General features: G+C 39.0%; 1 protein-coding gene across 4 annotated transcripts; it reads left to right on the top strand.

Moving 5' to 3' along the window:
- The first annotated feature begins 6,403 nt into the window (after positions 1-6,403).
- NEDD1 (NEDD1 gamma-tubulin ring complex targeting factor) lies at positions 6,404-30,078 on the top strand. 4 transcript variants are annotated; one of them, XM_083858873.1, is made up of 15 exons: positions 6,404-6,467; positions 7,392-7,535; positions 9,021-9,115; positions 10,515-10,631; positions 11,784-11,924; positions 17,279-17,508; positions 18,513-18,714; positions 19,632-19,815; positions 22,328-22,459; positions 22,638-22,679; positions 23,173-23,396; positions 24,131-24,275; positions 24,583-24,739; positions 27,039-27,105; positions 27,833-30,078. In XM_083858873.1, exons 2-15 carry the CDS (start codon positions 7,400-7,402, stop codon positions 27,935-27,937), a joined length of 1,977 nt encoding a protein of 658 aa, XP_083714999.1. In that variant the 5' UTR covers positions 6,404-6,467; positions 7,392-7,399; the 3' UTR covers positions 27,938-30,078. The 4 variants fall into 4 exon arrangements, with proteins under 4 accessions (XP_083714999.1, XP_083715001.1, XP_083714998.1 ...); XM_083858875.1 differs by lacking the exon at positions 6,404-6,467 and adding an exon at positions 6,522-6,591 and having other exon boundaries at positions 24,131-24,260; XM_083858872.1 differs by lacking the exon at positions 6,404-6,467 and adding an exon at positions 6,522-6,591.
- The last annotated feature ends 30,870 nt before the right edge of the window (positions 30,079-60,948 follow it).

Genomic DNA, 60,948 nt, shown 5'->3' with positions numbered 1-60,948 from the left:
TCTCATCATCAGTTTTTAAATTGCTTTTGCAGTTATCAAAAGTTGATATTATTTCTGAAGTTGAGAATTTTTGGGGGGGCTAAAATCGCCACTGAGTTTGTTCTTTTATTCATCTGCTTGGAAACTAGCATTTCAGGCTGTTGAGGATACAGGTCATAATTTAGATGTCTTCATAATTTCAAAGCATTTTTTTAAAAATCAAAAAAAACCCCACAACAAATGAACAACTGCCCCCCAACAAGGCAGTACAAATAATAAAATGGTACAATGCAGAATGTTTTTATATAATTCTAAAAAGCTAAGGGAACAGTTCTGAATGTTGCTTTAAATATTATTTTTAACTGCTGAAGTAACACAAATGAGTCCTAACAACAGCCACCTGAGGCAATATGCTTGAGCATATTTTGTCTTAATGGGTGGAGCATCTCAAATGCTCCAGTGATTGAGATGGAGAATTTGACAAAAACAAGTGACTTAGTGGACCAGAGAGGAGCCATGGCCCTTTGGTTTTGCTCTCACCGCAAAGCCAGGCACTCCTTTGCTACTTATGTTGATTTGTTTGCAACAAACAGCAAAAAAAACCCAGAACATTTTGGCAGGAATCCTGTGAGACTTGTCCTATAACTAGTTATGGTTTTGTATTTCCAGGAAAATTCAGCATTAATGGTTACCATTTCCTGTTAAAAATGCCAGTCCCCTTCACTTCAGTCAGACATTGCCTGTATTGTAGCTCAGTGATAAAACAATGAACTTTTTTGAGCTATTTGGAAACTGCAGATTTACCTTGGCTTGTGCGTTTCAGAAAAACTTACCTGGTTGAGTTTCTTTTAGGGAGAAAGAGGTAAGATTCTGAATAATGAATGTCTTAAATGTGATCAGTACAGAAAGAAAGGGAATAAAGTTTTCTATTTTTCTTTTTTCCTATAAAAGAAAGAAGGCTGGATGTATTTGTGTTATGTGTAAGTGTTTAAAAGTTGTGTTGTTTTTATTTTGTGTACACTTTTCTGGAATGCTGTGGGTAGGAAAATTAGAAGGATAATGATACAATAATACAAAGAGAGGAAAGAAGTGAGTAATCGATAGGGCAGTTATTTTTTCAAGACAGTTTTAAAACTGAGTTTGTATGATTATTTACTTCGACTGCCTAAAAGCCAGTTTGGAGGAGACGCTCCTTAGCATTATTCTTTCATTAAAAGAATTTATTGTTCTGCAGTTGTTCAAAAGGCAGGAAAGATAAAAATTGACATTACTCATTTTTCGTTTACAAGGAACAAGTAGGAAATTGCAGCTTACAAAAAAACAACAACAAACACTACCACAACAAAAAAAACCCAATAACCAAACAAATTGTTCTGTCTTTTGTTGTGCTTTGTAATAACTAAAAACCTATCTTTTTTTGTTTGGGCTCACCTTGAGTATTATCACAGGTGTTTTATGCAGCTTAATTAATATTTGTAAAATATGATATAGTGTCATGTGAAAATGGAAGTGAAGTTCTAATACAGACAAGGTGTTTTTTCAGTCATGCTTGTCTGGACCCTTGTCCTATTTCCTACACTTGAAAGAGAAATATTAAATAAAAGCCTTTACCTATTCATTTAAAATATATTACTATACTTTCCTATAATACATACTTTCTAAGACTTTTTAAAAATAAAAATATTATCCTTTAACCAGCACAGTGAAATAATAACAGTAAAACGTTGACCTCACTGTATCCATAGCAGCATATCCATCTCATAAACACAGGATAAAGTATTCAATGAAGGTTTCAGAAGAAACATTAGGGAAAACGCTTTTCTTTTAGCATATAATTAAACTCTTTAGTTAAAATCTGCTTGTAGGAAGGAAGCTCATATCTGAATATCTTCAATAATCGCACGGAAAAAAAAAGTATAAAAGTAAAAGTAAATTGTTTCTTGGTTATGCATTGCAGTAGTTGGGTGGGTTTTTTGCTTACTGGTAAATGGAGACTAAAGTCTTCAATATGTGAAACCAGAGTAGATTTGTGTCAGCACTGTGCTGAATTAGATTTGCTTAGAATACTTACCAGTGTCACTGTTTCCAAAATTAAAAAGAAAGAGGAGGAAGGAGGATTTCACTATGTAAGGGAAGGCCTTCCTGCTATGGGAAGCTCTTCTCTATGATCTGCCCCATACAACAATGCCATATTTACAGCTTTGAACCCCTGGCATGTTTACCAATTCTTTTCAAATTTTAATTGAAATATTTCTCGATTCTACATCTGTGGAAGGAATGGATAGTGCTTCCCTATCTGATAAATTGTGGGATAGGGCAAGGAGAGAGAGAGAGACAAAGAGAGGAGGGAAGAGCGCACTGTGGGGAGAAATTGAAAGATTCTGAAAAGAATTTATTTTATCTTCAGTGCATCATCTTGGGTGATGGACAAGGAAGACCTATGCAAAACTAAAGAATAGTAAAAAGAGGTATTTGGGCTTTTAAAATTATTTCGGTATTTTCTGTTATGTGAACTGAATGAAGCAAAAACGCTGAGAACAAAACCAGCTTCTGGTCCTTTAACTAGAAATTGTATCATCAAGAACATGCCAGAGCTCAAATTGAATTTGAACAGGGAGCTTAACAGTGAAAAGTCTGAATGGATTTTAGAATACTTCAGTTTCAAAGACTGTTTCAACATTGTTTTAAGTTATATTGGTGCCGTAAAAGATGTTCTACATTCAAGGCATTCACAGGATTTCTCAAGCCTACAAAAATATAGTAACTTGAAATTATTTCTGGTTAAATTAATTTTATGATGTGGAAATCAGTAATTTCACACAGATTTATCCAATTGTATGTGACTGGTTTTTAAATTCTGCTACAGTTCCAATTCACAATATTTTTTGTTGTCCAAAGGATATATCCATTTTCTGGATGACATCAATCTAACAAAATAATCCTAGTAATTACCCTCACTATGTCTCAGTTTCTTTATCTGAAGATAACAGTAATCCCCTCAACAGAGAGGGATTTTAAGTTTTCTGCATCAACATTTAGAAAATATCTCCAGATCCTTGAATGAAAGAAGAAGGCTATTTATGATACTATTCAATTGAGACACACTGTAAAAGGAACAGTCATTTTATTCCAGTCCATTTTGAGTGAAATCCAAGAAGGAAGATTCTGTAAAAGAATAATGATGGAGTTAGAATTAATTGTCGGGTAATATGCTGAACTAATTAAGCCAGCAGAGAGATCCATTTATGCTTGCCAAAGGTTTTCTTTGAGTTAAAGATACTGAGAACATCATTAAATGAGAGAAGTGAAAATATGAAGCATAGGTTAATCTTTAAAACAGAGTGGGTGAAAGGGTCCAGAGGCAAGTGCTGAAGTCAAATATTTACCACTGCAATTTAATTTTCCACTTTGAAACCCCAGAGATAATTAGAATTATTCTCATTTGTCTACCATCTCAGCATGATTTAGGATTCTACTTAATGTGCAAAGGAAAAAAGACTGTGCTGAAGCAAACGGCACCAAAACTCTCAGTGTGGAACTAGAATACGCTACCTAAGGAATAATCACAGGCTGACTGAGCCAGCCCTATAGTCCTGTGTGGAGAGTGAAAGTTAGTGAAAAACAGAGCACCTACAGGGCTGGTTTAGCTCCTGGCCAGACATTCAGAATTGAAAAGTACATTTCAGCAGCCACCAAAAAATTTCAATGCCCTAGACAAAGCTCCTTGCTTCTTGGCAGTGACGCTTCATTTCCCGTGAATTCTGGCATCATACAGGTACTGTACAGCAGAGCTAGCAGTCAAAGTCAAGATTCTGTCACTCTTATGAAATTACTGCATATATTTTATCATCATACAATGTGCAGTGTATTAATTAGCTCTGTAACATTCCTATGATTCCACTACTAAATGGGATAACACCAACTTTAAAATGGTTTCCAAACCACTTTAAAAACCAATTATAGCCATAAAGAAATTCAGACCTTTTTTCTCCTTGTGTCCTGACTGCTCTTACTCCCCTGGAACTCTGCGGCTCATCCTTTAGAACCTACTGTTACTGTCTCTACAATGAAAACCTTGTTTATGGGCAAAGAGGACACCTACGTATGTTGAAAGGAAAAATGTATTAGCATAATTGAAATCTTAGCCTAATCCAAGAATTGTTATTAATCCAGATTTCTCGGTTTGGAAAGAAGGTGTCTGCTAGGGAAGGCAAGAGCCTCCCTTGGAATGGAGAATGCAAACCCCCTCCCTCCGAATTATTATAATTTTGGAATTAAGGGGCTCTCAGGCAAAGGTATGGGGGTGGGAATAACAGTTCTTTACTAATATGTATAACAAGGCAAATAAACAACAACTACAGTATTAACAACAAAACAGAACCAGGAACCTCGTGACAGCCTTCTCAGCTGAGACGGGAAGGGATGAGAAGGCGAGCTCAGAATTCCTGGACACACGAGCAGACGGTGGTTGATCCCTAGGACTGGGCTCCAGTGATGACAGTGAATTCTCCCCACAGTAAGCAACAGCTTGACCGGGCTCCTTCCGATGCTGAGAGCGAGAGAGCGCAGCTGTGCCCAATCCTGCCCTTTACCTGCCCCCAAAACCCGCGGCACCTTCCCCTTCCGAGAGAAACTCCCAGAGACAAAAGAAGTGTAGCCAGGTGCTGTACTCTTCTCCTCTGGCCACATCCTTTGTTTTTTGTTTAAGTACCAATAATTACCCAGTACTTAGTTTCCTAGCCACTTATGGGAAAAAATTCTGTGAGTAAAAAAAGAAAGAAACCCAACCCCCAACACCAGGTCTAATTACTATGGGAAAAGAAAGAGTACTTCTATGGGGAAAAAGTTTTAATAAGAATAGTAGTAATACAGTTAAAATCATTATATAAACTATTTTTGCCTCTCTTTACCTGTGTATTGCTCACACTTCCAGTGCTTTTACAGTCTTGCACAATTTCAGGGAATGCCCTGCCTTGCACAGGTGGCCTTTCAGCAACACCACTTTGGTTTTAAGGGTTGGGCTTTTAGCTGTGGTCCTTTCCCTAAACAGGATACACCAACCTGTTCCAAGGTTCCTTACAATACCAATAACAAGCACAGCACAGGCACTGGCATAAAAAATACCAGGAAAGGTCCTACCAGCAGGAAAAAAAACTGATTTAATTGAGAGGCTGTTAGAGAATAAAGCAAAACATGCTGATCATGTTTAGTTAAAACACCCCAAAATTTTAATTGTTCAAGGCTCCAGGGCTTGTCAGGCAGGTGCTCACCTATCTGTCTGTAAAAATGGTTGTGCTCCACAGTGAGGAGATAAAGGAAAAAAGCCAGAGGATATGGCTGTGGTAAAGAAAAGGCTTTAGATTCTTTCTGTACTGAAGCTAGAATGGAGTAACAAGCTGGCCTCAGGAGTGACACATGACAGGTGTAGCACTAAATTAGGACTACAAAATAAAGTGGAGTGAAGGTAGAAGGCTTGCAGGAATGCTGAGGATCCCTTAACACTCAGCTGAGAAGGCAGGTGATTTAAGATATAAATTATGACTAATGATTAGTTAATGAGGATTAATTGAGGCAATAAAGACAATGATTCCCATTACTGTAGGGAAATAATGGCATTTTGTGTAACAGTGGCATGATTTCTTTTCTCCTGATTCTGAGTTCACTTATACAGACCAGATATTAAATGAACTTGGGAAAATCAGGGCTCCATCAGACAAGGAAAGTCAATCAGGCGTTTCAGCTTGACTGGTTCTGAGGGTTTACAGAGCGAAGGCTCAGTCCAAGGCAGATCTCTGCAGAAAGTTTTGCCACAGGTCCCACATCTAATATACCCTTACATTTATTATATAATTTTGCGTTTAGGGGTAGAAAGCAGGAGTGCAAACACGTCCCTCCTTTTGTAAAATTGAGCATGACCAGGATAACGATTCTACTGCAAGTCAGGAAACAGATGCAGCAATTCTCTATTATTTAGTGTTACTAGAAGTAATCTATAAACTGCTATAATTTTTTTCGCTCGGTCGCCATGATATTTATTCCCGTGTCCCGGAGGTACGGCCATCCCAGATGCCGCCTGTGCTGGATGCGTTTTGCTCAGCACCGGAATCCGCCTTTCCAATTCAACACGCGGCGGGTTTATCGCGCGGCCAGCGCCCCTTCCCTCAGCGGCGGCCCGGGAGCGGCTCCGCGGCCGGGCGGGGTCGGGCCCCGGTGACCGATCCGGGCGCGTCCCGGCGCGGGAGGAGCCGCCGCGGGGCCTCTCCGGGCCGCCGTAGCGCCGGGAGCGGCGCGCGGGGGCTGCCGGGACGGGGCGTGTGAACTTGGGCGCGGCGCGGAAACTCCGGCCGCGAGCGCGCGCGCGGGGCCCGACCGGGGCGGGCGGAGCCGGGGACGGGCCGGGCCGGGCCGGGGCCGCAGGCGGAGCTGGGCTGGGCTGGGCTGGGCCGGCGGGGCCAGCAGCGGGGTCGGCCCGGTGCCCCTCCGGCCAGGTTCGCAGCGCCGCGGGGAGAGCGCCGGGGCCGGGGCCTCCAGGGCTGAATTGCGGGGCGGGAGAGCAGCGGGCTTATGCCGAGTGAAAGGCGTACGGGGACCCTGAGTTTCTTGGTTAGTTTGGTGAGTGTCAACACTCCCGGCAGTAAGAATGAATGGCCTAAAGCTGTGTGGAAACGTCCCGCAGACTTTGGCTAAGGGATGGTTGTGTGTTCAGCTGAAGGGAAGGCTCACGTTTACAGTCCGCGTTGTTTGATAGTTTAAAATTACCAGGAGTAAAAAGCTGAGAATCAGCGTTTCAAACCGGGCGTCAGTTAACCTGGCTTTAAGTCTTACAAGTTGTCAGCCAAGATAAGTAGTAGTACGTTGTTCTTGGCCTTTTTGTTTTGTAATGTTTTGTGAGGTGCAGTGAAAGGTGAGTCATTGTCGCTCGTGTTCTGCTGTCAAAAGTTTAGTTTAAAGGATTCTGGGATGTCTCCTTTGGAGTGGTGAGATGAGCGCCGAAATGAATCCTTTAGGTCCACACTGCCAGCCTGCCCCTGCAGGTTTGATTCTGGTTTGTGTATCCCCATCTACTGGTGAGAAATGCGTCCTTCACATACCCAGGGCTTCCTGGCAGGCAGCTGTGAACTGTGGAGATAAAAGCTTCATTTTAGTCTCCTCGTTCCATAGAGGGGGTGGCTTTGTGGAAAGGAAATCACGTATTTCCTGCAGGAATTAAAGTAAGCAAAAGCTCGGAGTGTCTGCTGTTTTCGCTCGTGTGTGCAGCTGAACGGTACTGACTGTTTAACTCTCCACAGTAACGTTGTAGTTACCAAGAAAACTTCAGCCATACCATTTAAAATTGTCATTTTGAATTGTTCGGTTGCCTGGTTTATTTTCTTATTTTATATATTCTCACTTACTTATTTCTGCCACAACAGGTGCAGCCATGCAAGAAAGCATACGTTTTGCATCATCAGGAGATGACATTAAAATATGGGATTCCTCATCTTTCACTGTGGTGGAGCAGTTCAACCCACACACACCCTCACATCCAGTCAGTTCCCTCTGCTGGGCCAGCAACAGTATCCTTTACAGCTTCAGCCGTATTTCTGTGGGTGTTCTGCAAAATTCCAGTGGTTTGTTTCTTTCCTTTTTTAACTGAAGTGTTTGTAAAACACAGGCCCGAGGCATTTTGAAGTCCTGTATAAAATTGGTATGTATTTAAAATTATATTGGTATTGGTGTGTATTTTAAAATTGATATTGGTATGTATTTTCACCAAAGTTTTGTGGTTCCCATTGCTGAAGGGATTTACAGAATCAGGTTTCTCATCTCTGGAGCCAGTACTTTTCTAATGGCTGTAATATGCCTGAATTGTGTGCCAGCTGTAAAGCTTACTCATTTGTTTCTTCAGTAGTTGATTATGATACTCACTTTCAAGACAGTGCTGAATTAACTGATGAGTTTGAGCAAAGCAGTTGCTGGTGTAGTAAAATGCCATACACAGTGTAGTGAGGAAAATTGTGATCAAAGATATTTTTTCTCTGGTTAATGTATGAGCAAAAAAGTTACACCAACTGGAACAGAAATGGATGTTTCAGCCATGGAGCTTGCAGAGAACCTGAAGCACAGATATAATGTATATGCCTACACACTTGTATGTGTTTTGTATATCTACAGACAGTCTGTCTTATATGCTTTCTTCTACCAACTCTCCTGTTTATCTCCCAAACAATGAAACAGTGAAGTACCTCGCTTTATAGACTTGTCAGCTTGTTAGGGATGAAGCATTAGTTCTGGTTCTGCATAGTTCTGTAAAATTATACAAAAGTACCTGAAAATAGTGAAAGTAATAGCAAGTACTACTCTGCCTGCTGGTTCTCTTGTGTTAAATCCAGCCAATTAACCTGTGTTGTTCTTAAGTGAGCAAATACAGTATCACAATGGGCATTGGCCTGAGGACTCAGTGATTACTCAATTTGTTTGGTGCCAGGGCAGATGCAGTCTCCCTGCTCTTATTTCTTATGTTCTTATTACTTTGGGGTACTTGGTTTCATAGAGGTTCTTTTTGAGGTTTTGTTTTTCTTTTCTCAGTACAGAGTGGGAGAAATTGGCAACTGCTCTTTGTACTCTAGAAACTGTATGGTGAAGTAGTTTAACATTTGTCATGACTAGGACCATTCTTTAAATCCATAGTCTGCTAACAGCAACAGACATTCCTTTGAACTAGTGATAAATGGGGCTCTTACTGGGGGTGTGGGGAAACAGAACTGTAGACTGGATAAGCTGCCTTAGGGCTCTTAAATAATACCTGACAGATATTTCTCATCTTTTCTATCAAAGAAGTTGCTGTCTCATGTATTGGCAAATAAGGGCTGTAGTTAATTCAAGAACTTCTTAATGAAACCTTGGAAAATAGCCTTATGTTTCTGTTTCTTCAAGGTCCCTTCAAGGTACAGTGCTTTAGACTGTTTAGCCAATCTGTCTTGTGTTCAATAAGGGAAACTTCCTGTTGCTTTTATTAATCACCAGTATCCTACAATTATGCTCCTTAACTTGTGACAAAGATAGATACCTGGCCACTGCTTCTGCTGCTGGTGATAAAATTGTTGTTTCAAGCTGTAAAAGCAAACCTGTTCCACTCTTTGAAATAGCTGAAGGGGTAAGTATGAGTAACGCTTTTTCCTCATTTTTCCCCTGTTCACTTTGGATCCTGTGTGTGTTACATCTGTTCTGCATATTGGGATCAATTTTATTTTAGTATTGTTAGATTTATGACACATATGTAAAAACATTTCGTTGTGTATTTTTAAACACATATAAAGAGTGGGGGCAATAGTGCTTTTAAAACAGCTCTGTCAGTAAGAAGATAGAGATGCAGTTACATCAGTGTGATAACTTCGAGGCAGTCAGTGGTTCAGATGTGATCTAATGTGTAGGAGATGGAATAGCTCAAGTTTGAACTTCCTTTTCCAGCTTGGGGAGTCAGTATTGTGCATGCCTATGAATTGCACCCTGGAAAACATAAGAGTCTATGTAGGGGTTGTTTTGGTGTGTACATGCGCCAGCTTCTGGAATTGCAAGAAACAAGAGAGTTTATATTGTGTTCAAGGCTTTTTTTCCCCTGTTAAATGGAAGTGTGGCACTTCAAAAAGCTGGACTTAGTTTTAGAAGAGTTTCTTCACATGGTCACTTAAATAGCTTGTTTGTGTTCTAAACCATTCTATTTATTCTCCTTGGATAGCTGTTGTAATGCTAATTTACACTGGGAGCTTTCTGAAAAAGTATTCAAGCCTTGCTTTTAGGGTGCTGAAGCAAACACTTTCAAAGGTGGAGTGTTTGTCCTGAAGATTTCACTAAATGTGTTCTAAAACTAGTGCGATCTTGTGCAATTTTATCATATCAATAATTAGATGGACTTGTTTTTTCTTCACTCAAATCTTGAGAACTTAAAAGTGAATTTTCAACGTGATGGAACTGAATAATAATTTGTCCTCAATGTAGGCCTATCATTAAGATTGACTTTTTTTTTCAAAAAGTGGTACTTCATTGATTATTTTAAAAAGAATCACTTAACTGAGGTTTGCTGCTATAATATTCCCTGTAATGTTTAGGGAATGGGAGGTATGTAACTTAGACAACTTCTTGATTTTCTTCTAAAGAATTTTTTTCCTTAACTTAGGATTTTTTTGAAAAAAAACCTCAGTACCCGAGTAAAATACTTTGACTGCATTTTATGGAGCTATATAAGTTGAAGGGAAAATGCATATTAGAGGAAAAGGTGCCAAAAAATTTGAAATGGGAATGGGGAAATGCGAGTATTTGAAGGTTTATTAATTAATATATTTTAAAGTATCTTAAATGTGTGTCCAAACTGGACTTGATTTGAAATGCCTTTTGATAGGAAGTGGCTGTAGAGTATGAATGGGTCTGTCTAGTCCCACACATAGTAGAACTGTTTGTGCTGATGCAAATGAAAACACACATCAATAAGCTTTGAAGTAGATTTGAATAAATCCCTTAATTATCTTTAGCATACTTTTTTCTTCTTTCCCCATTAGGCAAAACAGACATGTGTGAGCTTGAATTCTAGTTCTTCATATCTCGTCAGTGGAGGCCTTGATAACACAGTTAATATCTGGGATTTGAAGTCCAGAAAGATTTACTGCAGCTTAAAGGTAGGTTTGGCTGAGAAAGAACTGTAACTTCCCACTCACAGGTTTTGCTGCCAACTGTAAAAAATATAATTTCTCCAAGTTTAGTGTCTGTAGGATCAAGGTCACAGATAGGAGCTCACAAACATCTGGGTCTTGTTTGAGTTTGTCTTCTTTACGTGCTGTGAATAGCAAATTTAACAAACATATGTAACTTCATGTTTTCAGAGTAAAATTCTATGATAATATATGTTTAAATTTTCAGAATAGACTTCTTATTTTGCAAATTTTTATGGGTATTGTCTGATGGGGATTTTTTCCAGGACTTGCAAGTAATTGCTGTTTCTGTTACATTGAATGAGAAAACACTCCTGTATTTGTGGAATACTGTAGCAGAACTAATGTTGGGTAAAACTGGGAGATGGTTGTGTTCTAAGGGGTCCAGCATGAATTCTCTAAAACTTTTTTTATGATGCATGAAAAGTAGGATGGCTTAGTATCTTTCCCAGGTGCCTTCAGTAGATGGTTTGCCCTTATTTAGCACCACTGTTTTAAGAGCTATGAAACTTCAGCTTTGATTTGTCCTTTTTTTTTCTTGGACTTTCAGTTACAGTTGAAAATAAGACCTCTAGGTGACCAATACAATACTTTAAATATCTATTCCTAAATTTTGGGTTAGAAGTACTCAATTGTCTTCTGCTATATAGGAATATAGGAGAAAAATATGTTCATTATACACAGTATCATCACTGAAAATGGCTGTACTGGAAAGCTGGTTGATAAATATATGTGCTAATGCTAAAAGTGACAGAAGGGGAAGTTGTCAGTAGCACATCAGGTTAACAGAAAGTATATTCAGACACCATTGGTTTCTGGGAGGCTTTACTTTTAAAATAATGTTCATAACACCTGTGGTAAAGATCTCTGTGGTTGTCTTATTAAAATATTGTCTATAATTATGTGATCATCTTTACTAATTTATTAAAACCACCTAACGCAATCAGAGACTGGTTATGATTGATCTTTGGTATGTTTTGCTGCTGTTTTCTGTGATACTCCATAATAACTCTTAAATCTTTTAAAATGGTCAGAAAAAATCAAGCTGAAGTTTTTTGCAAAAGCATAAATTACGAAGAATGTCTTTAACACTCTCCCTTTAACCTCCCGTTCCCACAGGAGCATAAAGATGAAGTCACCTGTGTTGCATACAATTGGAATGATGGCTATGTCGTTTCTGGATCTTTGAGTGGGGAAATCATCCTACACAGTGTTACCACCAATTTATCAAGTAGTCCCTTTGGTTATGGCAGCAGACAGGTAGGCTATCTGTGTTAAGTTCCTTTCAGGTACTAAGCTTAATTTACAGTCTTTAGAAATTGCAAGTATGTATTAAGAGCTTTTAAGTTTTGGTGTTCTGTTTCATTTTAATTTTTACGAGTGCCCTTAAGGAAAGGAGAAATAATGCACACAGTGGTCTGCTAGCCTTAAATACTAAGTAGCATCAAAATACAAATTTCTTAAGTGCCTTTTTTTTCTATGCAGGTTACAGCAAATTTTACTTGGTAGACACTGGCTCCTCAAGACCAAACTTTTAGATCCTAGAACTGATTAAAGCACAGCTGGCTTTACAAACCAGGATTTCAATTCACTACTCTATGTATATTGTAGCAGAGGATAAACACCATGCAGCCTGGGTTCTAAGGCTATTCAAAGCTATCTGTACAGTAGGGGTGAATACAAGCCTCTATTTGGAAATAAGTTTATTTAATCTGGAGATTAAATTTGCACAGCTGCTCGAAGAGAAAAATAATGAGGTTTTATCTTACCTACTTAGGTGTTTGGTTAGTATTTGGGGGAAATATTTTGAAGGAGGATTGTGCATGAGGCAAACACAAAGCATATGTACTACTTAGGAACCTCGAATTGCCACTCCAATTCCTTTCTGCAGACTCAAAAGATATTAAAAGAATTAGTGGGTATCAGAAGGGGAATTCTCTTGATATAAGAGCATTTGCAGTAGTAAATGAGCTGTGTTGTCTCACTTGAAATTCCAGTGTGTGCGCTTACTGAGAATCGTCTTGTCTCATGGATAGCTGTATGTTTGAGTTCTAAGCACACTTTACTTTTATACTGAATCATTTTTACAGAGGTAGGAGCTGCCTAGGGGGTGCAGAACTGTTGCTTTGGTCCTAAACCTGACCTTTAATGTTGCAAGGAATGCTGAAGTTGTGACTTATTCCTTTTCTGTTACTGCAACAGCTTTTTCAGTCTTAGGTTGCAGATAGTGTCAAATTAAATTATTCTCCTGTCTCGCACAAACAGTATAACACAGTGAAAAATCTCCTACAATCTCTCAGCATCTCGGGAATTATGGTATACTTTCTGATGAAAAATCTCTGTTAAATTCAAACTATCTCTGCTCCTAGGTGCTGCAGTGGCTTTGATCCATTGCCAATCTCATACTTATATGAAGGAAAATTGTACTTCATACTTGGTTTGATCTTAAAAATCCATCTATATAGTCAGGTCATTTTTCTGATTTGATTGTTACGGTCTTATGAAGAATGTGGATGTGAGGCAGGAGCTGCAGGGAGGTGTGATGCCTTGAGAGGCTGCCTGGAAGAGAGGCTAGACAGTGTTAAAGGAATAAAGTAGGTATTTATTAAAAAGGCCTTCAAAGGATACACCTTGGGCAGTACAAGAGCCTGGCTGTGGCTCCACCCAAGATGAACACCTGGTCACGAGTTTCCACACTTCTATAAGTTTTGGTCCATTTGCATATTGGGATTAATTGTCCAATTACAGCTTCAGGTTGTGAAGTCCCATCCTCCCAGTTTGCTCCCCTCAATTTGCTGTTATTTGTCCGTTTTGGGCTTGAAGCTGTAATGGTGTCCTTGGTTCTCGGGCTGGAAAAGGATTGCTTTGTGAAGAGAACTTGCTAGTGCTTTATATGAAGTTCAGAGTTACACACCAATGCAGTACAGAATCTAGAAAATACAAAAGCTAAAACTTTAGGGCATCAGATCCATGGCTGGATTATGCAGCTGAGGTGAATGTCCGGAGTGCTATGCTGCTAGTTAATTGGAAAATGAAGAAATTCTTGTGAGGATGATTTGCATGAACTTGTTTAATATATTCAATTCCTTCCATCAAAAAGTGATTAGGAGTAAGAGATGTGCTGTGAATAACTATTTTGTCAGATGAAATCAAGAAGTCCGCTGCAAAGCTGAGTGACCTTTAGGATGGATAAAGCTATTTGATGTGTTAAAGTAATTGCAAACAAAGAGCTCCCGTTCACATTCTAAAGGGTCTATAACATTTTCTTAGGGAGGGCAGTTATTTGATTATAGCTTTAATTTAAAATAGAATTGAGCTATGATTTTGTAATGAGTTCGCTAGTTGGATGTCCCATATTCCCAGCTTGTCTTTGATCCTAAAAATGTTCTTTACTTTTATGTGGAGAAATGGCTTTATTATTGTTTTGGGTTTTAATTGGAGAATTGATTCTGCCGTGAAGCAAATATCTGAAGACTTTTGTAATTCTGTTAAATTTAAAAAGCCTTTACTTGATTTATAGCTTAGGGGTTGGCTTTCCTTAAGAGTAAACTTGAACAGATAAACAGTGTATTATACTGTTTGATCCTGGTGCTAGTTTTCTGACTTAGGAAGGGTCACCACTCCATAGTAACTTTTTTTAGAAGTGAGGAATGTGAAGTCTAACTAACCTTATAAATTTTAGCTTGTCTCTGTTTGATTCAGCGTGATGGAATGTAGTTTCTGTGCCAGTTAATTTCTCATGTTGTGTAGATTTTACAAGTAGTAGAATAGCCCAAGGCTGCATTGCTTTCTCTGACTTAAAGCAAAATTCTTTTCATTGGAGCATTGGCCTATATTCTCTTAATTGAATTTCATTTAGAACACCTTTGTGTTTTATTAGAATTGAGTTCTTGCAGAGTTGTTTGCAGATCCCATAATTTGTCTTTGCAATTGGCATTCATTTAGGCTACCAGATTCTTATCTACTTGCTGTTGTGAGGATAAATTAAGATTTGTTTCAAAATATAATGTTTGTTCAAGTCTTCACTGCCTGGTGCAATTCTCCTAGCAACAGGATTTAGTTTAGCTGTTTGAACAGCTGGCTGATTTATAAAGGCGTGTGATGGATTCTGGCCACTCCATATAGTGGAAAATTTGTCAGCTTTTAAAGCTAAAAGTGGGGAGCAGTGGTAATATGGCGTATGTGAAAGAAAATGGAGAACTTGCCCAGATCTCTGAGATTAAAAGGATAAAGGAGAAGAGAAAATGGCTGACTTGGTAGGATGGCAAGGGAGGTTTGAGAAGAGCTAGAAGAGAGTAATATTGGTGGGCAGAAGGACAGGAGGGAGAAAATGAAACACAGGCAGATGCCAGGGCAGTAAGGAGGAGGTATTTGGAAGTGAAAAATTGAAAGAACTATGAGGGCCAGGAATATTTCCCATGTAGATCTGTTAAAGCTGTTACTCCTAAATCTCTCAGTATTTTTTTCAATGTAAACAGAACAGTGATGATAAAATTGTGACCAGTAGAGAACCATATTAACGATGAAGAGTTGTACTCGTTCCTATTTGAATATTCAGTTGAAGGTGCCACCTCTTTAAAGCAGGTTGAAGCAATTTGGCTTCCAGCAAGACACACAATACAAGTGCTGGAAGAATATGAAGCAACACATATCTCTGTTAAAGTGAAGTTAAACACAGAAATAGGATGAAGGCCAGTATAATGCATTGCGATGTGGTCTATGCCAGACTAAAACAATAGCTTTTTGAGAGCATTTTCAGGAAAATAAAAGAGAACTCATTGGACTGGACTTGAATTAAGTACTTGATTCAGTGCTTTTGGAGAAAATACTAGATAGGATGAGTAAGAAACTCATATGAATAAATAAAACAAATATTTTCTTTCATTATCTATCTCGTTTACTACTTTCAGTAGCACTTACGGTAGTAGAAGTAAGGTCAGCAAAACTGGGGAAGGGCCTGGAGCACAGGCCTTGTGAGGAGCAGCTGAGGGAGTTGGGGTAGTTCAGCCTGGAGAAAAGGAGTCATAGGGGAACTTATTGCTCTCTACAACCACTTGAAAAATAGGTGCTGACAAGGTGGGGGGTTGGTCACTTCTCACAGGTAAGCAATAGGAGCAATAGGAGAAGAGAAAATGGCCTCAAGTTGCACCAGTTTAGATTGGATATTTGGACAAAACTCTTCTCTGGAAGGGTAGGGAGGCATTGAAACAGGCTGCCCAGGGAAGTGATGGAATCATCATCCCTGAAAGCATTCAAAAAACACATAGGTGTGGCATTTAGAGACATGGTTTAGTGGTGAACATGGCAGTGCTGGGCTAAGACTTGGAGTTGATGACCTTTGAGATTTTTTCCAGCCTTATTAATTGTGTTATTCTAGGTAGAGCTATGATGAAACCCAGTGAGAAGGCATTTGCCCTTATGAGAGGATTGTGTCAGTATGAAAAAAATGTTTGAAACTACAGACTCAGGAATAACTATGACAGGAAAATCAAGATACCAGATTTAGGGGACTCTTTTAGAGTAGGATTTCAAAATTTCCAAGGGAAAGAAGGAATTGGATTTCTTAGTATAAAATGACAATGACCAAAACAGACACAAAAAAAATGTAATCTAGGATATTTCGAGGTGAGTATTTACAGTATAAAATGGATGAAATGTTACCGCCATTGCAAAGACAGTAGCAATGTATTTTGAGGATCATAAAAGATTTTAGTTGTCCGTATTCAAGAACGATTCATACTGGGAGAGTTGCAGAAATACTGATGGTACTGAAAAAACAGTCCTGGGGGACTCTTACATTTTTATAACAATATGAAGCCTGAAGGAAGATGAGCTTGTTGTTCTTTAAAACATGGGTTAACAGTGCTGGTAGGAAACTATTTAAGTGTAAGGGCATTATGGTCACAGGAGCAAATAGGTGCAGATGGGTCATAAGTGAAATTAATCAGGAAATTGAGTATTGTAGTATTATAGAAGTGAGCTTCTGAAACATCCTCTGAAGTATTGTGGTGGAAACAAAATATCTTTCCTGAAAGGCAAGTTAAGTTCCTGGGTTACCTGGTTCTCGGATAGCAAGGCTCTGTGTGATAAACTACACGTTGTCTTCTTCTGTGGTCTTAGTCCACAGGTTGAAGTCTGTTCTGCAGGACTTACACACTTGCTTAATTCTGGAGTCTGTGTCTTATCAAATTGGCTGATACCCAAGTAACTCTAGTCAGTGAAGGGGAATTAAGTTTAACATTCTTGGCAGAAGACTAGTTGCTGAAATAATGTACCTTTTCACTCCTTTAATTTTAGATGTAATGTGGGGTTTTTTTGTATGAAGCCATGATATTTGCTGAAAATTTTCTGGAAGTTTCATTTTTCTTCTCCATAATTTTGCTGATCAGCTCATATGGTACCCCATAATAGTAAAAAAAAAGTTTCCCCTTCAATACCAAAAATGGCATTGTAATGCAAAATTATTGTTTCTGGTTTTACTATTTATATTTCAGAGTTGAAGCCTTTGTAGATAACTTTAATTTTGTATTCCTAATCTGTTTGTGTCTTTAATAAATAGTTTAATATCATGTTTAATATTGGTATTAAAATTCATTTTTATGTCTGTTTTACAGCCTATTCGACACTTGAAATATTCATCCTTTAAGAAATCTTTGCTGGGCACTGTTTCTGACAGTGGAAATGTAACTCTCTGGGATGTAAATAGCCAGAACCCATATCATAATTTTGAAAATACTCATAAAGCACCAGCCTCAGAAATCTGCTTTTCTCCAGTCAATAAGCTGCTGCTTGTAACTGTAGGTTTGGATAAAAGAATTATTCTCTATGACACTTTAAGTAAAAAGTGAGTATATGAAAGACCTTTTGATTTTAGAAGATTCTTTGTTTAGGTTTTATAAACTGAAGAAAACATGCCTAATTATGACATAAATTATTTCATTCAATCCCCATGCAGAATGATTGAATTGGTTGGTATATTGCTGCTGGAGAACCTGTCCCATTTTGCTTTCTAAGTTAACAAATAAACAGTTGAAAAACCCCAAGGCACGTGGGAACTAACTGAAGTCCAGTTTATGGGCGATGTTCTCCAGTGCTTGTGTATGGGCTTTTCTTGTTGAGAGAGAGCAGTTAACTTCTGTGAGGGGCAGTACAGACTGTGGGGACCTTCAGCCACCTGAGCTTAGCTTGCCTGCTTTTCTAGATAAGATAAAAGATGTAACTGTGGTGCCCAGAGCTGCTGAGGTAGGGGAGAATGTTGGATGAAAAAGCAGGAAGGACGGGACATGAGTGATGAGACTTTGTAGTAAGGGGATAGGATGGCAAGTGATTTTGTGGGACATTGGTTTTAACATGAGCGTAGTGCTTTTACTCCAGGTAAATAAAAACAGGAGTCTGTTTGCATGTTGGAAGGATGTTGTAGAAGGATGCAAACGAAGACCTGAAGTTTTTCCCAGAGCTGTGGAAGGGTAGAGTTGATGGGCTTGGGAAGCTAGAGGATGAGAGAATGTATGTAGTATGATTGCTGCTGCATATGATGATACCAGTAAATAACATTGAAGTTTGCTATTTAGAAGGCATGTGATCCTGTCCTCGTGAATTCTTTTGGGGCATATGCAGTTTTTTTTTGTTAAGAATAAATGCTTAGTGTAAGCCTAATCTACTGTTTCTTAAAATAGTTGACTGAATTTACTTGACACTGGAGAAGTTGAACTACTGACTTATAGCTGAATTATAAAAGTTTATATATATATATATATATATATATATATATTTATTTAGATTTTCTGTGTTGAAAAGGTCAACTTGTGAATTCTACAAGATTCATTCTGTCCTTTCTCATATTTGAAGGTTACTGACAACAATTGTAGCTGATTTTCCTCTGACCACAGTAGACTTCATGCCTGATGGTACTACTTTGGCTATAGGATCTTCTCGAGGAAAGATCTGCCAGTATGACTTAAGACAACTGACATCACCAGTGAAAGCAGTTACTGCCCACAAAGGCTGTGTGAAATGCATACGTCTTCAGTTCAGTAGTACTTTTTCCAAGGTATTTTTATTGTTCAGTATGCAAATTAATGAAAGCAAAGCATAAGTAAGTTCTAGAAGACGTTAATATTCACTGTCTAAGCATTACAGATTCAAATCAAATTGGATCACACCAACATAGGAATTATAAACTGCTTAGTCTTAACTGCTGTTTTAACCATTTTTAGTGTGGAATTTCCCCCACTCCTGGCCTCAGTATAAAAATAAGTGGAACTTACAGTCTTCTAGGTTTTCTGGTGTGGATATGCTGCCTTTGTAGATCAGTTTGTGGCACCTGCAGTTATTTGTAGGCAGCAGAAAGGTCTGTAATGGCCCTTCTGCTTAAGGAGAAGACACAGGGCTGCTCATCTGAAGATATTTTGTATGTCCTATATATAGACTTATGCTAGCACATATAAACAATAAAGAAGTTAATTAAATAATAGAGAAGACTTAAGAGGTTCTTCCAAGACTTAATTAGGCTCTACTATATCCAGAAACCCTATGCTCCAGTTAGTGGACACTGAGAGAACCTTTGAAATGGATTCTTTACTGCTCTGAGACTTTCCTTCTCCTCTAGCATGCTTGCCACTAGTGGTTAACTATTCCTGTAAAACTTGGAGTCCCTAATAATGTAATCTCTTTTTTCTGCTATATCTAAACCTGGGATCAAAATTGACTCATGCAGGGTCACTCCGCTGTTAAATTGTTGCTATCCTTGTGCAGGTATCTATATGATAATACAGATGTTTCTCATGCTCTTTGAAGTTACATGAAGATACTTTTTTTAATATTTATAAAGGCGTATCTCCTAGGCAACCTTTGCAATTTGAAGTGAATTTTTTTACTGTTTTTAAAAATGAAAGTATATTGTCTTGTATTTTTACTTCTGGCTGAAGGAATAATAACTTCTCTTAATTGGTTCTATTTTTTCTTCAGTCTAACCTCACAGGTTCTTCAAATAAACCTGTGTCCAAAAGAGTAGAAGTCAAAGCTGGTAGTAATCGTGGAGGAATTCAAAATACTGGCATCAAAAACATTGCCTCTCAAACATCAGCAACAGTTTCCTCTCATCCTACATTGACAAATGAGAATAAAGGAGAGATTTTTCAGGAGAAAACAGGTAATGTTGTTGTGTTCCTACTGTTACAGTAGTTGCCATAATGCGGAAAATGGAAGCAATGTTTTGTTTTTCGACCATTACAGTGTGAAAATTTCACTGAGGGATGGCATTTGTTAGGAAGTACTTGTGTGTATGTGCATATACATCCTTTCCCTCCCCACTGCGTAACATGTGCTATGAGACTGCAGGAGGTAAATTGGGTCCTACTGTAAGCTTAAGACACATGAAGTCTTAAAATTGTGGTGGTACTGTAGGACTGTCTCTTGCATTCTGACTTCTTGCAGTTTATGTGCATAATGTAGTTTCTGATGCAGTGTCTGAATGGAATGCAGAGCTAAAGGTTTGTAATTCTCTTAACAAACAGGAGTAACAGACCTCATCCAAAAAAACCCCAAAAAAACTAAAACACCACCAAGGAAAAACACAGGGAAAGAAAAAAAAGGGACAGCCTAGTCCAGAAACCCAAGTGACAACTGAACTGTATTTTTGTGAGAGACATGATTCCAGTATCACATGGTAGGAAAGATGTTAAATATAGCTGCAAATGTGATTAGTTGTATGACTGTACTTGCTATCTATGCCTCTGAAATTAACAAGTTCTTTGTAAGAATTCTTAGCGTTCCAAAACTGCCACTGCATGAAATGTGCTCTTAAAGTTTTATTTAATTCAAGAGTTCTGAAAATATCAAATCAGTAACACTGCTAGCTTGATTCTTGAAAAAAATCCTCAGTCCATTTTAATGTAACAGCACTTTCCCCCTCCTGTTTAAATTAAGGAGAAATACATTTAGTAACAGTAATTGGGCAATAAGCCACTGCAGTCTGTAAGGATGTGTATTAATGGAGGTGCTGCTAATCGACATTACTTAAAGGTGTGGAAAATTTTATTTTGGTTAAAACTTACAATTTATTACCTTTATTTGAAGATGTAATGGCTGTTAGCCCTCAAAGAGGACCATGTTAAATAAATAAATAAATAAATTAATGTTTTAAGAGAGTAAAGGCTTACCAAGCAAAACAGCTGTCCTTAACCTGAGTGTTCACTTTAAAAGTAAAGACCTATGAGTACTCCAGAAGATACAGTCTTAAAGATTAAAAATGGGAATGGATAAGATACCACAGACTTCATTTGTTGTCTGGAATTTCTTCTAGAACCTGTTCATTGGATTTGACTTTGGAGAAATAAGGAGCATTGAGTAAAGTAATCTGATATCATATTTAAACAAAATTGAGACTTTCTGTCACAGATATTTTTAAGATACAAAAGTATAAATGAAGTCAGAATGTGATGAGAAACTTGGATGTACTTTGAGCTGGCTTCCCATGAACTCCCATTTAGCAATTGTTCTCTGCTTTAGGTACCTTACTACATTTAGATTACTGGGAATGAGTAAAAGTACATGAGATATTTTGGCCCAATTTTACGTTACACTTTTTTCACATAGATCCTCTAAATTCTGACACACAGGTTGAGTTGACTTCTGATTTGGCTCAATATACCAAGTATTTACTTAACTAGCAAGTGCAATTCTATGTTGGTGTCACAATTGAGGAGTGAAAAATGTAATATATTAATACATTTAAATGTGAAATCATAAACATGACTCAAGTTCCACTTCATGTAAATACTTGGCCATAATTAATTGTAGTCACCCACACAGTCATATTTGGACCACTTCAATAAGTAATCCCACATAGAGAAGTACTTACAGGTTTTATGAACATTTTGTGAAAATATGAAAGTTATTTTGGTGTTTATCTGAGCAGCTCAATTCACTTTCTAAAAACTCTGTAGTTTGAATCATTCCTGGGGATTTTTTTTTTTTTTTTACTTAAGATATGCTTCCATTCTTCAGACAACTGTCCTTGTTACCATGCATATAAAAGCTAAGTTTTTTCTGCTCTGGATTGGGTCAGGGATGGGACTTGAGGGTAGAGTGAGGAAAGGTCTAGGAACAAGTTTGGTTGGGGTTTTTTTGTCTGCAATTGTAACTCCAATTTGCTTTTCTAGTATTAGAATAATATAAATGGATTTTCTAATATTAGAAATAAGCAGAGAATACTAACACTAGGTAAGTTTTAAAAAAGGTGTTTCATATAATGTGCCTTGGAATGCTTAATGGCAACCACAGTACAGCAAATTTTTCTTCTTGCAGAACAAATTCAAACTTTTATCATCTGAACGTGGTTACCTTATTAGCAGAAGGTGCAATCACTAGTTTTCACTTCACCTGATCCAGCATAAAATTGCTGCACCCATCATATAGATTTCTCTGAACATGGGTGGGTTCTCCCATTTTACAGCCCTCCCCTTGAGCTTTTAGTCGTAATCATCTTTGTTGACAACCCAAAGGAGGAAGTTAAAATTGACCCTGTAACTGGCATCTGCAGACGGTTCCGAAGTGCTTACTGGGCTTCCCAAGTGTCATGCTTGGTGTGAGATTGTTTAGCCATAATGTATGTTATTTTTGGAAAAGGTCAATTACTAACTGAATTATATTGTCCTTTGAAGGTTTTCCCCATAGTTCCGGCTTGGATGTCATTCCATCTAAAGAAACAGATCATGGGAAAAGTGCTGAATTAAATAATTTTGATGATTTGGGTCGAAGTAGTTTAGGAGATGTGTTTTCTCCAGTCAGAGATGGTAAGTTACTAATACTGGAATTTATAAAGCACCATCTGTCTGTATGTAGTGTGACAAAATGTCATTTGTGTCTTACTGACTGCTGTACTTACTTGGTATTTTAATTTGTCTTTGATTATGAACTTGATGCAGTGGTACAAATAAACATTTCATTTGTCTGTGTTCTGCTATTTTGTAGATATTATTGCAAATAAAGTGGCTGAAGATCCTCAAGGAAATGGTAAGCATATGCCAGTGATAGACCTTTGGAGGTCAGTGGTAGTTCTCACATGCTGATTTTGTCCTACCCATTGAAAACAAACAAAAGACCAAAGCAGACACTGAAGCAACTTTTCTGGAAATTGTCTGATACATTGAGAGACACAACATGGTGACAGGAAGTCAAGAGTATGGTCCTAAAGTGATTGGTTGTTTTTTTTTTTTTTTTTTTTTTTTTTTTTTTTTTTTTTTTTTTTTTTTTTTTTCCCTTTATATGATTTATGGTGATATACAGAGGCTTTTCATGTTTTACTACTTTTATAAGGATGGGGGCACCATAAGTTGGATGGAAGGATGTAGTTTTCGTGGAGTACATTTTTTAATGACTTCTTTTGTAAATAGTTTTGTATGATTGTGCAGGCATTTTAACTCTGGGGTAGATTTGGCACATGTGTTTATTGACCTGTGTGTGTGTTTATTGACCTGTGTGTTTTATCTTTTGCTTTTCTTTTTAGGCCTGGATTTGCAGTCTTACCCATTTGGTTTGGATTTTCTCCCACAGCCAACCATTGCCTTTCCAGTAAAAAGAAACCCAGTGGGCAGTAGCGCTCAAGGGGCACAGTCTAGTCCATTACGTGCACTTGTGGGATCTCCAATTAAAGAAGAAGAGGAACATCCAGAGGCTGACTCTAAGAAAATAAGTCTTGGAAAACAAGAATCGATAGATGTCTTAAAGCAGGTATTCCTGTTATGAGTGGTCTTTTTAGAATCTTGACAAAATATTTACTGCTTGAAGAAAAAAATCCTGAATAATGCTCCATCGGATGTTATTTTGCAGCTCTGTTCACATACTAAGACAAATCTGTAAAATGTAGTGTGATTTAGGTGAATTTGCCTTCAGCAGTGGAAGATAAATGTATGTTTGTCTTAAATAAGATCAGGTTACATAAGTTCCTGTGAAACAAAACAGGTAGCCAGAGGAGTATTTTAATTTTTCTAGAAAATCAAGAAGGATTACTAGACGGTTGCACCAGTACGTTTGATTGTTGTTTCTTAGGTCAATTCCACCCTCTTCTTTCCCTGTTCTGTCTCCCTCTTTTTCTTGAGATATCTGTGATATGCCTCTGCATAGAGCTTAGCTACTTTTGTGTTGCTCTTGAGAAGTCTGAGTTTGCTAGGAGTGATACAATGTAGTCACAACATTCTTGATATGAAAATTAGAGGCCTCCGCCTTTTGCACTTTCTTCTGTGTACCCACTTGAGGCAATTTGGAATGTTTTAGCAATCAATTTTTCAGATATCTTGCTAGGAAATGGAAAGTATGTATTTCTGAGCAGATGCCTAAAAGCAAAAAATGTTTGCAAGTGCATTTTGGAAAACTTAGAAAAAAAATTGCACTCTCTGAGTGCAATTAGACAATTTTAACAAGTAGATTTCATTTTTAAAATTAAAAAAAAATATTTTTGTCATCAGGTTTCAAAATCAAGCTTATCAAGCATAGAACCTATAACTTTAAGTTCTCCACCATCATCTACTCCTGATGCAAATGAGAAACTAATGAAGAATATTCAGGCCCATCCTGCACATGATCTACCAGTAAATGGTACTACCTTAATGAGTAAGTTGATAATTTTGGCCCAGTTCTAGGTGTGGTTGATTGTAAACTGATGTGAAATCTGATAAAATGGACTTAGCATTAAAAAAGAACATCTGATTTTGATTCTTTAAATTGAGCCATCCCTCCTAGAATGTCTCTAGTTGCCTTTGAAAAGACTTATTCTAAATCTGTTTTTTTCTTTTACCAAGCAATATTTGAGGTAAAATTAATTAAATAATTACTTTTTAAAAAGTATCAGTGTAATGCAGTATATGAAGAGTTTTTATTTGTCTTAAGGGTTCTCAGTATTTTATTTTCAATTGTAAAGGTTCAAAGATAACATCACCTGTCACTGCTGGAGTTGCAAGTTCGTTGTCAGAAAAAATAGTAGAAACCATTGGGAGTAGCAGACCAAATGCACCTCTGACAGCAATTCAAATAAACTTCATTCAGAATATGATACAAGAAACAATGGATGACTTCAGGTACTGGTATTCCTGCAGAGTGTTGTTGTTTTCAATGACATGTTTTCTTAATGAGGTGTTTCAGCATCTGCTCAAACAAATTTTCTCTTTGGATTAAAAAATTTCACTATTTATAGCTCTATTTTTGAAAAACTAGGTATGAAACTTAGTTTTTAAGAGCTCCCATGACTAATTAGACTGATGCCTCCAAGGGCTGTTGGTGTATGACTTTGCTGGCGTTTCCTGGATGAGTGAACGTTTCTCCAGTGGTAAATTTAGTCTGCATAGTGGGATCTCTACTTTTTTCCTGAAGCATTGCACTGATTTCTTTCCCTCCTCTCTCATCTCCCTATCCCAGCAGGAGGAATTTCAAGTTGACAGTCAGGAGAGTTTGACATAGCCAGTTGACTTGTGTTGGCTTTGAGTTTTGTTACTTGGCACATGTAGGGTGAAACAGAGTGTGTGACTTTCTGCTGGTGGAGCATTGAAATAGCGTCTGTGCTGTAAGTGATGGTCAGTGTCAGCTTACTTTGTGGATATCTAACCAACATTCCAATTGTCTTGAAAGAAGTCAAATTAGTACTGGTCTGTTTAGAGTGGAGTTTGAAGAAGGTGAAGAAGTTAAGGAAATCTTATATTGGGGGTCACTTCCCAACCCATGTTTAAGATGATGTACATTGAATGGAGATAATGAAGAATTGCTGGTCAGGGAAATGCTGTTGTCTTGATGACAAAAAGCAAAAATAGCTTAGTAGGTCTGTGTAGTTTGGCTGTTCTGTATCTACCAACAGAAAAAATATATCAAATGTTATTTAATGTCTTTACATAAATATAGTATAGTAAAACTCCCCTGGGATTTTTTGGCAATAAACACACATTTGATGAAAACCTGTAATTGATGTAACTTTAAATGCAGTCTATGTATTGCAGATGTGTTTTCTTTAAAGTCTGTGTTTGGGAACCCCAGAGTTAGAAGTTATGCTTTCCAGTGTATTACTTCCAGTACCTGAGATCTGGAGCCTTAAATATTCTGTTTCTCCTCTGACCTATACTTTTTGGAGTGGCTGGAAGATTCTGCTGGCTCTTTTCCTGGTTGTAAGTTGCAGATACATTTAAGCATCACAAAAGATTGTTAGTATTGGACTCAGTAAGAGGGAAGGGAACTACTCTAAGCTTTTCAATGATCTAACTACCTTTCAGCTGGAATCTGAGGGAAAGGATTTTTACCTTCCTTGCCTGAAATTCATTCCCCTTCAAGTAATGAGGGGAAAAACCACAGACCTTCAGGAAAGAACTGGGAATAATACATAATTCATTTGGTTCCAAAAAGATGTTTGCTTCCTAATCCCCCTGTCTTTGGGAGATAACCTACGTCTTTGGATTTACAGGATGCTAGCTGCCATCTATACACTCAAAGGAGTGTATCAAGCTGCCACTTGATACACTCAAAGGAGATTGTCTCCAGTAGGAGTTCTGTAGCACAGTAATCTGTGGAAAGAGGACGTGGAGATTCCTTTGGGTTTGCTGTATATTTGAGGAAAGGAGAATGAAGTAATATCTCTGTGTGTCCATTTACGAAACACTTTACTTTATCAGGCCAGTGGTACCCAAAGCACAATACTCAGTCTCAGACAACTGCACTGTTTAGGAAGAACTTGTGGCCTTGTCTGCTTTTCTGTGAGCTGTTCTAGTTCTTCCTCAGCTCTTGGAACTGTTGTATTAATGTCATCATCAGAGGCTATTTTCAAGCGTGTTTTTTTTGTAGTGGTGAATGGTGGTCCATGAATTAACAAATACATGTCCACTTTGCAGACAACACTGCCATTGCTTTTTATGTAGATTAACCTGAATTATTCCATGGGTTTGAGAATAATGTATCACTTACCACAGTTGATGTTTTGGGCCCTTTAAGAGTGTTGAAAGTCATGTACTGGAAGTCATGTTCTTCAGGTACAGATAAGTGTCTGTCTCTGCAGTGCTTGTGAAAATTAGCTTTGAGTGGTAAAAATGAGAGGAGCTTATAGCTTGCAACTGAAAAAGTCTTGATATCACCATGTATATATTTGTGTTTCTAAACTGAAAAGTCCTACATCTTCTTATGTGCTGAAAAAAGTGGTACTTGTGAAAATCAATGTATGATTATGAAAATACAAAAATATTCCAAAATAAGCTGTAGAGGATTATGTTTCATGGTCTAAGGGTTTCTAGACGTTGTATGAGAGTGAAGGTGAGGAATTGTGGAGTTTTGGATGCTGAGTGTACGAGAGAGACTGCTTTCTAAATAAGTCTAAGCATTGTCATTTTGCAATTCTTCCCCCAGAGAAGCATGCCATCGAGATATTGTGAATTTGCAAGTGGAGATGATCAAGCAATTCCATATGCAGTTGGTATGTACAAGGACCATGATGGGAAATGTATTCAGTTTTCAATTTTGGTAATACCGAGGCATGCCATCTTCTCTCAAAAGTGAAAATCTATTTTGTTTATTAAAATCAAGAAAGGGAGATTTCCTGTGAAGGAGGGGGAAAGTATGAATGGGAATCCGTGAAATTGTTTTTTCTTTGATTAATAAAGTGAACCTAGGAGTTGAGTAGGTATGAATTGCAGGAGTCCAGGAAATTGAAGTTCAGGAAAATGAAAAAATACGAATTTCAGGTATTTCAGGAGTTACAAATAAATTCAGCTGGTCCTTTGGAAAGGGCCAAAGGCTGGGGTAAGGAGAAGATAGTTGGAATTCAGAGAGAAAGCTTCACTGTAGATACTGTATGCATACTGAACTGTTCTGCATTCTTTAGCTTCACCTTTTTATGAATCTTTGTTCTTTTGATCTGCGTTAAAAAGACCTTGTCTGGGTTCTGAGCATTTTAATCAGCATTACTAGATTCTCATCCTGAAGAACTGCAAAATATCCTTTGATAAAATATTCACTAATGTATTAATGATCAAAATACTGTATGTCAGCATAAAAGGGAAAACCTTACTTTTCTTATAAAAAGTTTTTAAAAAGAGAATTATCTACATTATTTCATTTTTAAAAGAAATATGAAAGCAAATAGGATAAAACTGGAATTATTAACTTTATTACTACTGATTGGGACTTTTTTTTTTCTGTAGAACGAAATGCACGCTTTACTTGAAAGATACTCTGTAAATGAAAGCTTAGTAGCTGAAATTGAGAGACTTCGAGAGGAAAACAAAAGACTGAGGACTCACTTCTGAAAGGTTTTTACATTGCTAATTTTATTAGCATGGACTCGCTACAGGTGGTGTGTTGTCTCTGGCAGATCATCTGTCATCACTGAAGTATTGTTTGAAGACCTGTTGCTATTTTGAACATTAATCTATTCTTCTGAATAACTGCTGTAAGATACTATGTGTAATTATAAAATTCGTAGCCGATAGGCATTGTATAAAGAACATTTGCATCCTCTTGCTGACGACCTTGCAATGCAACCTTCTAACAGAAAAACTCAAAGGACAAGTATGGTATTGGAGTTTTAGCAATAGGTAAAGTGCCTTTTCATAAACAAAATCAAACCAGGACAGATGCTTTTACTGTAAGAACTTTTTTATACATACCTACTTTTCTATCTGCTTCTTTATTCTGCTGCTGTCAGAAACAATCACTACAGCTTGCCTTTCAGATACTTTTCTTGAAGAAAAAGGGGAGCAAAAGCTCTTCTTTTGCACAACATGGAGTCTTGTTTACAAAGAGCTGGAAAGTACAGTAGTCAGTTAAATTTATTTAGCTGGCAACTCTTCTGTCCTGAGTAAAACTAGAGGTTGAAAATATACCCAAATTCGGTGCCACAGTCTCTTATTGAATTCACAAGTTTGTTGTTGCAAATGCTACATCAACCGCACAATGAGATTTTTTTGTTAATACTTTGGCTGTGAATCTAGAATTCTTTTTATTTACATGTATTTGAATATTGTCATAGCTTGTCGGATTTGAATGCAACTTTATTTGTCAAAATGTAAATATATTAATAATATAGCCATTAGTAGTGCAGCAATATGTAATTGAAGTCTTTCAGTCTGACTCAAGCACCTTTTCTGCCCAACCTCCCTTTCCATTGGTAGTGAACAACACTGAATATTGAGCAGTTGTGTTGCAGTGTTGAGTCATGTTGGTTTAGCATTATTGTGGCCTTTTTCAGATAGCTGCATACCAAATCTATTATCTTGTATTATTAATAATCATTAGAGATCATTACTTCAGTAGCATAATAATATCATACTGTATGTACTGTATGAAACATTTCCGAAATGAAGCTCAGTAGGAATTCCTGAATATTGAAGTGCATGGCATATTTGACTTGGCCTTTATTTTGCCAAGAAGAAGAAATTAAAGCTTCAATTTTAAACTACTTTAGAAATCAAATGAAAATTTGAAATTGAGTTAAAAATTTCTCTGAAAGACTTCTTCTACAGGTGCTTCTTGCTGTTAAAGTTTTTCTGGAGCCTTCTTAATTTTCCCTCTAATATTGCTTGTTTCTTTTCACAAATTCAAAACTCAAGGAAAGCCCGAAGAACAGGCAGATTAATTATTGACAACATCTAGTGTTTAAACCCATAACACTCTGCTACTAAATGAGTAGATAAGTAAATGAAAGCCATAATATATAGTGTAACTTATTTTTATATGTTGCAAAACTAAAGAAAAACTCCAAACATGTCTATAACTTTTACTTACCTTTAACTTTTTTTTTAAAAAGAGACTTCCTTTTTTTGATGAAAAACAGTCTTGTAGCAAAATGAGGGTGTTCAAGTAGCCTTTAGTATTAGGGAAATTACTTTAAATGTCTGAAGTTCTACTGCTTTTATAAACTTTTAAAAATATTTCTCTATCACATATAACTTCATATTGAAAGGAAGCAAGGAAAGTTGGTGTTCTTTTACTAACTTAAAACACAGTGTAGAGCTTGACACAAAGACCGCACAGTTCATGAAGACAGTAACAGTTGAGGATAGCAAAAATATCTTAGCATCCTTCTATGTATGCTTTCCAGTGTTGATGAAGTAACCTTTCACACTTCCATCTCTTGAGTTGTTCAAGTGCTCTTGCTGGTGTACCTGGATGACAGCAGGGAATTCGACCATTATCTTGGGTATTTTGCTTATAGGTAATTCATTTCCCTCACTCTGAACTGTATAACATTTTTAATTCCCAAATGGAGGTGACGATAACGAGAGCGATTAAAAGGATTTTTAGGGCTTTTGTCCATATCTCAGGATTACTGTAGCGCAAGTGGCTGCACATGGGGTGTGGAGACCCACGCTGCCTATCATAAGGGTATGTCTCGCCTTGTAGGCTCTCTGATTTGTATGTTAAAATAAAGCTTGTTTTCACCTTTTCACCTTGTGCTGACCTTATTAAAGAGAATAATCTGTGTTGTAATTGTTATGTCTCATCAGGCACCATCTACCTGAAATTTTGGAGTAATCTCTCTTCTGCTGCTGTGGCTTTGTGTAGACCATCCAATCATTTCCACAGAAATGTTCATAATACCTCATGCTCTTGGAGTAAAAGGACAGATGAGCAGTTCCTCCTTCCAGCTTGAAAACTGACAGTCATGCCAGAGAGATCATGTTCATAGCTAGAAATCATGTTCAAGCAGATATTTTGGGCAGGGGCATCTTTTCTGCTTAGCTCATGGTGAATTGGACATCCTGCATCTTCATGTTAAACTTACACATGTTTAATTTTTTAAATTCCCTTCTCTCATGCAAATACAGACTTCCTGTGATGAGAAGTTTATTTGCAGTTTCCAGGTATGTAAGGCTTGAAAACCGATTTTGACTAATGGATTTATTATCATAAAAATGCAAAATACCAGCACGTTCTTACTTTCTGGCAGCAGTCCACCAGTGCTTGATACACACATCATACTCTTCATAAGGAAAAGGATGAATTTGGAAGTTGCACATTGTCTCTCCTGCACAAGGAACATGGCATACTAGAAGAAAAAACATGCTTTACAGACTGCATTGCTCAACTGTACAGTTCCTTGCCAGCAGATACCCTAGATACTAAAACTGAAGATGCAAAATCGTTGTAGATTATTGGTTTATAAAGGTAACAGATCTTAAGGCTGACAGGTGCTGTGTCTGTGCTTCCCCACCAGTGCACTTGTGCCTGTATGTCATTACTGGTGCCTGTCAAGAGCTGCACCTTCTGGCCAGTCTGAGTAGAGCCATTTTCACATCATCTCAAGCCATGCATCTGGTGATGCTGATGAACAAATTCTCAGCTGTGGAAACAGTCTTGTACTTTTCCTTAAGCATCCTGTGCCAGGCACTGGCAAAGATAAGTTACAAGGCCAGAGGGACAAGAGCAACAAATTCTGAGGTGTTTTCAGGATTAACTGTGAAATTAACTGTGATTCTGGATGCCTCTCTAGCTAAGGAAATACAGATAGTACCTGTGCACTTCACATTTTCATATTTGTCTGGCACAGCTGTAGGACAGGGAAACTTAACAGTGGAATCATACTCAACTATTTAAAAAGTCATGGAAAGTACATCTCTTTTTAGCTGATTTTTGGCAGCCAAAATGGATACATTCGTGGGACTGAGAGCCACAGTCCTTCATCTGTTCAGATGTGGACAATGTCATACCTAGTATGCTGTCTACAGCACAGTTCCTAATAACACTTTTTGTTACATAGCCACTTCTACTAAAGCTAGGGGTGTATATGAGATGTTTCCATTTTTTTTTTGTGTGTGTGGAAAGCTGTTGTAGAGTTAGAATGCATATCTAATGCTTTCAAAATAAACTTTTGATGCAGTGCATATATAATAAACTGGTATATTAAGAGCATCTCTGAGATCACGGGGGGGTGATGACCCAAAAAAACCTATTCTTGGTCCAGAAGGCACTTGATTTTGAGAGCAAGTTAAGAATCCACTCTATCAGCAGAAACCTGGATATAAACAGCAGCTGATTAAAAATGAAGGAAAGAGAAGTGTAGACTGCTGATATTATTCTTTAGCTTCATGATTTCAGGTCTGGATTTTTTTAAGTACTAAAGTAGGAAGCAGCATTTCTTCTTCTGGAGAGACTGTATCATGACTGAAGGTGTTTGGTAGAGCAACAACTGCCCAATTTATTTTGGGCTGTGCCTATGGCTAACCAGATCAGGCCTCCAAATTCTGCTGCAGCATGAACAGTAATGCCTATGTTGTTTTGGGGCTAAATCATGTTAGAATTTTCCAAGTGTCTGGCTTGGTACACTAAAATGAGTACATAATGAGTTATGTACTCATCATCATCTCTGTTATGTACCAGAACAGGATTTCTCTGAAACAACTGCCCAGCTTTGTATTACCAGTTGTCCCATGTAGCCACTGACCTAGCTGCAAACATGATCTTGGAGGCAGTTTAAAGTGGTCATTATAACTCTGAGGATCACCTGAGTTGTGTTCAGGTAGTAGAAGCTTCTGTTCTTACTAGCAGAGTATTTTTCTCCCTTAGTTCTGTTGTGTGAGTTGCAAAACAAATGCTCATGCCTTGGGCTCTCTCTCTTGAATTCCCCATTTGTTCTCTCATTCTAGCTAAAAATACCAAGGCTCATATAATGGAAAGTTATTATGGTTCCTTTCCAATTTCTTATACCACAAAGTTCTGTCTCTTTATGGAAATCACTGAGAGACAATGCTTTTTCAGCCTGTTATTCTGCAAGAATAATAATTCTGATTTATTCTGTTCATCCCTAGTTCTCCTCTGAGTAATGGAGAAGAAACAAAAATACAGAGAGAAAATACACATGAGAAAAAACTACAGTTTCCTCTACAGGTTATTTACATACAAGTGCATTTACTGGTTATAAAAATACTAACTAACACAGGGCAGAAGTGTTCCAGAATTAATTTTAAAAATATTAGTACTATAAATAAATACTAGTGCTTGGTTGCATTACTATAGCACTACTTACCAGAATGCCTAAATACCCAGAGGTGTCCAGCTGAGGATATTTTTTTATAATTATCAGGTTGCAGAGGGTGAGCTGTGTTTTCTGAATAGCAATTCTTCATGTTTTCATAAGGTCTTAGACTGGCCAATCAAAAATTAGGGCGAACAAACACGATTCATCATTTTTGAAAGTTTTGGGTTAAGTAGATGGAATTTTCCCCCTAATTTTGTAGCATCTAAACTCAAGCAGTTCTGGGTTTCTGCTGTTCCAGTTCTCATCACTGGACTTTTTTATGAGTCAGGAAGCCGATGCAATTTATCCAAGTCCACCTGAATAAACAGAAGGGTTGCAAGATCTATCCAAAGCTTTAAGAATCAAAGCACTTTTGTCTGCCACTTACTGCCATCCACTCAAGTTTTAAATTTCCAACATTACACAAGTCTCTGCAGATTTATCCTCTAGTTATTTTGTTACTGAAATAGATCCTCTTGACAAGAGAAGCCAGCAAATTAAGGCAAGTTTAAATTAAATAGACCCTATGTCCTCATGCCATGATACCCCAAATGATTTCCATTACATATTTGCCTAAAAGAAATTGTGTGTGGTGCTGGAGGTCATGTTCCCACTTGTCCCCACTGTGTGGAGAAAAAATGTCCCTGCACTGTGTCCAAAATACTTGTCCCTGGAGTCCTATCTCTTAACAGCTCCTCCAGCTTTGAGAAAACTGCTGACTCCCTGCACTCAGCAATAGCAGAAGGAATTACAAATCTCCTTCCCCTGGGAGGCATTTGGCCCCGCACCTAGAGCCTCTCTCTAGGGTGCTCAGCGCTGTCTTATTCTGCCAGTGCCCATATCCCACTGCCAGATCTCCCTCCACAGGGATGTGCTCCACCAGATGCAGGTCACACCATTAACTGAGACTCACTTCACATGCCAAGGGTAAGGCTCACGAATATACATAAATGACACTGCTTGTTTCCATGGTAACTGATGCTTCAGAATGGAAAAGACAAAAAAGCCAGGAACAAGAGGAGATGTGCAGGGAGGTAACAGCATTTAAGTAATGTGTATTTGAATGCTATTCTGCAATGCCAGAAGTCCCAGCTATGCCAGATGATCATGCTATGATGATACTTCAATCATATTATGATTTCTATATTTACCCATCCCATAGCTGATTTGGCTATTTATTTTTTGTAGTCTTGGGATGTTTTTTGAATGTTACTTTCTACACCAGGTATTTGGCAAACAGCAGTGGCAACGGTGTGACTGCTATGTATCTTTTAAGTACAATACAGAGATCAGTACAATATAGAGATCAGTATGAATGCTTTGAAAGCTGTGCCATGCATTTTAGAAATAGAGGGGTTTATGTATGAAACCCACATGGGAGTACAACTGAGATCAAACAAGCACTACCCCACCTTTTGAAAAGTGTTTATCTTTGAAAAGCACTTTGATCTCATTTTGTTAATTGACAGTATTTAATAGTTGGTGACCTCTCACAAGTTTAATACTGAGTCATGTTGTGTATGCATTCATTTCACTGTTGAAAGCTGGCTTCGTTTCTGTTTCACTTAAGTGGCAGTTGTGTGCAAACTTCCTGGGAAGACTAATCTTGTACTGAGTAAGAGAATTGGTAGCTTGTCAGTATTTCAATCTCAACAATGACCAAGGCTTTTATACTTGCAGAAATGACAAGTCCCATCACCAACACCACCTAATCATCATCATCATCGTCTTTATCAAGAGGTCTCCTCAGGGTATGGTAAATGTTAAGGAAACTCTCCTGTCCAACCATCCAGTAGGTGCTTTGGCAGTCACACGTGCACCACCCGAGCTGGGACTGAAGCCCTTTCTGAGCTACACACCACACACTCAGCACTGACTAGGTTTCCTTACCTCTTCACCGGCTCGTTCCCAGGTTTCCTATAGCAGAGTCTCAGAAGTCCTCATCCTTAAAATAATTTAATCTTGGTGCAATAACTAAATAAAAAAAATAACAGCTGGAGCTGATGCCTCCGAGGAGGAAACCCTGGACTTTTTATCCCTTGAGAGACTTAGGACATCCAGTGAGGGGATTGTCGGCTCCTGCCGTGTCTCTGAGGGTCTCTGAGGGTCTCTGAGGGTCGGTCCCCTGGCCAGCACCGCAAAGCGTAACCCTTTGTTATGCAAAGGGTTGGCACTTCACGGTGCCCCTTGCCTGGGGCTCGCAGCTCGCAAACCGAGCTGTCTGCACTGAATGTATTCCTCAATAGTAAAGAAACCAAAATATTTCGTATCTAGTCCTTAGATTTCACTGATTATTTACTCTCGTAAATCTCTCTTGCTCGTGATTTTCGCCGGTTTCTATCAGTTCAGTCTCTACACACATCGTACCAGAGTCATTAGGAAGAGTATGAGGATTTGTCTTTCTGAAGGAGTTGATTGCTATGCTGTCATTCAGTTCAGCAGTGTTCTTTCTGGACAGAGTGTGATTACCAGGGAGAGTCCACATTTCAAATTACTGTGTTGTATCTTGTCCTCCTTTCCCAGGAATAACACTGGGCTTGAGAAACCCGACTACTTGTTGATCATAGCATGCTTAGGAAGGAGGGAGAAGCAGAACTAATGATGACTGAGCAATTAACCTGATTCACCTGCTCGCCTTTGAAGATGGGCACCTTGATGCTGATCTACGATTGAAAACTCCCAACTACTAGTGCAACTGCTCCTCTCAGTTGACATGCTTAAAAAAATTCCCACTAATGCCTCCATTACACAGCAGATCAACTGTTACATATTTTTCTTACACTGAAGCTGCTCTTCCTAGGAAATTGGTAGGTAGTAGTTTAACCTCGGGACCACAAGGCTTGGCTAATAGAAGTCAGTCCAGCTGCATCAGAAAAGATGGAGACATTTCTTGCACTGTTGCTCTGTGTTAAGAGCATTGAAGAATGAAAACAACTCTCAGAGGATTTACAGCCCTTGCCACACACTGAGTCACAGCACTGAGGATTCAATAACAGGAGCCCTCCAGGTCCTTGAAATGCTTCTTTCAATGCGCATCCACTACATCACACCCCGGCTGAGCGTAAACAAACTTTTCTATCCATATACTTGTCTCGGCCACATATTGGGTTATCCTGATAATGCCGTGGCAGGCTCTGAAGGAGAGAGCAGTACAGCTACTCCTTGTGCTATTTTAGCATCGGGGATCAAATTAACATCCCCGAGGGCGGGATAGCTTAATAAGACTTCAGAAGGCTTGTCTGAGGGCTCCTTTTAAAAACAGGAAAATGAATTGTTATCTGTGGGGTTATGCAATGAACAGTGGCATGGAAGAGGCGGAGGAAGGACAGAGCCGAGGGGCAATGAGTGGGGCCTCACTCAGCTCGGGGGGCGGCCCCGGGAGCGGCCCAGGGGGGGCCTTTCCGCCGCTCTGCGCCCCCGGACGGCTCAGGCGGGGGGCGGAGGGCCGGGCCCTCAGTGGCGGGCCGGGAGCCGCAGGTGTGCCGCTGCCCGGCCCCGTTCAGCGGCGATCCCGGGAAAAGAAGGCGGCCGCAGGTCCCGCGGCAGTGCCTCGTACCGGAGCCGCCCCGGCGGAGGCTCGCAGCGGCCGCAGGTGCGGCGGGAGGCCGGCAGTACCGCCGGGCCCCCGCAGAGGGCAGGGCCGCCCCGCGGGCCCGGCTCAGGCCGGCCTCGCTGCGGGCAGCCCGGGCCGTGCGGGAGTGACCCATCGGCAGGCCCGGGCCGTGCTGTGCCCCGCCGGGCCGTGCGGGAGTGACCCATCGGCGGGCCCGGGCCGTGCTGTGCCCCGCCGGGCCGTGGGGGAGTGACCCATCGGCGGGCCCGGGCCGTGCTGTGTGTGCCCCGCCGGGCCGTGCGGGAGTGACCCATCGGCAGGCCCGGGCCGTGCCCCCCCGGGCCGGGAGGGAGTGACCCATCGGCGGGCCCGGGCCGTGCTGTGCCCCTCCGGGCGGGCAGGGAGTGACCCATCGGCGGGCCCGGGCCGTGCTGTGACCCGCCGGGCGGGCAGGGAGCGACCCATTGGGGGCCCTTCTGAGGCGGGCTCGGCTCGGCAGCGCTCTGGCGTAGCAGGATGGGAACGTTTTGATAAACCTGATAGATAGACTTACATTCCAGCAGCTCACGATGAAGAGATGAAAAGCGATTTAAATTTAGTTTTAGAACTACGTGAGAGCAATATCACTTCAATGATTTTTTAAAAATTGATAATTATTCTTGGTAATTAAGATATGAAATATTCACTAGGACCTACATTACATTCTAGGGGCAGAAGGAAGAAGTGAAAGAATAGGACACTATCTGATTACCTCTTTTGTAGTGGCTCACTTCCACAGTGAAAATAGTAAACTTCCTGAAGCTAAAAACAAAGGGAAAAGTAGTTTGAACTGTTTCAGTGAGTATTTATAACCTCTCTCTTAGAGGATCAGACCTTTTCTAACCCAGTGTTGTTGTAACTATGCAGCTCTAATAGGAGAGTGAGACTCCCCATGACCCCACAGTCAGAGGTCTGAGTGACTTTGACATTGTGGAGTGCCCTGCTTCACCTCTCTCCTGCAAGAAAATGTTACTAGTGGAGATCAAGACAGCCCAACAGAAAGATTAGTCAGTAGTTCTGTTTCAGTTTGGATAGAGCAGGGACTAGAGGTGAAATTCTTCTCCGTCATGGTAAGTAGCCTATGAACATATTGTCTTTGTCATAAGCTTTTAGTCATTGTTGAATTCACTCTCATTTGCCAGGAAAGTTATCTTAAGTCTTGAAATAGTCACCTTAACACAAGGTCTGACAGCTGTTGGAGAGCAGCAATCCTTGCTTGCCACACCTGTGCAAGATAACCCTGAAAGAGTGCTAGACGTGCCTCCAGGGTGGCTGGGCTGTATCAGCATGTGTGCAGCTGTAAACTCGGGGGGAATTAAAGCTCTTTATAGCTCAGTGCTTTCTCTTAAAACAGTGAGAATGTAGAGTCTCTTCCCATTCCCTTTGACGTGAGCTTTGGAAGAATTTGGAGACAGCAGTTACCAATTACAAAAGCAGGCTTGCTTACAGAACCAACAGTCTCTTGATAGTCACCTTTGAGCGAACCATATACATATATGTGTATGTATATATATATATATATATATGTAGTTTTCATGTTAGTTCTGGTCCTGTGAATGACCCCTCTTATGGAACAACCTTATTTATTGCCTTTCAAAGCTTGGCTAGAAACCATGGCATAAGGTAACTCAGTGCTGTCAGATTTTAGTGGGTTTTTTTTCATGTACCTTGCAGTAGAGAATGGGAGTCTGCCAGGTGCTTACAGGAGCCAGGTGGCAACTTTAGCTCTTAGCTTTTATACTTCGATGCAATTAAGTACTTAATGATCTTGGAGTTTTAGCATGGATTCATGCGCTTGTTTTCAGTAGTTGGAAGTTCAGGTCAGGCTATTCTTTGTAAGTTAAAGGAGTTAGTGATGTGATAGGAAAAGAAATACCAAGATTAGGTCCAGATGACCTTCAAGCTAATTCAACAGGGTGTGGAATTGGGATTGGAATTGTTATTTGTGGCCACAATGTAAGGTATTGATTGGATTCTGAATTATTTTGACTATCTTGTTTGTGTCTTTAAACAATAATAAATTTTCTTATCAGCCTCTGGTCAGTAGGAGTGAAAATAAGAAGTAAAGGCAACAATGAGGTTTTAAAGCCTCTGACTCACTACCTGCTACCCTTTTAGGCTTCAGTGCACAGCAGAGCATGTTCCTCAGAGACAAATCACCTTTTTCTTCCTTTGTAGCTGTTTCAATTTGACAAGAGTTCTTGCGAGACTGTGTTTATGTGTGAAAGGGCTATAGTGTAGGAAGGGTGAGGAAATGTTTTGTTAATTTCAAAAGGCAGTGGACTCTGTGGTCATTCACACTTTTTGAAAGAGTGAGTTACATGGCTTTGTGGATGCAGTGAAGGGTACAGGTTTCTCCTGGGGTAGACTGTTTTGATAGCATGCAGCTGTGGTCCTTGGGTAAAAAAATTCTCAGTATCTGCCATAGATATTACAGATGCCTTTGTTTCTGTTTTTCATTGGGAGAGATACTTCCAACAAGTTGTGTTCAGTGCAGAGCTGAGAGGTGGAGCAGATTGCAACATTCCTGGGCAACATGCTAAAGAGGGACTCCTCTCCATCCACTGAAGACATGTTTCTCTCCATTGAAGGTGTGACTGGAAGTCCAGGTCAATAATTTAAGAGCTCAAAGTTGGGTAGTGCGTGTACATCCTGCCGTTCATCCACTTGCAGGCATGTCCAGGCTCATTTCAGGTTTGTTGCCTGTGCCAAACATTGCTGTTGGGTAGTGTGCTTAAAGGAGTGAGTGCATGGGAAGAAAAGGGGCCCGTGAAGTCATGGAGTCACTTTTATGTGACTGAAAGACCTTTTCTTCTCTTTTTCCTATTCTTCCCTACAGTCTGTGGGCTGTTTTTGTCTTGCATTTGTTTGCTAATGGTAATGGCCATTGGCATTCACATCAGAAAGAAGGGAACACCCACGTTTCATATGACATGACACAAAAGCAGTACAGGGTTTGGATTTTAATAGTGTTGGTTAAAGAAGTGGCTGTGCATAATTCTTTATAAGCTATTGTGAATATTTATTTTTAAAGTATTTTTCTTAATTTGAGCTTCTTTGAGATGGCTTTTATTTATTCTTCATCCATGACTGTACTTCTGTTTTTTGTCCTTTTGTCCTAGAAAATGTAGTAGAGGGCTATTCTGTTTATTTGGAAAAAAGCAGTATATTCCTGACTAATAGGCTGAATTAAAGCAATAAAGAACAGTGTCACAGATTTGCGTAAAAGCAAAGTTTGTTGGTGTGAGACATAGTGTGGTGAGCAATTTTTGAATAGCCAGGCTAGAAAGAAGGTTTTCCTTGGGTCTGTTGGGTAAAGACTTTTTTTTTTTTTTTAAATCTATTTTAACCCAGCAAAATGAAGAATTTTTCACATTCAATGTAAATTACTTTTTCTTGTTAATCTTAACAGTGGTCTATAGGAACATGTGGGGGTGCAGTGCTTCTCTTGGGGTGAGCTCTGACACTGGTGCCGCAAGCAGGTACAGTTCTGTATCCTGGAATACAGATCCTGTGGGTCCTTGTCTCAGCAGCAGCATGAGCAATGTGAGAAATAATGAGAATAAAGAATGAGACTCCGGTGGGGAACTTCAACTGGGTTTTATTGTATCTCTTCTCACCCAGGAGTCAGCCTGCCAAAGCCCGCAGAACTCGAGGGGTTTCAACTTAAATATGGGGGTAGGGGAGTAGGGAGGATATACCTTGGAACCAATCCAGCATGGGAAGGGAGTGACCCCGAACCAAAGTGACAACTCATAGAACAAATCAAGGAGCAAGGGGGGAAGGAGAACCGGGACACTGCCAATCACTGGGATTCCCCACCAGAATTTTCTGGACTTCAGGGTGAGGCCTCAAAGTGACAGACAGGACTTGGGTGTCATATAAGTAATGATTGATTAATAACAATAACTGGGGTAAACCATAATGGGGTAAAACATGGGGTACATGGGAAAAAAACACTGGGAAACAGTATAAAACAAACAGATGAATAAAACCCCAAAACACACCACTACAGGAACATGGTGTTTCATGACAATTAATTTGGAGTTCAGTAGTTTTATTTTTCCTTAAAACAATGTTTTCTCAATTTATGATATTTTCTCTGTGTGCATTTCTGTTAAAACAGACTAGAATGGCACTTTCTTTTATTTGTCTGTGGTTTTTTTGTTTGTTTGTTTGTTTGTTTTTGTTTTTGTTTTTTTAATTGTCCATTTCAAATGTGTGTCCTCTTACTTCTTTCTGTTTATTTTGGCTTCTGGTTGCCATATAATGGGGGATCAAGCTTAAAATGGTTTCACGAGAGCATTTCTTCATGTGAACACTCCAGGGTTGCCAGAAATAGCCAGCAATTAATGCAAGTACTGTTCTATACTTGTTTGGAGTTGAGTCACACTGATGCTTGTAGCATGAATTCGTAGCACAGGGAAAACACTGGGTGCTTGGCACCAGACAGCTTCAGGTTGGAAGAACCGTAAGGGAGATGTAAGTGGGTGAAACCCAAGAGGAGGTAGTAAATAAAACAAAACTGCATGGTAATCAGTGTTTGGTATGAGAGACTTAATCTGAGGAGGTGTTGAAGCACAGGAAAACAAAAACAAAGTCAAAAGTATTTTGAGACCATATGTGAAGGTTGATGGTTATTTGGTTTGAAATATATTAGGAAAGCAAGCAGAGGTGGACCTGTGGTTTCAGCTGAAAATAAAGTACCTAGCATGTGGCTGAGGGAGGGCAGAGTAATGAACCTCTCATTTTATTGAGCTGCATGAGTTGGATAAACAACTTGTAAATAAATTTGAAACAAGTATTATCCCATTTTAAGGAACAATAGCTTTTAAAAGTGAAACTTATGATTCTCATTGTGTTCCTTGATTGCTTGGCTGAAGATGAATGGCTGGATTTTCCTCTCTGAGATCATAAAACTGCATTATGTGTTGTCCTGAAATTAGGATACCAACAGGTACAAAGCGTAGGAGTTTCGTAGTCTGGGAATAACTGTGATAATGGAAAGACTCAGGAAAATGCTTTAACTTCTAGACAGTGTTTTACTGTTTGCTTACAGAGAGTAAGTATAGTCTCACTGCTACAACAGTAGAAACTATGAAAACCACCAAGACTGAGATAGAAAACCTGTGATTAATTTTATTATCTTAATAGTCATGTGGTGATTCACAGAAAGTGCCAAGGATTTTTCCATTTCAAATGGATTGCTATTTTACTTGCCTACTGTCTAAGTAATAAAGCTGAAATGATTTGTAACAGAGCTCAGCTGATGTAGATGGATCTATAACAGCAGAGGATTTGTTCCAGTTTCCTCTTCTGTATTCATTAGAACAATTGGAAAACTGTTATTTTCATGATGTAATGCACTGGTTGTTTTAAGAGCTAATTCCCAAACAACGTGCTAATTGGCCTGAAATGGTGTGGTGCATGTGGTGCCCCCTTGGGATTTGAAGTTACAGATGATCCTATTTGTTAGTCAGAAATTAAACCTCTCATGAGTATTTTAACTGTGCTTTTGTAAGGACTGAGTGAATAAGTGCATGATAGTTTAAAACACAGTGTTCAGAGCAATCGTTCTATATTGCATATTTGCTGGGCAAATTATACCTGCTGTGGAAATTTCCTTGCAGGCTACTGTCCTGAAGTTTTGGCTCACCAGCATAGGATTGCAAAGATGTGATACAAGGTGCAACATATACCCTGGTCTAATTTTGCAGTGAACTAGAAACCATTTAGCAACTTCTAATGGAAAAGCAAGACAGACACTTAGAGGGGTGCAGCATATAAACAGAGGCTTGAAACTTATGAATTGAATTACATTTCACATAATTTTTCTGTATGTTCTATTGCCAAGGTGCTATGCTTTTATATTGACACTGCTTTACTACATTGTTGAGTGGTGGAAGAGGAGTTGGAAAGAGTTTTGACTTTATAGCTTTGTAAAGGAAGGTGAACACTTCAGCAGTTTGGAATTTAGATTGACAATTTTAACTGGATGTGCCTGAGCAGCTCATCAGGGACACAAAATTGATTAAGATCTTGCCACCTCCCCACTGCCTGCCCTCCCTTCCTCATTTAGGCTTCTGAATCAACTTGATTAGCTGAAAACTCTGTTCTTAATTTTTCAGATTTGCTCAGGACGTCTCCAGAGTAGGGAAGATATTGCGCTGGATTTCATTTGGTCCATGTTGGTGATTTCATGACTGTGAGAACAGGGAATGTGTTTTGTTTTCAAATTAAAGGTTATGTTTTTGTGTGGTGAGGTCCCAAACTCAACAGGCAATTTCTGTAGTGATTTCTGCAGTGAGCAAAAACGTACTGTGCGGTTGTGGGCCAAGATCAATGGTTGCGTTCCTGCTGTTGAGACTCTCCTGCCTTGGGACTCATCTCTGGGCTGAGTCTACCGTGAGAGACATCGAAGGTATAAAACTGGTGGGTAAGTAGATGTTTTACTGATGAATAATGATTCAATTACATAACTTAACTATAATATCTGCTAATGGGAATGAAGTGCAGAGTGAAAGAGGCATTGTAGACCAGTATATGTGAAATGTGAATTAATTCAGTCAACGTAGAGAACATTGGAGAGTTCTGCGGTATTTTTGTGAGTGTTATATGTGCCTCATTTTAATTGCTTGATGTTATTCTGCCAAGCTGCATGAAATGAAATAAAAGGAAACCTACAATGAAACAAACAGGAAATGAAATAATAAGTGGAGTAAGATGTCTCTGGAGAGAAAGGAAAGGGATTTGCAGTAATATTTGAGAAGTTATTTGATGTGAGAGTCCCACCTGTGTGCTCCAGCAGCCTTGTTTTTCTTACACCCATATAATACTACATAAACTACATCATGGAGAGAAGTGAAGGTGGGAAAAGCTGCATGCATGAGAAGCAGAGGCTGGATGCAAAGGCATTTGGAGTGGGATACAGAAAGAATGTTATGTTATATTTCTTCCCCTCTCTCTGCAACCCTCACCACAGGAAGTTTGATTGGATGGGACATAACCACAACAACTGCAGAAACAATAATTTGCCAATATTTGAGTCAATGAAGTGTGGTTTCCTACAGTGTTTTCTCCACCTATTCACTGAAGTTGATGCTCATCATCCACCACTCCCCAGTTGCCCTTATAGTTCAGTACCTCTCATTTTCCTCTGGCTGCTCATCATTGCTTGCAGACTTCTCATGCAATACCTGAAATCATGGAGCAGTACTCCAGCTCTGCCTCCTTGAAGTGTTTGGGCCCTGTGCTGTAGGTAGTTGATCTCGTGCTAGGCTCAGAATTTACTAGAGAACTGTCAGACTGCATGGTCTGTTTTTCAGCCACCTGACATTACTTTGGGAGGGAGGCTAGTTTTGGCTAATGGTATATTGTGGGCAAGATCTTTCTTCTGTGTGATCACCAGCAGCCGTAGACTTTTCTGGTTCCGTATTCTGTACAATGCAGGTGCTACTGTCACTCTTAATATGTTTCCTCTAGTGCTGCTTCACCTCTAGCCTTGCCATCAAAAATGGAAGCACTTGCATAGGCTACTCATTACATTTACAGTTACACTGCCTAACCCTGCTCAAATGGGAGAAATTTGTCCCTTCATAAGTGGAATTTTAGCATAACATGCATTGGCCAACCTTGGTCCTTCTGTAGTGTGTAGGCTTTGCAGTACTGCAGTTTGGTCAAAGCACTGTGTTCAGCAGGCTACTGTTATTTCAAGTGTACAGAAAGAACTGGTCTGCTGGTTACCAGGCTGGCATATACCATTAGGTTTATAAATGCAATGTTTACATCTTAGTCAATGTGCCTTTTTTCTTCCTTTCCCCCCCCCCCCCCCCAACTTAATACAATGGAGTTAGCATTTTTGCTGACCGTGGCTTCCGCTGGAGCTGACTGAGCTGGTATTTCTGTTCTCTAAGCCTTCTCTTTGTGGTTTCCATAAAGTTGAAAGTAGTTCTTGGTGCCAATTTGGTGTTTTTTCTGGCCTAAAATTTCATCCTGATTTCATCTGTACCAGATAACCCTTCTTGGGTTGGTTGAATGTTTTCCAGAATTAAAAAGAAAGCATTCTCTGTGAAGTTTTCTTAATTTGAAATGGTCTGTGATGTTTCTGCTAGAGTAAACACCTTTTGCTCTAGCAAAAATGTTGTCAGTTTTTTGAAGTGAGTTTGATATGGGACTCAGGGCATCAAAATCATTTGGCTTATTGAACTGTAAGATGGGAATACTCTTTTTCTGTCAGGCCTGTGAGCTCCCTCCTGGTAAGCTGTAGTAAACTCTTAAATATTAGTATTGAAATTTTTCATGCCATCTGCCTTTTTATTTGATCCATCATCAAAATGTTTAGGGTTATTTTTAAAAATGAATGCCTGGGAAAAAATGTATTGTTTTGTCACTTGCAGAAGTCCCTTCTGTCGTGGCATTGCAGGGTAGGTTTGGCAGAAGATGTCATTTTTAGAGGAAAATGCTCTGTTGCTTTTACTTAATTCTTGCCAAGCTTAGAAGTCTCTAAAAAATATGTGTCAGTGATAAAATTCTGAAAGCTTACCTGTCATCTCTGTGCAATTAAGCGGCGGATGTCCAATCCTCGCTGAGCAAGCAAGAATGTTGCAGCCAAGGGTTATTGTGTGTTTGAACAGACCTCCCAAAGCAGTTCCTTCTTGCTGCAGGCTCAGGTTAAACCGCATCCTAAAATGGAAAAGGAGCTTCTATTTCCAAAGTATCTGGTGACCAGCAGGTTATTTAAATGCAGATGAAATACATGTCAGGCTGTGTCAGGAGGTGGAAAGAGGGAAGGAAGGAAGCAGGAATTTGGATGTGGGCCCTAGTGATTCAGGGTGGGAAAGGGAGGGAAGTTGCCTTGAGAGACAGCAGTTCTACCAGAAGATGCTGTGGCTCCTCAGGGATGTCTCTGCACCTCTTTTTTAGGTCCTCAAGCCTTATCCTTCCCTGGTTTCTATAAATAGCTACATGAGCATGAGGAAAGGATCCCTGTGAGAGTCTGAAGTCTGTCTTTGGAGAAGGGGCTGGGTACCAGGTTTTGCACGTTGATTTCTGCTGGCCTGCATAACACAAAAACTGCCACCATATTTGCACTTCGAGTTCTGTTGTGCAGAGATAAGTGTCTGTTGGCACTGAGATTGACACAGTATTTACACTTTTTGTCTTGTAAAATATTTATGTGTACCTTATTTGAGCTTTGATTTTATATATATGTATTCCATTCTTGCATTGTTTTGGGAAAACATGTTGTTATTAGTAGATGTACACCTGAGACATGATTTAAATAGGATGACAGTTATTCAAAATAGGAATTGTCTTGAGGTTTTTTTCTTATGTCTTCAAATATTAATTCTTTGATTAATATTTTATGTGATTGAATTTGTAGTATGAGTTTTAACAGCTCCATACAGGAGGCAGCAAATAAAACTTGTATGATCTAACAGCTCAACAGATCTAACACCTTTAAATTCTGCCTGCACTGCTGTGTTAGACATCAGTCTCACAGACTGTCCTCATGGATCCTGCCCACCTGCTAAGCCTCAATGCTTTATCCATGGCTGCACCATTTCTGACCATGTCTGGTAAAGCCGTGAAGCTTTACTGGGGCTCCTGTCAGGAACAATATGTATACCTATTAACTCACAGTCCTGGGGGGCTTGCCATCTGAAAGACAGAGCACGTAAGTGACACACTCAAGCAGAGGAAGAAGACGAGGTGAGAGTGGGATGGCTTGGTCAGATGTGGCTTGGTTTGGTGTTGAAGTTGGTGGGTGGTGCTATCCAGGTTCAGTCTCTGTTGACACTGTCAGGTGCAACATAAAGTCCTCTGCAGGTGAAGCTTCTCCTCAGAAACAGCTTGGGTTCATCCTCACATCAGTCAAACAATCCCCTATAGTTCCTTTTACTGAAAAGCTGTTCTAAAACACTTTAGCAGTCAAATCCTTGTAATTTTGAGTTTAAAATAATTTGTTCCCATCTTAACATATGGCCACACATTCCTTGTTGTCCTCTGGTTTGAAGGATGGTTTTGAATTTTTCATTTTGGCTTAGACAAATCATAGTGTTTTTACATGAAAAACATGCCTTTTGCCTTACGAGCATGCTTACAGTAGAGTTGTTGCTGCAAGCACGCCTCTGTAGATACTCCTGATGTACCTTTGAGCTTTCTCCTTGACAGACTTAGCAACACTGTTGCCACAGTGTAAAGGTCAGTACCAGGTGACCAGATTCAATTTGAGTATTCTAGTTTTTGGGATATTTTTATCGAATCTAGATTTCTGGAGATTGAAGACATGTCTGCTGCAGAAAACTTGCGGTCTTCTTTAGAATTCTTTAGATTCACCTCAAGCCTCTGGCCAATGTCAGATCCCTTCTCCAAAACAGCTTTGAAAGCAACATCAGTTCTCTTGGCTGCACTTTCCTAGTTTCAGGATGGAACCACAGTGGTAGTTTGGAAGCATCCTGCTCTCACAGTTCTCCCAGACACTGCATCTTGCACTGCTAAATCTTGTTTTGTGTTCATTGACATGCTTTTCTTCACTTCTGATATTCAACTCTCTCCTGAAAGACCACTTGGAAGGAACTTGGTTAATAATAAGCTTTCTGCCCGGTAATTTCCTCTTGTTTATCTTTTAAGTATCTTATCTGATTTATACATCTTATACTTTTGCTGACTTTTCCTACTTTTTGCAGGTTTAGCCTATGTAGTACTTTGCCAAATGATTTATTAAAATCCAAAAAAATTGCACTCACTTATTTTTTGTGGGAATAACATAGAAACGAGACATTTTGGACTAGTATGCTATGATTAGTCTTCTGAAATGTATTTGATCTGATTTTGTTTTCCATTCTTTTGTCAAGATCTGTGTGCTGTCTGTAGATGACTGATGTGTCTGTGCTACCAAAATGACTTCTTTCCCTCTTTCCTTCCAAGTATAGGCACCATATTTGGCTTTCTTCAGTCATGTGGTACTCCCTCATTTGATGGATTTATTTAATATCTGTGCTATCAGACTTAAAATTTCATGTACAGGTTCTTTCGGTGTTCTGTGATTAAGATTGTTCTGCCCCCCAGACTTGACAGCAATAAGCTCTTCGGATTTTGCTTCTATCTCAGTAATTTCTATCCCTGAGAACTCATTAGCTGTCGTGTGTGCTCCACTGTTCAGCATCTGCTGGGATTTTTTTGAAAATGAGTGGCAATAATAATTTCTTTTGGGAGGTATGTGTACACTTAACATGAAGTCTGCCCTACTCCAGTGAAGAACTGAAGCTTTCATGTGCTTACTGTGGTCATTTCTTTGCTGCTGTGGGGTTTTTTTTATTGGTGATTTTTAAAAAATTTGTTTCTTTTTGTATTTAAAATATGTCTGAAGGACTGTCTCATTCTCTATATTCTCTTAGCAGTCCGGTTCATCTTCAGCAACACTGCTGTTTTCTGTTACATGTCTCATGAACTCTGAGGACACAAGTGCTTGTGAGTTTTAGGACAGCAGAACACATCCAGCAGTTACCCTTTTCATTGTGTAAGATCTCTTTTTACTATTACTTCTTGAAATTATCTTGTGCTGGACCCTTCTCTTACCAGTCTTTCTTCCCTTGGGATAGAGGCCAGTATAATAGCTCTGTTACTGCTTCCATCAAGAAATTCAGCATCACTGCACACATGTTTTGAAGGGTCTCTGCTTTTTTTAGTGACTTTCTGGAAGTAAAGAAAATGATTGTGGGAGAGCAGAAGGATGATGTAGGTTGTCTTTTAAATAGTGAAGAGAAGACAATAAAAGCATGTATGTCTGTAAAAAGTACTACGGACTGTAGGTAGAGCATATAATTAATCTGAAGCTGGATACTTTTTAGTATTGGGCCTTTTTTCCCCTGCTGAGGAAGAGGCTCAGTATTTCTGAAGTATTCCAGAGTAATTCCATTGCCAGTGGCACAGATCATAAAATAAACCCTAGAGCTTTTTTTGGGAAGAATTTAAATTGATCTATCTTTCTGGTTTCTTTTAGAAGTCTAGCAATTAGGAGCTTTGCAGACTTTCAGTGTCAGCTTTTTCTTTCTGAAGATAGTTCACACAACAGAGACCCAGTCTTGGAGTGGGTACAGAAGCAGCATGGGTTTTGAAAAATTTTAGCCAGCTCTAATTGCTCTGTGCCAAGGATGTAACTATACAGTGAGTTTTGAATTAATCTAAACTGCACCAATTTAATTGTGTGGACAATTCATGGACTGTTTGTTATCTTCTGAAAAAAGTTGAAACTGCAAAGCAGCAGGGAGGTATTTTTAGTTTTCTTCTAGTGCTTCTGTGGAAGCACAGAAATTAAATAAGGGCACCTTGCTTAAAAGGTCAAAGATAAAATTGTGTGTGGTGTGCTACCATTGCTAGCTTTAGTCAAAGATCCATGTCTGTTGCTGCATGTAAGATGCACTCACTGTTAACCATCCACCCGACAAACTGTAGCACTCTGGAAGCAGCAGCAGTTTGTAACCTGAGGAGATAGTGCTGAGGGGTGGAAGAAGATGTCCACATCTTTTGTCCTGGTGCAGGGATACAGTTGAGTTCCAACTGTCAGTGTATGATCAGACAACAGAAGAATATAAGCAGAGCTGGCCTTGTGAAGAACCTGCTCAGGTCTGGCAGGGTTTGGTAGCAGCAGTACTGTGAGATTCAGACTGAGCTAAGCTCTTCTGGAGTCATCTCAGTAGTACTGCTGCTTGTGGGCATTGCCTGACCATGTGGGTCCTGATAGGTCCTGGCTCCACAAAGAGCTGCTTGGTTTTGGAGGGTGTTTATTAGGTTAGAGTGCTAGACTTGAAATGAATCCAAACTTTTATGCTGTGCTAATGCAAAGTTAGCCAGTCTTCCTAGAACTGGACTGCTAAAGTGCAGATCTACTGGTGTCTTTGTAGGCATCAGAACCAAACTGTTAGTACCAAATGAGGGCAGGAGACCCTGTGAACCTGAGCTGACTCTGTGTGCCTTGTGGTTTTGCTCAGAAAGCCACAGCTTTTTTCAATAAAGGTTTGATACCCTGGAACCATAATCTCAGTTAAAAAAAAAAAAAAAAATCCCAAAGCAACCAGCTGGGGAAAGCAGCATTTTCAGGGCAAACTGCAGACACTAACACAGAGGTAGGTTGTATTAGCTGGAACTACATCTGCAGCAGGTGGCTGTTTCAGCTTACCAAGGCTGGTGTATATGTTTACGATGCCATTTTTTTAAGATGACATTCAGTATATTCTGACAGGTAGGGGGGAGCCTATAACCGGAGCTTTAAGCTACATGTTTTTAGCTATCTGTTTACTTAGTATTTGAGAGAGGAATAACTGTTTTATTATGTGTTTCTGTATCATGATGATATAAAATATTTGAGATAGGCTTCAAGCATTCTGCTGCTTGCTTACTGGGAGCCAGCAGGACTAAATAAGATTTTGCCTGTTTTTTCACCGTAGATGCAATCCTAGATGTCTTTCTATATTGAGAAAACAAATTTAACTAGCTCCCTGCTACTGCATGTCCTCCATGCCCATTTGACGGTGTCCTTTATGCCTGACTTTTTGTTCCTGACCAGATTCGTGTCTTCCATTGTTCTGCTCCACAACTGGAGATTTTTCTAGGGTTTTGGGAAGTTTTAAGTCTGTGCTGGATCGGAGCATGAAGAATAGATGATTGTGGATGCAGAAAAAATGCAATTGTTTTCCATTTGAGTATCAAAACACAGTTTCAGCATGTATGCACACTGGAGTCATACAATACCCCTTCAGGCATGATTTGACATCCTTACTAAGTTTTTAATTTTTTTTTTTTTTATGTTCATACTGCCTCAGTTTCAAGTGGACAAAATTTTATCCACTCTTCTCAGCCAAAACTATAAAATCAATTAGATGCCGCTCTAGATGATTAGATCAGACATGTTAGAGAAACATGATGAGAAATTGTCATTGTGAGTGCTGTAGCACTCATCATCTTTGGGGCGTGCATTGACAGAGATGGATGTCCAGCAAAAAAAAAACCTGTTAGAGCTCTTGGTTGAAAATATTACCTTTACAGGTGTCTGTAACTGTCTCTTGCTGTGAAGATATAAAGTAACTGCAATTCTTCAATTTTCAGACACTGAAACTATGGAAGACAATTAGATTTTATAGTTGGCTTTTTTTTTTTTCTCCTGTTAGTGGGAAGAAATGGTGGAGTGGTTTTGTAAACACTGCTGATGCTCAGTTTCTGGAGTGGAATTGGATTTGATAAAAAACCTTATCAGAAATCCTGCAGTTTAACTCTGCAGGATTCAATAGAACTATGAGGTTGATTATGTAAAAGGTATTTGAAAGGCTGGAGAGGATGAACAGCGATGTTTGCTGTCTTTCATTAAAGAAGAATCAACAGCAGGATGCAGAACTTAGTGTTTTGTAGTTCAGAAGTTTCAGGCAATGGTAATAAATTAGAAGATCAAATTACAGCAGCGCTTTGATTTAAAAAAACAAAACAAAAAACCCACTCAAAACATATGGAAAAGTGGTACTATTGGATATTATAATTTCTTTTGCCTGAAAAATATCACTTTGATAAATAAACAGTATCATTTATGAAAGAGAAGTTGCTGAGCTGTATTTGTATTAGTGTGAAAATTTAATTTCTCTTCCAGTTTGTTTACTGGAGGCCATCACAGTTAGTACAAGCAGCTATGTGTGTGTGATAATGACTAATAGGGTGGCTGTTGATCATATTGAATGTTTTAAAGCTGTTAGTTTAAATATTTTAGGTTTATTATTAAAAATGAGGAATTAGATTCTTAAATAGATAACATACATAACCTCAAGAAAATGAAATATAACATATTGGAGTCTTATGGAAGCTTAAACTAAAAGTGTTTGCTAACAAGTTTTTTTTTAAATCAGATTAGCTCTTAGTTGAAGTCTCTCCTCTATAATGTTTGAATTCCCAGAGACCAGGGGGAATATCTCTTTCTGTTGTAATTAAATTGAACAGAGTTGTGTTGTTACATCTCTGAAAGCCCCTCTTTTGAAGGCATGTAAGAGAGCCCCCTTTAGGAAGGGAAGTGCTGTAGGCAAATACAGTGGATATTGATATGCTGTTTAATGAAGAAATCTTAGAGACCAGAGTTTGACAACAACAGAGGTGAAATGAGAAACACTTGGGTGAGTGCACCAGCCTAAAACATACATAATTGATCATGATACAAGCACAATAAAATAAAGGTTAAGAATCACAAAATCTCATAAAGTAATGTCTCTGAAGTGGCTGGAGCATAGTGAGTAATTATTCACGGGCCTGTGATCTCTCCAGCACAAACAGTTCTGTGCTGCTATGGAGGTCAGCACTGCTTAGCCTTTTGTAGTGCTACTGCTGTAAACCCAGTTGAGGAATTGTGGTTATATTGTGAAGATGAGTGGGTTTTAAGTTCAGTAAACTTTCTCCCTCATCCCTAAGAGCTAAAATGAAATGGTTTTCTATATGGTCCTGTTTCAAGAGAGGTAAATCTCTTCTGCTGTTATTTAACATCCCCAGAGCTTTATGTTATATTTCAAGGGTTGTTTTCCTCTCTTGCCCTACTCTAATCTGTAATTCCTTGTGGGTGACATCACAGTGTTTGACTTCTGGCTGAGATTTGAGACTTCAAAGTCTCAAACATACTGTTCAATCTCTGTCTCTTTCCAAGAACTTCTAGGTGTTTGGCATTGCATTGCACTGGGTGTCCCTGCAGAGTTTTGAGGGCGGCAAGCTGCTGTGGTGGTCTCTGAGAAGGGCCTGGAGGCTGCCCCAAGCTGGACATAGCCAGCTCCACTGGAACTCACCACAGGACACAGTAGAGTCCATCAGCCAATGGGTGTGGCACCTCTGTAAAAACCTATTTTAAAAAGAGGCAAAAAATTCTGGACAGGGAAAGGAGGAGGGGGAAATGTATGACAAACAGTAGGGGGAAACAGAGGTCAGAGAAGAAGGAGGAGGGGGGATAAAAAGAGGCTTCCTGGTGCCTTAGCAGATACTGTAGCCTGAGGAGGAGCCCACATTGCAGACAAATTCCCAAAGAACAACGGCCTTTGGGAAGAGGCCAGGCTGGAGCAAGGGAGAAGAGCAACGTTCGAAGGAGTGGTAGAGAGGAACCCTTGTGTACTGACTGTAATGCTCCTGTTTCCCCTGTGCTGCTCAGGGACTGGAGGGTGAAGTGTGAGGAGGGAAATCGAATCTGGAAGGGAAAGGAGGAAGGATGTTGCTTTAATGTTTGTCTGTGTTTCTCTTGACAGTAAATTGCAGGAGTTTTCATCTGTCAAATCTGTTTTGCCTGTGAAGGTAATTGGTAAGCGATATCTCTGCCATTATCTCCACCCACAAGCTTTGTCATCCTGTTTTCTAACCCTTTCAGCTGAAAAGGAGTGAGTAAGCAGCTAGGTCGGCGTTTGGCTGTTTGCTGAGGTTTCTCCAGAACTTCATGCTTGTGGTGGGTCAAGAGGTACATACTGGTCTACCTCCTAATGACAAGAAACTTTAATTGTGTATTATACCACTATTTTACTCTTAGGCACAACTATTCTGTGAAAAGCAATAGGAACAGAGAACGAGTTGATTCTTTAAAAATTACACTATAAAATAGACTTGTAGAATTTTTAATTTCAACACATTTTATTTTATCTAGAATTTTAATTATCTTTATTGTCTCTTATCTTCCCTCCTTACTGAGGTAGTGAGTCCAGTGGCCAGGGAGGGAAGGGCTGTGGGGTGAAAAAAATTAATTCTGCTGTAAAGTCTCTCTGACTTCAGTGAGCTTATGTAGGCATTAACCCTATGAGAGTCTCTTAGCATGGTTGGATCTTTGATTTTAACAAGTATTTATCTTGAATTCAGTATCAAGCCAGGAGAGACATTAGGGGAGTTTGTGACATGAAACAGATGGCTGTTTCTTTGGAGGAAACTAGTCTGAGAATTGAAACCCAGTCTAATTAAGCAGTTGACAGGTTGAGTCTCTCATCTTTTCTGAGCCGTCTGCAGCAAAATTAAAAATGTGAATCCTGGAAATAGTTAATTAAAAGCATCATTGTGGCCATGCAAGTTTCTTCACTGAACTGAATGAGATTTCTCCAGTGATCGGTCACCTGTGCTGAAGTGTTTCCTGGGTTTGCATTTTTCATCTGTGAAGATCTAGACTAAGGTTCTTCAAGCTCAGGAAGCCTAATTTTTGTTGACTTTGTGATACTGAAAGACCTAAAGCTACAGTACTGAGTAATACCAAACACTTTCTTCATCCCCACAAACTTCAACAGCTGAACAGTTTTTAAGTACTCAGCTGCTGAGGTTCTGCCCTTAGTTCCCTCTTGCCCTTAGATCCTGGGTGTGCAGGTTTTTCAAAGGCATCTTTATTTTTAGCAGGACTTTCAGAGGCACCAGGACAGGTGAGTGATCTAGCCACTAGGTTTCAATTACTAGAAGTGCTTATAATACCCACAAGGATCCTCTGTATCTTCTGAGCTCAGTGAAAAGTTTGAAATTAGATAAAACCTAAGTAATTTTAAGTATTTTGTGGAGATCTGATTCTAAAACATATCTGAAAATATTTGTTGAGAGAGAATAAGTGTTGCTACACTTTTGGGCAAAGGTAGGCAGTTTTCTCATAGCAGGAAGTAGTTACAGTATAGAAGAAGGATGAAAAGCACATGAACTTGTCTTTTCTGTTCTTCTTTGCCTTTGAAAAGCCCAGGCATATCCATTAAAATCAAGTTTTATCTTCCACATTTCGAAATATACGAATTTAAAATGATGGCACTTGAACCTTTTGCTCCTACTTTCAGTCCTAGAAATACCTGTTGGATAGACCGTGTTCTTGTGTCTCTTTCTCCTTCATGTTGCAGAAAACAAAATGACAGTAGCACTTAACATTTTCCATCTACATGAGGAAACTTCAGCATTTTCCCCTCTCCTATTATGGATGATTGTCATGGGTAAAGTGGAGGTTGAGGTTTGCTGAATTATAAAATACTGCTGTTTGATCTTCTATGTAGTGGATCAAAAAGAGCCATTTCTCATTATTTTGTGCTTTTCTTGACACATTTTGGTGCAGCTGAAATGTGCTATTACTATGCGAAGTATGGAGAAAGCCATAGGTTTTCTGTCCTCTGGCAGTATGTGTAAAATAAAAATGGAGCATTAAAATTAGGATGTTGTGATATATATTCAAATCTCTGTAAAGGTTTTGTTTTGAATAGGTGCATTTCAAATTGTCTCTAAGAACATAAAGACATTTTAAAATGTGGTTTCTATTTACCTGTGCTCATTTCTATTATTAAAGGTTGTTTAACATTGTAATTCATATTTGTTTATATAACACTTTAAAATGTGCTGCAGTGCCTTACAGAGTTTAACAAAACAGAATTTAAGACATTGCTAAAGGACTGGTGTCTGTCTCTGAAGTAATGAGGCAAGAATTACTGCAAAGAATGCCTTGTCAAAGTACTCAGCCTTCTTGCTGAAGTGGTTATATATCTGATAGAGTTCTGATGCATTTCTTCATCTCACTTTTGTTTTTATAAATGTCTGTATCTTGGTGCTTAGTTCTTCTAAATGTGAGATGTAGGAAATGGAACAGATGTTTGTATAACTACTTATTGAGCTCATGGAAGAAATGCGTAAAGTGGTATTTTCATTGTTATAATGAAACTATAATTACATTTGCTTGTAAGATTTGAATTGGGTTCTTAACAGGAGCATGTTAAACAGGCAAAAAATATTAAATGGCATAAAACATCATGTGACATTCAAATAATGAAAAATGTATCACTTAACAGTGTTTGCATTATTCAGAGTTATACACATACAAGTGTCTGCTCTAATCCCTTGCCAGTATGTTGTCTTGGTAACCAGCTACCTGCACACCTGCTCGGCTTCTGCAAGTGAGGGAAAATGGATGGTTATTGGCCACAAATATATTGAAATGGAATATAAAAATCCAGCAGAATGTTAATATTTAATAAGACTGTGCCTTCAAACTTTAGTGTTCTAGCTAGTCTCTAGCAGCAAGTTTTCCACCTGAACAAAAAGAGATTTGACATCATTTGTGTTCTTTCTGTAAAGCAGGGAGAAGTCAAATTCAAATTCGTACCCAAAGATCCAAAAACACAAAGAAGAATGTCAGCAGTATGTATATTAAAAATAGTGTTATTCTAGTGAGAGTTTATTGTCTATTGAGTAACTGCTTTGGAGTATTTAATAACTGCTTGATGAATTAATCACTTTTCAAAACATTTCCTGTTTGCCACCGAACTGAACTATTCGTTCATACAGGTACATGGACCTGAGAACCCGAAGTGGGTGGCAGGGAACTTGGGGGGAGGAGGGCAGATAGAAAAAATGCTGTTAGGATTGGACCTGAAAATACCCTCTGCTTTGGCTGAACTTCATTGGCAGAGTTTTACCTTAACTTGAAATTTCTCGTGTTTGCTTTATAATTACAACCTTCTACTGAACACTAAGAACTTAACACTGGGATTTTAAGAGCTGGTAAAGAAGGCATAAAGGCTCATACTGGCATTTTTATTTTTCAACTCCAACTTCATGAATGACTGCTAGAAAAATGGGATTTTTTACTAACTAGTATTTCTTAACTATACCTGGCAAGATCTAAAGAAAGCAAAAAGTTGAGTAAAATATGTAAAAATCTTAAGAATAGGTACCAAAACAGTTTTTTTTTCATAGAGGTGCCTGGTGCACAATTGGAGCCAGAAATAAGCCAGATTGGGTATGGGATTGCTGTATGTGTGATATGTGAGGCTGTGTGCACATGATGGTGTCCCACTAAGAAATGTCTTCCCAATGCATGGACAGAGTGAGCTTGCACTTACCTACTGCTGTAGTTGTAATCCTTTGCTGAGAGTTATCTTTCTATACAGGTATATATAGTCAGATGACAAAGAAAAAGTTATAATCCCGAAAAGGACAACTACTTGATGTTAACCAGATACATATTTAGTAGATTGTCTCCTGGGTAGGATAATGCATGCCACTCCAGCACTTATTGTTGAGAATATTCTAAGCATCCATTTGTGTGGTGTCATACACAGTCCTGAATCGCTAAATGGGACCACATTGCTTTAGAGGGATTTCTACTTGGAGTATAAAAAATGGATGTGTTTTGCTTTGTAATTTTTTTTTTCAGTTGTATTCTAAAATGTTAAGGATTAGGAAATTAGAAGATATATGGAGTTAGAAGTCCAGCTTTTTTATAACATGCATCCTGAACCTCTATTCATGTTAAGGTGCAAGTGGGCTTGTTCTAAAAACTGTCCTGGTGCTCTTTTAAAAATGCCTTTTTTTGTAATGCAGGGTCTTACATTTGTGGTTCAAAGAGTTGAACTATGTGATCTGGTAAGGTGGAGTTCAGCCTTTTTAAAAAAAAAAAAAAAAAAAAGGCAGAAAGTCTTTATTCTAAATAACATGTAAAGTATCTTGCATTCAAAAGCTGGTTTTAACCTTTTTTTTTTTTTTTTGCTCATGTTTCAGTAGCCTTGACAGCGTGCTAGGTTCTGCCAACACAGAGGAAGGCTGTTTTGTTGTCCTGATGTATAGATCCCATTGCACAAGACACATGGCAAAAACAAATGAATCACCACAGGAAGAATTTCAAACTTTAGCTATATTTACTCCTGTGCTTACTCAGAAGTTAATCTAAGATGAACTGGGCCTCTTTTTAGAATCATGTGTATGATTAGATATGTGTGTAATTTACATACATACAATATAAAAATGGAGTCCTCTGGATTTCTCATTAGCTACTCTTCTTGTTAACTATTAGTGAAAGTCTCTAAGGGTAAATTTGATGCTATTGTATTGGCAGTTCTGAAGGCTGGAGGTCATAACAGTATTATATGAATTATGATTTGCTTTTGTTTTGTAATTCCTTGATATGGTAGGAATATACTTTGCCATGCTTTTGGCAGCAGCATAAGCTTGGACAAGTTAAAGGACAATTGTGATTGCGTTTTACTTTGTAGGTTGTGTAACAAACCCAGAGGTTTTGCTAATTCAGATTTACACCTCAGGGTGAAAGTGGTTTTATATTTTCACAGCAATGTGAACTTAATAAATTGGCAACATTTTAAAGTATAATTTCAGATTCTGTATTTTGGAAATATGAGAAAGGATTGCTCTCTCTGTTTGGTTATTCCCTCTCAGCCGTATGGGAAGGTTGTGTGCAACAGTGAATCTAGTTAAAATTACATGCTCACTTATGCTGCTCCCCTCTGCTCAGCCCTGGTGAGATGCAGCAGAAGGGTTGTGTCTGGTGCTGTCTATCTCACTCCAGGAGAGTGGAGTGTGTCCAGCAAAGCATCATGGAGAGGATCAAAGGTCTTGAGCATCTGAGATACAAAGAGAGGCTGGGAGAGCTGGGAGCGCTCAAACTGGAGAAGGGAAGCTCAGGGGGATCTTATCCATGTGTGTAATGGCCTGATGGGGAGGTGAGTGAAGAAGATGAAGCCAGGCTCTTAGTGTGCCCAGTGGCAGGATGGGAGGCAATGGGCACTCACTGAAATAAGGGAAAATCTGTTAGAATACAGTAAAGATTTATTCTTTTTGGAGTGGCTGAGCACTGGACCAGGCTGCCCAAAGGATTTGTGACGTCTCCATCCTTGGGGATATTCAAAACCTGAACGGATGCAGCACTGAGCAACCTACTGTAGTTTGCCCTCCTTTGGGTAGGGGCGGGTTGGACCGGATGACTCCCAGAGTTCCCTTCCAACATGAATGCCTTTGTTAAATTAATCAGAAAGAAAATGCTAATTGTCTATCAGTTGTTTACACTTTCATCCTGACTGATGATGGATGCTGTTAATGTAACATTGGTGTCCAAAAGTTACGTTTAAAGGCAAGCATATGCATCAAACAAATGCTTTTTTCCAACACGTTGTGGACGGTGCACTTAAACACTAGGGTTCTTTCATTCCTAAAAGCTGTGTATATGCTTGCTTCATTGAGAGCTTCAGAAATTAGTCTGTCCAGCACACTGAAGTGCTCCACAGGCACGCGGCCATGTGCAGAAAGCACAGCAGTGTTGCATTGGGTGACTTTGGGCACAGGTGTTTGTCTAACCTTGGGACATTCTAGTTATTATCACCAGAGGACATGATAAATTCCCATCCAAGAGCACTCTGCCTATTGCTGGGTGAAGTAGGCAAGTCAGGGCTTCAGAGACTGCCAGCTCTGTGATGAGCACGAAGGTTTTTTTCCTATGTTCTGTTGAACTATTTCTGTCTGTATTTGTAATTAAAATATGAAAGCTTTTAGTAATGTTTGTTGATCATAAACTGCAGATGCCAAGAGTCAGATCAGAAGGTAAACAGTTAAATAAAAAGGGTAATATTTAAGGTCTGTATTTCAGAACCAGCCTCTGCTAATGTTTCATCTTGAGCCTGTAATCAGCAGCAGCTGTGAGGGAGAGGGAATATGAATATTATTATTTTAGTGTAAAAACCTAGTTCTGAATAAACCCTTTCTTGCAGATGTGTTTCTGGGCACCAACAGAACATCTCATTGTGCAGACTTAATACCATTTTAGTATGCAGGATTGTCATTGACAGTGCACTATGGAAAGGAGTGATTTGCTTTAGTAAGGGTAAAGTGCCTTTCAAGCTAAAAACAACAAGAAAAACCCAGTCAACAAAATAAAAGCCAAAACAGAAGTCGTGGGTCTGAAATGCTACTCAGGACAGAAAGTAAGGTTTTTTTCTAAGATGGATGTTAGGTGTATATCTTCAAGAGGAATGTATATTTTCACAGTGGTGAAAGAGCACTGAAGAGCAGTGGTGCTCTTTGAAGTTCCTGTGTACATGTGGAAATGACTGGCAGCTCAAGGTGGGCATCTTTGGCAAATTAAAATTAATTTGCTTCCCACAACGCATTGCATTGTTGGGTATTCCTGGGTATTCCTGTGCAGCTTTGCTCAGATTTTAAAGCACATTGTGATTATTTGAGGATTTTGATGGATCTGTTTTTAGACTTGTGAACATATGAACCTCTGGAAGTATCTTAAGATGTACTCTATTCCAGAAGAGAACTCCTGAAGTGATGCATAATGGGGGAAAGTGTTTGGGTGTGATTTTGACCTCTTATTAGATCTTTGGTCTTTGGCTGTTTTTTAGACATGAGGAGGTACTAGTGATTATTCACACGTTCTTTTTGCACTGTATGGGAACAAATTTACCTTTAAAGCAGCTTTAAACTGTGCTGTAACACAGAGTCTTTCTGAAACAGTTAAGTCTAAACTTCTTTCCTTAAATACATTTTAATCCATGTGATAATACTTGAATTAATCAAAACTCCAAAGGTGAAATTTGGTGACTGTGTGTGGAAAATTGCAATATGGGAAGGAGTGGAACAGTCTGTATATGCTATAATTTTGGTCAGTGGTTGCAGAGAGTGATGGAGATGTGAAGGTCAGGTTCAACAGAACTGCCTCCATACCAATTTTCTATTGGAGTAATTGATGTAAGGGGAAGTAAGATTAGCCTTCAACTTTTGTGTGATGTGGGTAGCATATTTAAGCACATATTTATATTTCTTCCTATTACCAAGATATGTGATAACTGCCAAATTAGAGCAATTTTCAATGATGGTTGTATATCAGCTGATTGCTGCACTGGGCTGGGTATTGGAGTAGCACATCCCATTAGCTGTGCAGCTGTCCTCTGCTGCCTTCTGACTGAATGCTACTATGGTGTTGGAATCTGGCACTCCACATCTGACTGTCAAGGGTGAGGCTACTTTGGATGTTATTAATCTCCTAATCTTATGGATGAATTAGAGGTGCTGGCCTTATTTCTCCTCTATTTCCAGTTACTTAAATTTGACATTACTGCCTGAAGAATGTTTATTTTCTTTAAGGAGAAGTGCTTTGGAAAAAGATTTTTTTTTTTCAAAGCTGAGGACATGAGTGAAAATAGCACTGCTGTTATTTTACTGCTGACTGTACTGATAAGATTTCTATCTTTTGTTTGGTCATCACTATGTTAAATTTGTTAGGATTAAAAATTAAATGATCAGTACAATCTGTAAAAAAAAAAAAAAAAAAAAAAAAGACAGTTATGAGTTTGTGTGAGTCCTTGAGCAAAGTCTGAGTGAAATGTTGAAGGTGGAAAAGTTTTTTTACTGCTGATTCTACAAGGTTTTTGGTTTGATTTTGAGACCAAGCTAGATTTTGATTTTAATACTGTATCTTGTAACCACACAGCACAGGTGAAGTTGATCTACTTATTTTATGAGTTGGTCTACTTATTTTACTGTAGTTATGTTCTTCTCTGCACTGCTTTTCTCTCCATGACTGCTTGGAAAATGGTTGAATCACTAGTCCTGCAATGGAAAAAAAAAAAGGTACTTTCAAATGAAATATAAATATTTCAAAAAGGCCATCATTTTTGGAAGCTCTGCACCTTTAAGTCACACAAATACACTCAGTTATAAAAGTTAGTTATATAGATTATCAATTAGCATTTTAATGGGATATGCAGTCTTTATTAGCAGACCTTGAGAAAGCATGAAACAATCTCCCCCCCTTTCAGATTAGCATATAGTTAAAATCTAATTAAGGCAGTACCCATTATACAGGGTTATAATTTACAATTTAAAACAATTGCCTGGTAAAACAACTAAATATGCATTAAAAGAAACAAAAAAACCTTAGCAATTCATGACCTTTTAAAATTGGAGTAATCAAT

The sequence above is a fragment of the Zosterops lateralis genome (genome assembly GCF_965231275.1).
Source record: "Zosterops lateralis genome assembly, chromosome: 4".
Classification (NCBI taxonomy): domain Eukaryota; kingdom Metazoa; phylum Chordata; class Aves; order Passeriformes; family Zosteropidae; genus Zosterops; species Zosterops lateralis.
The sequence above is the reverse complement of the archived record's forward strand: the minus strand, read 5'-3'. Positions and strand labels throughout refer to the sequence as shown.

Coding starts and splice junctions, on each gene's coding strand:
- NEDD1 (XM_083858873.1), top strand. CDS start 7,400: ATGCAAGAAAGCATACGTTTTGCATCATCAGGAGATGACATTAAAATA. Junction 22,680..23,172: donor TGAAGATCCTCAAGGAAATG/GTAAGCATATGC, acceptor TTTTCTTTTTAG/GCCTGGATTTGCAGTCTTAC. Junction 27,106..27,832: donor AGCAATTCCATATGCAGTTG/GTATGTACAAGG, acceptor TTTTTTCTGTAG/AACGAAATGCACGCTTTACT.